The 61665-nt window shown below is 40.4% G+C and overlaps 5 protein-coding genes across 6 annotated transcripts; 4 read left to right on the top strand and 1 right to left on the bottom strand.

Annotated features, from left to right (window-relative positions):
- The first annotated feature begins 1254 nt into the window (after positions 1–1254).
- On the top strand, positions 1255–12751 carry sec23b (SEC23 homolog B, coat complex II component). Its single transcript, XM_023421992.2, has 19 exons — positions 1255–1415; positions 3246–3473; positions 3795–3852; positions 4005–4091; positions 4587–4823; positions 5032–5114; positions 5271–5415; positions 6712–6870; positions 7017–7132; positions 7239–7362; positions 7475–7555; positions 7671–7760; positions 8004–8110; positions 8492–8645; positions 8855–8932; positions 9179–9340; positions 9498–9584; positions 9712–9933; positions 10678–12751. Exons 2-19 carry the CDS (start codon positions 3253–3255, stop codon positions 10765–10767), a joined length of 2301 nt encoding a protein of 766 aa, XP_023277760.1. The 5' UTR covers positions 1255–1415; positions 3246–3252; the 3' UTR covers positions 10768–12751.
- Positions 12752–16884: 4133 nt separating this feature from the next.
- Positions 16885–23805, top strand: LOC111666614 (germ cell-specific gene 1-like protein). The gene is made up of 5 exons (XM_023421993.2): positions 16885–17485; positions 19935–19982; positions 21116–21268; positions 21964–22075; positions 22687–23805. Exons 1-5 carry the CDS (start codon positions 17197–17199, stop codon positions 22979–22981), a joined length of 897 nt encoding a protein of 298 aa, XP_023277761.1. The 5' UTR covers positions 16885–17196; the 3' UTR covers positions 22982–23805.
- Positions 23806–23974: 169 nt separating this feature from the next.
- On the bottom strand, positions 23975–35128 carry tmc5 (transmembrane channel like 5). 2 transcript variants are annotated; one of them, XM_023421990.2, is made up of 21 exons: positions 34974–35128; positions 34274–34468; positions 33483–33703; positions 33210–33287; positions 31792–31908; positions 31582–31684; positions 31210–31291; positions 30837–31097; positions 30283–30425; positions 30003–30147; positions 29585–29737; positions 29160–29326; positions 28540–28615; positions 28351–28448; positions 28151–28246; positions 27922–27997; positions 27321–27454; positions 26995–27168; positions 26132–26210; positions 25897–25989; positions 23975–25809 (listed from the first exon to the last, which is right to left on the bottom strand). In XM_023421990.2, exons 2-21 carry the CDS (start codon positions 34345–34347, stop codon positions 25210–25212), a joined length of 2970 nt encoding a protein of 989 aa, XP_023277758.1. In that variant the 5' UTR covers positions 34348–34468; positions 34974–35128; the 3' UTR covers positions 23975–25209. The 2 variants fall into 2 exon arrangements, with proteins under 2 accessions (XP_023277758.1, XP_023277759.1); XM_023421991.2 differs by having other exon boundaries at positions 34274–34441.
- A 1302-nt stretch (positions 35129–36430) lies between these two features.
- tmc7 (transmembrane channel like 7) lies at positions 36431–43802 on the top strand. The gene is made up of 16 exons (XM_087178169.1): positions 36431–36584; positions 38025–38289; positions 38456–38604; positions 38779–38934; positions 39026–39111; positions 39197–39342; positions 39422–39569; positions 40013–40195; positions 40553–40698; positions 40903–41017; positions 41370–41470; positions 41741–41924; positions 42017–42147; positions 42376–42531; positions 42626–42704; positions 42858–43802. The coding sequence occupies exons 1-16, from the start codon at positions 36560–36562 to the stop codon at positions 43050–43052; spliced, it is 2265 nt and encodes a 754-aa protein (XP_087034295.1). The 5' UTR covers positions 36431–36559; the 3' UTR covers positions 43053–43802.
- A 241-nt stretch (positions 43803–44043) lies between these two features.
- nomo (nodal modulator) lies at positions 44044–60992 on the top strand. Its single transcript, XM_023422035.2, has 31 exons — positions 44044–44247; positions 44862–44951; positions 45037–45082; positions 45442–45542; positions 45839–45945; positions 46063–46135; positions 47298–47450; positions 47779–47916; positions 48337–48426; positions 48536–48641; positions 48772–48922; positions 49080–49257; positions 49456–49597; positions 49812–49943; positions 50647–50783; positions 50897–50984; positions 51182–51245; positions 51339–51434; positions 51572–51793; positions 52045–52127; positions 52374–52533; positions 53926–54052; positions 54910–55023; positions 55194–55321; positions 55950–56091; positions 56244–56327; positions 57661–57771; positions 57858–57959; positions 58193–58312; positions 58549–58641; positions 58939–60992. The coding sequence occupies exons 1-31, from the start codon at positions 44092–44094 to the stop codon at positions 59068–59070; spliced, it is 3666 nt and encodes a 1221-aa protein (XP_023277803.2). The 5' UTR covers positions 44044–44091; the 3' UTR covers positions 59071–60992.
- The last annotated feature ends 673 nt before the right edge of the window (positions 60993–61665 follow it).

Here is a 61665-nt window from a genome sequence, read left to right as displayed (position 1 = left end):
AATATGCTATTGCTGTTTTATAAATAGTTTAAATAAAAGTACTTTTGCTCCGTGACGTCCTGTTCTACCACCTTTTCTCTCAAGCAGCTTACTCATTCACTGCAACCTAGGATTTAAATTGAGTTAACATCCCATGTTTTTAAAAGTGCACTGCAGTGCAGTATTTAAATTGAAAGTATTAACTTGAGTAGACGTAATCATCAGTTAGTGGACTTTCATTCACTAAAATATAGGCTGTTCAAAAATAAGGCCTATAACAAGTGGTTTCGACACAGACTAATATCAAAAGTCCCAGTATACGAGCGTAGCCTTGAACGCAGCATGACCACGAGCAGCAGTGTGCTAGTTTCCCTCCAGCAATATGGACTCATGCTGCAGGGGAGCAACAGGGTTTGTGTGACCTTGAGATATAAAATTGTATAAAACATAGAGCGACGTAGATAGATTACTTATCAGTCTTTACTTAGGGGGGTTATTGCTCTGAACAGTAGTAAGCAGAGATTGGTAATGCTGACAAGTAGTTAAAAGGGTAACAAAGTACTAAGTAGGCCTACCCTACTGTTATGGGCTGTATACTACGTCACAACTTTTGTATGTTAAATCAGAATATGCAGACTTAATTGATCTGAAGCTTGATTATTAATTATTGAGATTAATTACATTACAACCAAATACTTGAATTTTTGATCAAACATCCATAAGGACGCATAGGCTAGGCTACTCCAGTAGACACTATGGGAAGCACCCAAAAATCTTAATTATTCAAAATTACAATAACGTCCATTATTTTATATAACTATATAAAATAGTGGACATTTTTATATAACTATATCAAATTATATATATAACTATTAAGAATAACTTTCAAATGATTGTAAAGTAGGGGTAAAATATTCCCCTCTAAAATGTAGGGGAGTAGAAATATCCAGATAATGTAGCTCAAAATTGTAAGGCTTCATAAGTAAACTATGGGAAATGTATATTTCCTGCTTTGATGTCCATCAATGGTCAAAGGACACACAATTAACAGGTATAAATGACCTCTTTATACTGTCGGTAACGTAAAAAAAACAAACAAAAAAAAAAAAAACAATTTAATCAGGGGTTATCAAACCATAGTAGTGTGACTGCTACTACAAATCCCGTAAACGTCATTTCCCATAGTCACCCTCTTCTTCTGCGTACGAAGAGCACGCCCTAGTGACACAATGGAGAGAAGAGCCAATAGGAGACGATTGAACTTAGAGTAACACGTCATTCTAGTAAAGTGCAGAAGCCGGCTGATAGGGAGCGATCCCCTCACCGTCGTCTTTCTGTGCCCCTGAACACCCGTTGGCTTATTACCTCCAAATGCTGTAACTTCTTTTGAATACAAAGTACTCTTGTGTAAAACTGAGGCGAACCTGACATAAAAGGTAAGCACTCAACTTCATTTTTCTCGAAAGAAGGCCGACCGTCTTTCTACTCCATTGACGAAGGGACAGGAAGTGGGTTAATGCTACATTCCGTTAGCTAACCCACCGGTAGCTGTACAACGTAGCGTTAGCATCAAGAGGTTTGAGTGACAGAGCAGCGTAGAGACAACTGACAACGACGATTAACAAAGTCACATTTTGTGAATCGGTTTCGTTTTCAATGCGGGAGTACACACAGTGAAAAATATAACTTAATATTTGAAGATTTCAGAGCAGAAATGCTGTTCAAGACAGATACCAACCTCCAGGGTGCATATATGATGATACGTGGCCTATAGCCGGTGTTGTAGAGTAGTAGGTTATCAGGTTTTTTCTACTGTATACATTTTTTTAAATAGTGAAGCCTTGCTATGACTAAAGAAATTCACAAGGTTTCCGTAGAGTGTGAAAAATTCATTTATTTCATTAAATACCGACAGTAATATTAGTACCACACCTTCTTCATTGGAAATAGCCAGGCAAAGGTCACATTCCGTCATAAAACACTAGAAATAGTGCAGCAGGTAATCGTGTTTTATTTTCCATGAAAAATTATAAGGTGTTGTCTTAATGTTGCTTGTTTGGTTCGACCAATACTACACAACTGAAAGATGTTCAGTGTACTATGACATAAGAGGGAGAGAAGAAACAACATTGCTGAAGAAGCTGGAACTGCTCGGAAATAATTGTTATTTTTGATGAAAAATTATGTAACTGATTAATCAATTATCAAAGTATTTGCTGATTATTATTCTTCTGTTGATGGACTAATCACTTCACCCACTATTTGTTTCAGCTCTGAGTATATGCGTTAGTTGTTTGGCTTTAATGGTTTTTAACTACTGATAGATTCAGTTCCTCTTATCACAAACCAGGCAACTGTCACCTACAATTTCTACTTTCTGTCATATTTACTTGAAATAAATCCACAATATTGAACATTTTAGAGCTGAAATCAACACGTTTTTTCCACAGAAAATTCATCACCAATTGATTCCCAAAATATCCTAGTTCCAGCTTCTAAACTGTGGAAATTTTCAGCCATCTCTTTATTATGTGGCAGTAAACTGAATATCTTTGGATTGTGAACTGCTTATCAGACAGAACAAATCAATTGAAGATACCACTTTGGAGTCTAGGAAATTGTGAAATATCCCTCATGATGACCACATTTTCATATACTGACTGAAAGATTAGTTGGTTAACTGAAGAAACAATTGGTAGGTCAATAAAAATTATTAGTTGTTGTGGTCATACCTGGTGCACAGTTGTTTGGGCTATAGTAGGTTACACTGCATTTTACACCTAGCTGACAAGAAGAGATTTACACTTTTGTTTTTGTTGTCGCTGCAAATTCTGCCTGTAATTCGTCATAAGTAGTGTTGTACTGCGTCCTCTGATAATGGAGAGAAAGAGGGAGAGTGTATAGTTGCTACAACAGGATCCTTGGTGATACTTTCCTAAATGTGTTGTTGATGTATCACTAACAATTGCCAACAAAGGTGGAGCCCGTGAAGAACGCTGTGAATCCTCTGCACTGTTCTCTTCATCAAAACCCACTGGTCAGGTTTCCCGATGACACATTAGTGCGTCATGCTTTCGAACGTCCATGTCTTATTTTAGCACAGGAGAGAAGGGAGTACCTGTGTAAAGACCAGGTGTTCAGTGTGAGAGGTGAAAGTTAAACAGACGCAAGCAGGAACTAGTGTAGACTATAAGTGTCAAAGACAGTACACCTATTTCTTCCATCGGGCCAACAACCTCACTTGTGGTGCTCTTTCTCCATTGAAGCTTGGTGATGGCGACCTACCAAGAGTTCATCCAACAGAACGAAGACAGGGATGGGGTGAGGTTCAGCTGGAACCTCTGGCCTTCCAGCCGTCTGGAAGCCACCAGGCTCGTGGTCCCCGTCTCCTGCCTCTTCACACCCATCAAGGAGAGGCCTGACCTGCCGCCGGTCCAATACGAACCAGTTCTGTGCAGCCGGGCCAACTGCAAGGCGGTGCTTAATCCACTATGGTGAGTCAAACAGAAAAACTATGCCGGTATGGCCATGCTTACACATAGAGCTATATGTGTTTGAATGCATTTTTCAGCTGCACCAACAGAAAACAGCCTTTATTATTACTCTAGTATAATTGGGCTTTCTTCTTTTACTTGGGAATTGTTTTTAACCATCTATGTGTAACTGTCCTTTTCCAGCTGTGTTCTTGAGCTGTGCATTTGGAAATGCTGATGTGTTATGAATACAGGGTGTGGTGGTGCAGGCCAGTGTCAGTCACAGGCACATTCCTGCCAATTTGATGTGAATCTTAATTATTTTGATCCTTGTTTTTACAGTCAAGTCGACTTCAGAGCAAAAATATGGGCATGCAACTTCTGCTTTCAGAGAAACCCAGTAAGTACTGATGTTCACAGCGAGATTTGCTCCTGGTGCTTATGTTTATTATTGATTGTTGTCTGAACTTATATAAGCCTGAATAACTTAACGTGGAGGAGCTACATTCTTTTATCACAGTGGTTAATCTGGTTTTCTCTTTGTCTCTGCAGTTCCCTCCCTCTTACGCAGGCATATCTGAAGTGAACCAGCCAGCTGAACTCATGCCACAGTTTTCTACTATCGAGTACATAGTACAGGTAAATACTACAAACACACGTGCACTCTGACCTCAGACCTGTGCATGTACTGAAGATTTACTGTGCAAAGGTGAATATTAACAATTTCCAGCAGTAACCTTAAAGGTAGAGAGTTCTTATTTTAATTTTAATTTTTATGCCTTGGATTTAATCAGTGAGTGACAGAGTGTGTTTTGATAAGTTAAATTATACAGTAGGCTATTGTAACTAACAAGTGTAACTTCATAAATAATGCATAAGGTTTTCAAAAGTAATATGAGCTGCTGATGATCATATAGTGTCTCTGCATTTGCAAATATTTTAGAAATGTACATTCAGCAAACAACAAACCAAACATGAATTCTGCCTTTTGTTCTCCATTTCTTTGTGTAACAAGAATAAAAGCATCAAACTATGAATCAACAATTACCAGTCCTGGCTGAATATGATGTAAGTGTGTGGAAATGAGGCTTATGATTTCACCAGTCTGAATATTCCTGTGCTGCTTCTTTACAGCGTGGACCTTCAGCTCCTCTGATCTTCCTCTATGTGGTGGACACATGTTTGGAAGAGGAGGACCTTCAGGCTCTCAAGGAGTCCCTGCAGATGTCCCTGAGCCTGCTGCCACCCAACGCCCTGGTGGGTCTAATCACATTCGGACGCATGGTTCAGGTTCACGAGCTCAGCTGTGAGGGGATTGCCAAGAGCTACGTGTTCAGGGGCACCAAGGACCTGTCCTCCAAACAGATCCAGGTGGGTTGGGCTAAATGCATTAGGAATCAGATGAATGAGAAAAATAAAGAAGTTGGGTATCTGGTCACAAATTCTGAATGGCTCTAAGTCATCTTGAGATTGCCTTCTGTATTCTTCCAGGAAATGTGTGGTTTTGAAATTTGTAGCTGTCGTGAAAACTCTCTGTGCAACTTAATAATATGTGTGTTTTTCTTCATGTGTGTTTCAGGAGATGCTGGGTTTAATGAAACCAGCAGCATCAGCACAGCAAGGTCGCCCAATGGCCCCTCAGGATTCTGCAGCCTCCTGCAGGTATAGAGAAGTAGTAGCACTTCTAATGTGTCTATTAATGGTAGCTGTTTGTTTTTCTTGTCTAACGTGTTTGTGTGTGTGTGTGTGTGTGTGTGTGTGTATGTGTGTGTGTGTGTGTGTGTGTGTTCGTTTGTTCTTTTGTTCGTTCATATCCAGGTTCCTTCAGCCCGTGCACCGAGTCGATATGAATCTGACGGACTTGCTTGGTGAGCTTCAGAGAGACCCGTGGCCTGTCCCTCAGGGCAAACGTCCACTACGCTCCACTGGTGTGGCACTGTCTGTTGCTGTTGGTCTGCTGGAGGTACAGTGCCCACACAGAAAAATAAATGATACTGTACATAAAGTGAATACAGATAATACTGGACTGTGAATATGCTGTACCTGTTAACCTGGTCATAAACACACACACAAAGGAAATAGCAGTCATACATTGAGGTGCTTCAGTGTTCTAAACTTTAGCCTCCTTAAGATCATCATGCCATATGTAACTGTTCTCGAACACACACACACACACACACACACACACAGATAATTATCTGCTAAAGGAACAGTACATGTGTTTTGTCAGTTCAAAGGCTAGTTCCCTGTTTGCCTTTTGTCTTTTCTCTCCACCATCATTATCCTCTCTTCTTCTCCTGCTAATCTGTGTGGTTATATAACTGATATATAACAGATCATTCCCCCGCGGTACTCTCCTTCAGCAGATAGGAAATTAGGCCTGATTTGGAAAAAAAAAAAAATTGATTAGAATAGATTTGTCAAGATGCATTTGACTTGATGAATGGGTGTATTACATACAAACCACGACTGCAAAAAGGAGTTGGGATCCACTATCAGCAGGCTTATTTGTTTAATCGTTCTCTGTGAATGAGTACACTTTATAAATGAATCAGTGTTTACATAGAACTTGCTATCAAATGTTACATTACATTTAAAGCTCAGTTAACAGCTTTGTGACTCTGTGGCCTCTTTCCTAATGTATCATTGTGTCTTGGACTCTTGCACTGTGGACCTTGGTTGAAGTGTTGGCTGTCAGGTTCGCCCTTTTCTGAAACTTTATACATACATTCACTGAAGCTGGGTTTGGCTTTTTCTAGTTGAGTGTGAAAAACAGCATTGTTAGAATGAAAAATCATTTCAAATGACTGAATAAAACATTTCTGTATTATAATTAAATATGTCCATACTCAGTGTTATCAAATTCATTTCAGTTTTTTATTTAGCTTTAAAAGTTTCTATTATGGATTACTGAGGCATTATCTGTAGATGTGATCCTATCTCATTTCATAAAGCCAATGAAGTATCTTCACAACAAAATTTGAGAACTAGGTAAATTGTCCATTCATGCTTATTATCCACAGCCTAAAAACAGGGATTGTGCTACAGGACAAAACTGACCGAGGGATGATTTTTACCCATGGAAGCACCAGTTTATGAGCAGTGCAGATGTGCAGCAGGGGAATCAGTTTAAAGTGCAAAGTTGGCACTTTAAACTGACTACTTTGTGTCTTAGAGTAAAAAAGTGTTAAATTGTAAGAACAGTTACAATGGTACTTATCCTTAACTGAAACCAAATTCTTCTTCTCCTCACCCACAGGGTACATTCCCAAACACAGGGGCTCGTGTAATGCTGTTCATCGGAGGGCCCCCCACCCAGGGCCCTGGTATGGTGGTGGGCGATGAGCTGAAAACCCCCATCCGCTCCTGGCATGACATACAGAAGGACAACGCTCGCCACCTGAAGAAAGCCACTAAGGTGAACAATTATGTGCATGTCCCTTTCATACAAGATGAATTATAAAAATGTTCCTTTTGTTATTATGAATCCTTTTCTTACACCATTTACTGAAGGTATGCTCACTGACATCAAATTGTCTTCTGTCTGTTTCTTGTATTGCACAGTATTATGAAGCCATGGCCAACCGTTCAGCTGTAAACGGCCACAGTATTGACATCTACGCCTGTGCCCTGGACCAGACTGGACTGCTGGAGATGAAGTGCTTATCTAATCTCACCGGGTGCGTCAGCCCTTATTGTTTAATTGGTTGAGGGTGTGGAATTACATTGTGTGTCTCTTTTGAGCATAGTTTAGCATCCTAATAATTAGTTTTGCTTTGTTATCAGGGGCCACATTGTGATGGGAGACTCCTTCAATACCTCCCTGTTCAAGCAAACCTTCCAGAGAGTCTTTAGTAAAGACTACAATGGAGACTTCCGCATGGCCTTTGGAGGTGTCTTGGAAGTCAAGGTAAAGAAGCAATTTACCATCATAGTAACTTGACATTACTTGCTGTATTTGAGCATTTAATGTTAAGTTGTTGAAGTTGAATTTATGTCTTGTCTTTTTTCTGTCTGTGTAGACATCAAGGGAGCTAAAGGTTTGCGGGGCCATTGGACCGTGTGTTTCGCTCAACTCCAAGGGTTCCTGCGTTTCAGAGAATGTGGGTCACTGCCCCAGATAAAACTGGGAGATTCAGATTCTTTATTCTCACAATAGGTAATCTGAGAGCTGTTTTTTACCGGCATTCATCACGGTATGTTCTCTGCTTTTTGTAGGAGATGGGTATCGGTGGCACCACCCAGTGGAAAGTGTGCAGTCTCAACCCCTCCACCACTCTGGGCATGTATTTTGAAGTGGTGAATCAGGTAAAGGACCCTGACTTGAACCTTAGTTTTTGAGTTGACGGGATTACTGTGTGCTGTTGAAAGTACAGTCGCTAATCACATCAAACAATTGCAAGGCTATGATGAAGCCTTTGTTTAGTAAAACTGTACAAACAAAGGCTTTTTGTGTGGTTTCTTGTGTGTGGTCACTGGTTCAGCTCATGCAATAGAGGACTGATTGTCAACTGCTGTCTTACTTTCTTCACTGTGTGTTTGTCTGTTTAGCACAATGCACCAGTCCCACAGGGTGGCCGAGGGGCGATCCAGTTTGTAACCCAGTACCAGCACTCCAACACACAGAGGAGGATACGGGTCACAACCATAGCCAGGAAGTAAGACTCTGGTTTTACTGTTTATATAGATACTGTCTAATGATTTATGACAGGCAGGACTATACCTAAAACTGTATTATATTCTTCATGCACAATCTACAAGCTAGTTCCTTTTGCTGTCAGGAGTTACTAGTGAGCCTGGCATTTAGTCAAGAAAGTGACAGCTAGAATCAATATTAGCCTCACTAGAAAGGATATTTACATTCCCGCATTTTAGGATGACGCCTTCAGAGGCCTGTGTGCATGTGCGTCATTCACACCACACCCATGCTCACCTGCGCCTCTGTGGTTCCTCTTCTCCTGCTTTCCTCCCTCTCTCTCTCTCTCTCTCTCTCTCTCTCTCTCACTGTCTTCTTTTCTTTCTTTTTGTCCCTACCCAAGCTGGGCAGATGCGCAGTCCCAGATTCAGCACATCGAGTCGTCATTCGACCAAGAAGCGGCTGCGGTGCTCATGGCTCGTCTGGGAGTCTTCAGAGCCGAATCAGAGGAGGGACCGGATGTCCTGCGTTGGCTCGACAGGCAGCTCATCCGCCTGGTGAGTGAAACTCCCACACAGAGGCTTCTCCCTTGTTTGTGCTTTGTGGTGACAGGAACAGTTCATAGTCTGCATAGTTGGTTAGGATTTTGCAGTCTAAATATTTTTGTTCTGGGATTGTTCATGTATTGTGTCATTGCTGTATGATTTAAGGTTTATTCTGTGGTATGTTCAATGTCTAAACAATGTTTTGCCTCTCTTGGTTACAGTGTCAAAAGTTTGGCCAGTTCAATAAAGATGATCCTTCATCCTTCAAACTGTCAGAGTCTCTGTCCCTGTACCCACAGGTATTACATCCTAGTGGAAATGCATGAATGTGAATCTGTAAAGACAAATTTGAATAGTAAAATTTTATTTTGTAGTCATTATCAGTCTGATTTAAAATGTGATTTAAATTGTAATTATAACAGTGCTTCGAATTTTAATTGATTTGTATTATGATTGTTTGTTTTGGCACATTTTTGAGAACACAACTGATTATTTATTTGAATGACTTTAAAAAAAATTATTATTCCTTTCCCGTTCTCCTGCAGTTTATGTTCCACCTGCGGCGGTCGCCCTTCCTGCAGGTGTTCAACAACAGCCCAGATGAGTCGTCCTATTACAGGCACCACTTCGTCAGGCAGGACCTCACCCAGTCCCTGATCATGGTCCAGCCCATCCTCTACTCATATTCCTTCCATGGACCACCAGAGGTCAGCCTCACACCCTCCACAGCACTATCATCAATGTTGGAATAGTCCAACTTTCCTTTTTTCGAAACTTCCCCACAATGTCTCTGTATGAAATGTTTGCTAATGTTGGTGCTTGAATTTTTCTGAACTGTGTCCTGGATGTATTTGCCTTTCACAGCCTGTGCTCCTGGACAGCAGCAGTATCCTGCCAGATCGAATCCTGCTGATGGACACCTTCTTCCAGCTGGTCATCTACCATGGAGAGGTGAGACAGCAGACCCCTGACTAATAATGCATCTAATCATTTAGATTACCAGCAGATCGGGCTAAACAAATCATTTGGTGATACAGCAGTCATTTCTTAATACTAACACGTTCCTCTTTATTTCCAGACCATAGCCCAGTGGCGAAAGGCAGGCTACCAGGAGATGGCAGAGTATGAGAACTTCAAACAGCTGCTGCAGGCTCCTTTGGATGACGCCCAGGAGATCCTTCAGACACGCTTCCCCATGCCACGCTACATCGACACAGAGCACGGAGGCTCACAGGCTCGCTTCCTCCTCTCCAAGGTCAACCCATCACAGACCCACAACAACCTCTACGCCTGGGGACAGGTACAGTACAGCTACAGCTTACTATTGTTGTGTAGATTGCTTTTAGTGGTCAGATTATTAATTAATTATTTGGGGTTTTTTTTAGTTTACTGAATGTAAAGTTGCTTTTAAATGTGTAAAGGTATAAAATTTTCTCCAGAAATCTAAATATGATCAGATTCAGTGGATTATCAATTGTCTGGCTCGTCTTACCACTTCAGTGGGCTGAGGTTATGTACAACCTCCCACAGAGCTCTAATAACCACATATAAGTAAGAAACAATGTGTAACAGTTTCAGGAAGGTCTCATTTCCTCTATCCATTCATCCATATCAAAACCTCAAAATCCCTGGATTGTCTGAATCCTGGATGAAAAACAATCTGCTCTGACAACTCCGAAGATTTAAAGTCAAACTGTCGGCAAACACAGGTCAGAGGTTAGCTAACCTCTGATTGTAAATGGGAAAGATTGAAAGCTGAAAATAGCATTAATCTAAAGTCAAGGAAGAGCTGAACCATAACCTGCAAATACATCTCTGGCAGTCTGAAAATGAGATTATCAGGAGAGCAAGGTTTTGCATAAACTAATCTTAGTGTTAAATGTGTTTGATTCAATAAAGTGATCATCAGATTAGAGTTATGTCATGGAAAGATATGTTTGCTTGTAGCACAAGCTTTGTGTTTATCTTAAATAAATGGAAAGATATGTTTGTAAAGTGAGTAAATCACTCAACCTTCACTATTTTTGTCCCACTGCATGAACAGGAGACAGGAGCCCCGATCCTTACTGATGACGTCAGCCTGCAGGTCTTTATGGACCACTTGAAGAAACTGGCAGTTTCCAGCTCTGCATAGATTTCTCTATTTCACCACAACGAAAGGAGTGATATGACATTCCTGTTCTGACATTGGGATCCATTAACATTTCCCCTGTTTTTGTAAAGGAGCCAAACCCAGAGAGTCTACTGTATGTGCTTGCTTGATTTTTATACAGTGCTCTTTCATATGTGACATTTCCATGACGTAAAAGGAGCAGAAAAAGGGAGAGAATATCACATTCCTAATAAGAAAACAAGTGTCACTTCCACTCGTGTTCTTTAACCTGTTATTTATAAGAAGTGGCTCCAATACTCTGGAACCAGACTGTCCTCATGAAAGCAATATCATCTCTATTTCTACTATGTATTTGATATCACCTCTGACTTGCAGATTGATTAGACTAATAATTTAATTTGTTTTCTTTTTGTTTGTTTATCCTAAAATGTGTATCTACTGCATCAGACTTGGTTGAAGGTGCTGTTTAATAGGACGCTTACACGTATTTGCTTTGTCTATAGCTAAATATGACATGTCTAGACTTTTTCTCGTAAATAAATTATAATAGTGGACCTCCTAATGCTGGTTGAGAAATGTTCACACACAGGGCTTATCGATCTTCACACTGATGCTTTGTTAATCACAGTTTGACAAAAAAAATCCTACATGGATTATAAGTTAAGTGTTTTCCAAGAAAATTCCCTCTGAATAATGAGGATTAATGTTCTGAAGAATGGAAGTCAATCACATCAACTGAACTGAGACTGACACTGATTTCGATGACGAACATTGACATTTATTTTTAACCTAAACTTCACAGGGCGGTCTATAGTTTAGTCCACTGATCCCGTCTTGTTCACCATCTGGTATTTTGCACCTGATGACTGCCCAAGTGTCTTTGTAATCAAACTTTAATATACTGTGCGACTGTATAAAAGAGACAGTTGTGTGATTTAGATCCTGTCTGGATTCTTAATGCTGTCCATATACATAAAAAAAAAAAAAAAAAAAAAAAAAAAAAAAACAGGAAACATATTCTGTCTGCGTTGTCTGTCCTTGCACTAACATGCACATCCCATTCGCAAGACCTTTTTCTTTAAGGCCACTGTATACTGTACTGATTTGAATTTTGAAGCACACATACAACAGAGGTCCATTCTGCTGAGGTGTGTAAAAAAAAAAAAAAAAGTGGATTTTCACATGGAAGTCAGAGGTTACCAGAGATGCTCAGTTCAACCACCAAGCACGTCTGTGCAGCAGAAGGATGGGCCTCGCTTTCATTGTCTAGTGTTGCAGATTTTAACGATTTCGTGCCAGTGTGTGTGAGAGAATGGCACACAGCATGTTGCTACAACAGTAGGTGACATGTCTTCTGTGAAGATTGGAAGCGACACGCTCCCTAAACAATTGTCTTTTTCTCAATCGTCACTACTGTACATAAAACCCACATGACACGCAATCCCAATCATAAAACCACTCACACACCATCTACTGTCACTGTAAGCTGATTTCAGAGCACCCAGACAGTATGATTTCGAGGATCAGTGAACGGCAGATTATGAAGACTAATCCGTTGGGGCTATCTGTTTAGAGGCAAATTCTACTCTTAGCAGCTTTATGCGGAAGTTGCTGCTGAAAAACAAATGAAGTCTGTGTCTATCAAGAGCTTAGGCCTCACAATGTTGCACTCACAAGCCACATATGCTCCGAAGGTATTCAAGGCCAAATAAAAAGAGGAAATACAATGGTTCTTAATCTCTTTTGACATGGATACTTGTGCACAATACCAAAAGCTCCTTTTTTTATCCATGCATTTTTTAGTTGGGAGTGGTGCTGCTTGTGTGATTTGAGGCCATACTATTCATGGATATGGAATGATCCCATAAAGAGAGCATAATCATATCTTCATTTTAATCTGTGTGACTATATGCTTGGCCATCTTTATGCATGCAAAGGCTGCAGCTGTGCATGTTCCATGATATTCAGGGGAACAAAAGAACATTAAAAATTTCTCTGAACCCGCTATTTGTTTTTTCTTCAGTGATCACTCATGATGCTCATGTCCATGTGATTCCCAGGCTTAGGCAAAGCTGGAAGGAAATGTGTCATCTTATTATCTCCTATCAAATCCTAACAGATCAGTTCTAGTCCAGCAGCCAGAGAAATCCATTCTGGCTTCTGTCCCGGATAACTTATATAAGATTTCTATATAGAATATGTCATAGCATGTTTATATAACTGCAACTGACACAATACTGTGACATACCATAAATAATGTAGCTCTGTTTATCTCTGTGATTACAATTATAGAGCCTAAAACAAAGGTTTTAGACCAAAATCTCACCACAGACATGAGTTAATAGTCACCCCAATAAGAACATAAATTCCATAGGACTATCCTCTTATAATCATCCTATAATAATTTCTATATTGCAAGATTCATATAGGCTATCTGAAGGCATAGTGTGCCTCCCAAACAAAGAAAATGAGCAAGGAAAAAGACTCAAGCACAGAAGCTTAAAATAAAATTAGATAAAATATAATTACTGCTGAAACAGAAAAAAGTGAAAAAATAATTAAACTTTAATTGAATTTTAGAGAAATATAGTGTTGAACCTGATACTGTAGCTTGGCAAAATGCAAAATCGTAGTGTAACAGTAGCACATGTAGAGAAGATCAATCAAGGTAGTGAGCTAACTCAGTGAAGTCAGTTACACAGCAATATCTGCGTACAGATAGCTAACATTAGCTAACATTAGCCACCATGTGCTACTGGTCATACCAGACCAAATAAGGCTGCTGGGGGAAAACCCTTTCTTATATTAAATTGAGCAAGGATATGTATAATTATTTAAGACTTTAAGTTTTCATTTGTAAGTGGAAGACTGTGTTATCTCTACTTTCAAAATTTACATTCATACATACATTAAAAGTGCACAGATTTTTTTTGTCACTTGGGGTAAACAAGCTGTGTGAAGACAGTACTGACATACATGACACCTTTTAAGTTGACATGGACCTTTAAAGTTGCAGTCTTGTTTCTGACCATCTGATGAATGTAGGTCCAATAATCACTCTCATTTCAGATCTACTTTGGGCTCCACTAACCCTAAAGCTGCTACATGTTTGACTTTCTTCAGCTGTTAATCTATAACTGCGTCTGTCTGGTGTTTGGCCCAAAGCAAATAGCATACAGTTAAAACTCTTTTGTCAAAATCAGCAGTTCACTTCACAGCAGTGAAGGTGAAGCAAAGCATGCAGACAGGAAAACCAAAATAATGAGTGGAAAAAGACTAAACGGCTCCATAAAACTGAAGGGGAACCGTGTTTTCATCATAAGAGCAACTCCTTTCACACTTTACATAATATCCAGTGTTTTTATAAAAATATTGATTTACTGGTAGCTAATGAGATTAGCATAGAGGTCATTAAAGCTGCACTAAGTTTTAATTTTCAGTAAATATCCTGACTGCTGAGTTTTATGTCAACTATAGTCGTCAGTCCAAATTCTCAGGACGGCCTGTAGACAGTGTTGTAGTGTTGTAAATGAAACATGGATATGTTTTTTGACAGTTGTTCTGTCAGAGAAATTCCTGACCTTATCAACAACTTTCAAAAAAGACCCGCACATTCTTAACCAGATGTGCAGTGTTTACACATCCTGTAAGCTTTGGCCTATTGGTAAGACTTGGACCTTAACAAGTCAACAACTGGCAGATTGGCAAGATTGTAACTTCAAAAAAAAATTATCATAATCTACTCTACCTATTGCAGCACCAAAGTCTAGAAGTACCCGTAAAGGTAATTTCATGCATTTAAATATGTTCTGATATAATTTAGTGTTTCCTTTTTAGCATGCGAGGGCCTACAGACCACAGTATCCCACGATTCTGATGGCGAGCAACAGAAGTCATATGTTGCTTCCACATTTAATCTCTCCAGATTCACACAAATCGTCTGAAACTCACATTAAATGTATACTCAGGTAGTTTGTGTTGTGTACTTAGCAGAACTGCTTCTTCTAAAATTTTTGCAAACTAAATTACTCTCTCCGCTATAGGCTGTGGTGGGTGCGTGAACATTCATTTCCGCACACTGCAGCAAAGGACTTAAAGTGTGTTAACTTGAGAGCAGGGATTAACTTCCTGTTATTACCACAAACCAAGGAGACAGCCTATCACCATCCACATGGACGTCATAAGCAGTGCTTTGTAGCCATGTATTCTGACTTCCAATATGCTGCTGATTTTCAATAAGACTCCTGTTAGCTGTTGGCACGATCACCTCTAGGTGATTTGAGGTCACAGAGCACCTTTTGAAGCTGTGAGATGTACAGAAGTGTTTATTGACAGAGTGGGGAGTGTTGAGTTGATCCTACAGTGTTTCAGTGGGTCTTCTGCTGGAATATTTTGAACCATTATCAGCAGTTCATCAAATTTGTTATTTTTGTGCATATAAGCCTGTATAATATAGAACATGATATCTGAAGTGGAAGATTTAATCCTGCATAATGCGTGTTTATCTTTGACTCCTCGATGCCCTTTATGTACAACACCCTGCCAAGGTGGTAATTACCTGCCGTATCACCAGCAGCTTGTTCAGCAGTATTTGGGGCATTTTGGTGAAGAGCCTTGGCCTGATTTGTCAGTTTTCAGAGTCATGTTGTAGTGCGGCTAAGCCTCTGGGGCTGCACACGAAGGCACAACTGCTGAGGTAACAGAGATGTCAGACCTATCTGGCCTCATCTTGGCTTGTAAACACTGTTTGCCAAGAGGCTCAAACGATTTGTATTTATAGCTCATTCTCACACGAAGAATCACAGTACTCATGGAAAAGGTCTTTGAAATGCCAACACTTGTGTTCCAGCACAGTTCAGATTAGGGGGACATTCACTGCAGACTCTCAGCAATGTGGAATCAGCTTGACTTGCCAGAGCGTAGAACAACAGACCACCTTCAGTCCGGTCAGGAGCAGGAGGTCTCCATGACCTCCCTTTGAACGAGGCGGAACACGGGTCATCTTATTTGAAAACGGACACAACTCTCAGGAACGAAGGCGAGGACTAAACAGAAAAAACCACAACTGCTGTTTGGAATTTAACAAGGAATAACTGAACATTTTATTTCATTTTAATGATTTTATCAATAAATATGCATTTGTTCTGAAGATGTTTAGCCTTTCTGTATAATCCAGAATAATAGTCAAAATGATGGATTAACTCAAAATCAAATTCAAAATAAAAATGGGAAATTAAAACTTTACACATACAAAGTCAGTCAAGCAGTTTGTGTGGGATATACATTCTTCCAATCTTTAGTTACTTATATTCACAAATATTTACGGCTATATAGGCCTAAAATTTCAAAGAAGCCCATGATGTTATCTATACTAGCCCTTGTTACACTAATATACTAGATAGTTAGTTAATCCTTTATTGATGTATCACATTAAGGAGCATTGCATTTGAAAACAAGTTGCACTCTCACCCAACACAAAACACTGGAAACACTATTAATGAAATATAACACAAAAAGTTGCAGTACAAACGATGGTATTTTTGCAAACAGATTTTCTATAGAAATTACTCACCCTGATGATGTCATCAGGTTCATCATGAGACTGAACTGGAGAATTAAACATTTTTTAACAGAAAGCCTATAAAATCGGGGGTGTGGTGTTCCATACAGTCTATGGGCGGCATTTGGAATACAGAAAGTTGCTGTTGAGTTGCATTATAGGAGATGTAGGAGCCAGCTAGAGTCTGACCTTCATTAGGAACAATAAGTCATGATATCTGCACATCTGCTGCGCCAATTATTTTTTAAATTTGTCCCTGTGAGTTCAGCAACTTTAAGAAAACGTATCACATTAAATGTATTACTAAAATTGCTGGAGTATAAGGCCCATTAATTTAATCATCCAGATTGAGCAGTTTTCTTAATTTCCAAAGTGGTGCAGTAAAATCTGTTTGAAAATATTCCTGTTGAGATCTGTGAGCTATTTTATAGAAGTAGTAACTTTTGTCCCACACATTCCCAGGCTGATAATCGCTGCAAATGATAAATTGACTGTAAGGGATGGAGGGAGGGGGGCAGGAGAGAGAGAGAGAAAGAGAGAGAGAGAGAAAGCATCATAAGAAAATCCCACACTTGATGCAAACTGCTAGTGTCAAATCCTTTGACAACGTGACTTCCTATAGGCTGGACGCTCGTGGGGCACCGCGTGTGAAAGAGAAGAAAAAAGTGTAACGATGGAAATGTGAGACTTTGGCACAGAGTTGAGCTCAGTGTGGGCACTCGGTCTGTGTCCTGCGCATCAATGGAGACATTTGGAAACTGTGAAGTGCCTCATGGGACCTTTGCCTCACCTGGTGTGTTTGGGAATTAACCGGGCCTCGTGCATCTTTACTGCTTTGGACCCATGAACTTTTCAGTCCTCCGCGCGCCGCTACATCCCTCTCACGGACAATGAAGACGACTCGCAGGTGCAGGACCCTTCTGTCAGTGAGCTTGAACTTCTTCGCCCTCTTTTTCTCCATTACCGCGTTTATAACCACTTACTGGTGCGTGGGGACACAGAGAGTCCCTAAGCCAAAGTGCAGCAAGCTGCGGACGCACCAGTGTATAGACTACGGGGTGAACGAGACGGACCCCAACAAAGTGGTGTACAGCTGGGAGACCGGAGACGACAGGTTCCTGTTCCGGCAGTTCCACACCGGCATCTGGTTCTCATGCGAGGAAAACATCCACGATGAAAGTAAGAGGAGAAGGTGTGTGTGTGTGTGTGTGTGTGTGTGTGTGTGTGTGTGTGTGTGTGTGTGTGTGCGCGCGCGCGCGCGCGTGGCTACAAGCTCAACGTTATAGTAAACCATTAGACACAGTTATTTGACACTCAAGGAGGCATATCATCTTTAATAGTACATTCATGTCTCAACTGCAATTATTTATAATAGTGAAACTTGACCGTTATAGGACATTGAGTCTATTTCTATAAAATGTTCAATGAAATAGTTTTGATCAGGAAATGAGCGGAAGAAGCCTTAATAGTAGAATATTTGCATTTTATCATTAAAATAGTTTAATGTCTGTTTATCGGTGCTTTTAATTTGAAAATCATTTTTATGAAGCTATTACTTTGGAACAAGCATATGAATGCAATTTTCCTCATATGACTGTCTTTTGTTTTGATCGATACAAAATAGATCATCATTGTCATCGTCATCACACTTAACTTAAACAGACAGCAGGCTGTTGTCTGAACCTACATAACTCAACATTCACAATTTAAAACACTTCAAAATCTGTCATTTCCCTCCTTCAGGCACACACTTGGTTCAAAGGAAGTTAGTTGCTCTTTTTGAGATATTCCATTTCATGACAATTTCAGGATAATCACCCTCCATTAATACCAGTCTACTTATATCTGGATAACTTGCTTTATCTGGCATGAAATGCTAAGCAGCCAGCAGCACATGGGAGCTTCAGTTTAAAGTAGGGCTGAGTGATATGAAAAAAAAAATTGTATTGCGATTAATTTGACAGATATTGCGATATGAGTCGTGATTTCAGTTGGAATGAGAATTTTTGAATTTCACTTTCTCTGAAAAAAATCAGAAAATTTGTACCAAACAAGCATGTTCCTTTACATCTGGAGAATATATTTTGTAGGCAGGGGCATCTCTTTGGCATCACAGTGCTTCATTTATGAGTTTTGACACATTTTACCTTCATCAAAAAAAATAGCAGCTCCTGCAATTTGAATATTGCACTTGGCCATACTGCAATTTTGATAATATCTCAATTAGTTGTTCAGCCCTAGTTTAAAGACATTAAAAGAAGGAAAGAAGGGCAGCGCTCACACTCCATATTCATCATTGTACTCAGACCAGGGCTTTAAGTGGGTTGCTGTGCAGCACTTGATATTGGCAGAATGTGATTGCTTCACAGCTTAAGCCAAACAGAGGAGAAAACAGTGAAAGATTTGCACACGAGCTTCATTTCCTCAATCAGGGAAATGGAAAATGAGTTTGATCACATTGGAGTAAAGATTTAATAACAAGTGCGTCAAGGGGGGAGGTGAGTTGCGAAGGTAACGTGCATCAGAAATGGTTCTGTTCATGAAAAGTTCAGGTCAAAGATGTTATCAGGCCAGATTAGTCCCTCTGGTAGCAAGTTGTGGCTTGGTCAGGAGTTACTCTAGCATCCATCTCCAAACACCTCTCTGATATAAACCCATAACTCTCCTATTTATGCAATCATTTTTACAATGCTCAAGAATTAGAATAAACCACACATTGAGATTACTCAAGAAGGAATTGCTAGCACATGTCTATCTCATCAAGTGGCTGCACGATGACGGGGGGGGTTCTGAGAAAGCTTGAGTTAATAAGGATTATGTAACAGGGGCCTTGATGAGTTTTTCCTCAAAACAGCTGTTGCCACCCTCCTACCTGATTAAAGTGTTCCACTTTGAACAAATCCAGAGGCACGCTGCACTCAACAGATGAGGGAAAACATCACATCTGCAGGAATGTGCCGTGTCAAGGGTCAGATTTTATATCCTGTTTGTTAAATGAACACAGGCTCTCAATACATATCACAGTGTGTTCAAGGTTTGAAAGGCATGGTTGTTATTTTATTATTATTATTTTCATACAGAATAATATCTATTTTCTATTGTCTCATCATTCTATGCATGTACCTGTAATTCAACTGGACCAGAGACAGATGTGGACTGGCCTAGCCAGCACAGCATCTGGTGACATTGAATCAGAAGCTCAAAAAGCTGGATTTATGACATATGCCTCTTATTTAACATTCTTTATTCAGTGAACTTACAAACTTTTTATGTTGCCCAGATTCACCTGGTAGGTCACAGACTGTATGAGCTGATCCTGTCAAACACACCTGGACAGAAATTGGGAATTAAAGGCAGATTAGGACTCGGACTGAAGCCTGTATCAGTACAGCACTGAGAGCATTTCTTTATTCGGTTTTGTTTGTTAATCCTAGACTGGTTCCCTCTGACCTTTGTAACATGTCCTCCTCCATGTTCACATGTCCTCCTCTGCCGAACCTTTGTGACAGGACCTGGCTCACTTATTTCTAACCAGCCGCACAGAGAATCCAACATAAAGTGCTGGCTGAAGATGCCACTGCTAATATGCTGTGCTAAGTCATGACAGTATTTTGTGTTTGTGCCGTAGGTGAGAGATGCCGAAGTTTCATTGATTTGGCTCCTGCATCAGAGAAAGGTGAGTGTCCCCTTCTGTTGTGCCCCTGTTGTTCTTCAAAAGCCCACTGAGGACTCTCACAGAACATTTATTATCTGTGTAGTGGAATTTAATGTTCACATGCTAAAATGTCAGCTGTCTGGTAAATCTTCACAGGAAACATACAATAAGTGGTGCAATGCAAACTGCTTTCCATATGTAATTTTGTCAGTTATATCAGCAAGAAAGAAGACTTTGCACTATAAATAGGGTTTAATATGTTATCAAAGCATCCTCACTGATGTGCCACATACTCGGAGCAAAGAAGTGAAATCTTTTTCATCTTTTTCTTTCCAAATAAATTTATCATCCCTTTGAAATTTCTGATCTTCAACATGATTATTTATAGCAACAGTTTCTAAAGCCTTAAATGCTGTACACATGTTCTGAATAATTTCTTTTGATGTAGTCACGATATCAAACGTGGACTAAAATCATTGTGAGGCACTGTAAATACTTCCTCAGTATCACTTTTTAGGCTGTCGCTTCCCAAATTCTCAAATCAGCAAGTAGTTCACCTTTAGTTTTGGAATGATCCTTTAATATCGAGCGATGGGGACACACATTTGTGTTTTAGGATTTTCAGCTGTGTTGACACTGTCCTTTTGGAAATGTTCATTTCCTGCCAATCTGTGAAGTGTCAGAATGACTGAAAAACAAGAGCGAAGGAGAGGCAGAGATATTTTTGTGTTGCCAGATTACAGTTGGCTTGATTCACTGGGAAGCTGAGTAAGGCTTGGATAAAGCTGGAAGGCTCATCTGAAATTCAGCCTCTTTCATGTTGGAAATGTGACCAGCAGATATTAGCTGGATTAGGAACCACTGAGATGTCAGATAAATCATATTGGTATCTGTTATAAGCCTAATATTGAACATACAAACTTAAGCACAATTGGGCTGACTATGGAGTTGTTTTCCCATATTGTATAAAGTCTTTTTGTTGTCATAAAGCAGGTCTAGGTGCTGCATTAAAACTGTCAAAGTCAGCCAATCAGAATATTATATCTTCTTATGGATCAACTCTTCCAATAAAACATAGAACAAGTGTAAAATATGGGACCTTCCATGTTTGAGTTAATATAGTGTCATCACAATTAAATGTCCCTGTTGTGCAGGGATGCTGTGGCTGTCACTGGTTTCTGAGATGTTGTACATTGTTCTGCTGGTGGTGGGCTTCAGCCTCATGTGTTTGGAGCTGGTCCACTCCAGCAACGTCATTGATGGACTCAAGCTCAATGCCTTCGCTGCCGTCTTCACTGTGCTCTCAGGTAGTCTGCTTTTATTTGTTATTAATGAAAATGTTTGTTTTTATTGCCTGTAATGCACCATATACTTTATATTCAAGTGTTTGTGATCCCATTTTCCACAGCTGCTTATGCGGTTTGATAAAAGACTCTGCCACATACAGCATAACATATTATACCCCACCTCATGAGAAGAAGGGAAAGGGAACAAAACCAGCGTCATTTGGTTTTAGAATTAATTTAGAAGATGAAGTGAGAGCTCACTGAGAATTGCATTCTGTCTCAAACCAACGAGCCACATCTTCAGTTTTCCTTCGATGATCAGCAATAAATCCAAACTAAATTGAAAATCTATGACGTGGGAATAACAGAGTGAGTAATGGTGACAAGCCATAAGGTGAAGAAATGTAGTTAGTTTTTTTCAGTGGCTGTTGAGATGAAAGCACAGAGAGCCCCACTGGAATTAAAAATGACATTAGTTTTGTAGATATTGTCCAAAACAAAAAAGTTCAGAACATTTAAGAATGAAAGTGTAAACTATTTGAATGGGGAATTGAGGTTATTTCAGTGTGTTTATACACTGCATATCCACATTTGTGTCTGTTGGCGTGGAAGCAAATCAGCCTAGTTCTGCAGAATTCTTGTGCATATTTTGTTTTTGAACCTTACGTCATGCAGCAAGCTAACTAACTAACCATATACTGTCGGTACGATTTCAGGTCTTCTGGGTATGGTGGCTCATGTGATGTACACACAGGTCTTTCAGGTCACCGTCAGCCTGGGTCCGCCTGACTGGAGGCCCTACAACTGGGACTACGGCTGGTCCTTCTGGTATGACAGAACAGATCAGATCATGCTCATTTTGCTTTAGTTCAGGAATGTCATATGAAGCGCTAGAAATAAAGTTAACTCACCTATCAGGAAACCAGATGAGGAATTCCTTTCTACATGTAGCAGCCCCAAATAGTCGGTTGTGGCTCTGCTCTCACCTCTCCCCAACGTCACTGTCTCTAATGAAAAAAGCCCAAAGCTCTCATGTTATGGTAGGATTAGGCTTTGGTGTCCAAAGCCCCCGATACAGGCGTGATTGGAATTGCATAAGGGGATAATATTTCACTCATTTACAATATGCAGAGTATACTGAAAATTCATTCTAGAGGCTAAACCTTTTGTTAGTATTAACCAACCTGTGTAAAAAGTACATAAGATGAAGATTTGATTGTCTGAACTTACATGTGGCCCAGCATTTTGAGGAGGGAAAAGGGACTTAAAGTGACTGACTCTAATCTCACCACCCACTGTGTCAAAACATTGAGGGGAAAAATGCCAGAATTCAATTTGGATTTACACGAGTGTTTCCCTGTTTTTCATCACAACAGAGTTCAACAACTGCATCACCGCATGTGCTTATTTGTCTGATTTTTTCCCTCTGTTCATATCAGCATGGCCTGGGCGTCCTTCACCTGCTGCATGGGCGCATCAGTCACTACCCTCAACTCGTACACCAAGACCGTCATTGAGTTCAGGCACAAGCGCAAGACCTTCGAGCAAAGCATCCGCGAGGAGCACGCGAGGGAGGCTTTCGGATATTTCCGAGAACGCTCCGTGCACTCCATCTCTAAATCTGTGGAGGTTTATTCAAGCCAGTCCCTGAGGAGCGGCAGGAAAACTCCCATACCTGCTGACTCTCTGGACCTGAGTGACATTGCAGCGTCTTTAGGGGAAGAGCAGTGCTGAATGGGATGGGAGAGTAGGCGGTGGCATTTCTCTCAGTGTGGCAGCTTGTTGGACAGACACGAATTCCCCAGAGGATCATTAGCTCCATCTGATATATTTCAACACTGCCTTAATTCATAAATGAATAAACAGGTCAGAGAGATTCAAAAAAGTTGGGCAATTCAGCTGAGAACTGGAAAAAGTGGACATGATGTAATCTCATGGATGAAGGTGTTTTCTCTGTTTGTGTGTCTGACCACGATGCAGATGTTCAGAATGCCCTTATAAATATAGTGAGGGTCTCTCAGATGTTAATAGCCTTATTAAACATGGTTCAGTCAATCAATAAATCGATGCAAATAATTTTTCTAAACACAAAGACAAGGTGACAGTTTAAGTGGTGTTCATTAAATGTGAAATAAAGCCACAGATACTTACTGCGAATGATGTGCCTAGATACAGTATATAAATTGTAAATAGGTTTGTGGATCGCAATTGTGCAGTATGCTTGTACAAAGAATGGTTGTGGAAAAATTGTGTATTATTTTACTTTTGGATGTTCACTTCAGTTACTTTTATTGTGTCACAAACTCCATATGAGCATCTGCAACAAACCTGCATTAATGAGACGTATAAACACAGACTTTTGTAGCATGAAGGTTCATATGAACACCCGTATTGGCATGATTAGAGTAATCAACAGTAAGTGTACTATCACACATTTCCAGTATAACATGTAATTTTCATTTGATGTTTCTGATTCGGTTGGAGGAAAATAAATACTCAAAGCCATGAAAATGTGTTTGAGACAAATATGGTGGATATTAAAGTCAGAGTCAAAAATGTGTTTTGTTTTTTTGTTACTTCCAAAGCTGATCTCCAGGCTCTCCAGGCTGGGTGTGTGTGTGTGTGTGTGTGTGTGTGTGTTTGTGTGTGTGTGTGTGTATGTGTCTGTGTGCTAGTGGTGGAAGAAGAATTCAGATTTCCTTAGGTTAAAGTAGCAAAACCACTCAGTACAACACTCCCTCTTGCATTTAAAACTGTACACATGTAATACTGCCAAATTTACTTTAAGTACAAAAGAAAAAGTACCCATACACCACACTGAAAATGAAAAAATCGGGTATACAGTATAACAATGCATCAGATTGTATATACTCAGAATAAGTGTTTAAATTTTTGAATCAGTAAAGTAACAGTAACTAGGGCTATCAGTGTAAATGTAGCGGAGTACAAGCAGCACAATATTAAAATATTGAAGTTAAGTACCTCAGAATTGAACTCTAGTACTTCAGTGAATGTACGTAGTTATTTTCTTCATCACTGTCAGAATTGGAAAAAAATCCTCAAACTTGAACAAAATGAAAACATTGAATCAGTAATTTTGTTTATAGTCATTGCTATCCTAAAAAGATGTTTTGAATTGAACATCATTCAAAGATAAGGCAGTGAGGACAGTATTGTCTTTGTGCTCCTTGTAGGAAAGATGCAGACAAAAAATATCAGACACATGTCATTAATTTACAGTAGAGTGATCTTTATATCTTAAAACGTGTCTGGGGAGGATCTTTAATACGACTGATTAACCACTGGCCAAAAACTCACCATCTGATCTGTGGTATTGCACAGTTTGCATAATCCCTACAGAGGGCAGTGTTGTCTAAACACACCATGTTTGCAAAATTACATTTGACTCCATGAATGGCAATGTAATGTTGCTTGTGTCACTGGTTTATTTTGGCATTAATACTTTGATTTACAATGCCATTTCCTACAATGTAATATACAGGGGACAGTAATGAATCTATTTTTTTGCCTATCTTTCTCTGTATCAGGTGTTCATCTATATTTCTCAGACAATATTTACAGTTTTAACAACTTATGTTTATGATACAGAAATTACATTAGAAATGGCACAAGATCAGGCCTATTGAGTATATGTTATGGTATTTATTCGTCATACAAGGCTTATATACTGACATTGAAATATACTATTAAAATATATTTATAAAAATGCGACTAAAGAGGTAGACCTGCAATCTCTCATAGCCCAACTACAGTAGCTATCTTTGTTCTTTTGCGTAAACAGGAGGATTGAATGTGTCTCAATTCTGGAGGAATCATCCCATTTCAACTGATGCAAAATCATAACAAAACAAAACTCATCTTAGCCATCTTAAAGAAATCCATTCTGTTATTCTCGTCTGCTCTGTTCCCGTCCCCACGGTGAGATAAAGTCAGCCCTTTGTTCAGTAACCATCATCGTACTCGTTCTGGGCCTGCTGCCGGGCCAACATGGCCTGAATGAGAGCACTGGAGCCTGAGGGAGCTGGGTTTTGTGGGGGAGCAGGGGCCCACCGAATCCTGTCCTCTTCCTCTGCTCTCTGTCTGGCTTGCATGACTTGCATCATAACACTCGACACAGAGGATGCCGGGTCATCTCTATCATCAGCTCCATCTTCCTCTGATCTTTGTCTGGCTTTCATCGCTTGAATGACAGCACTTGATCCGTTGACAGGGTCTTCAGAAAAACCTGCTGTGCTGTAGTATTCATCTTGACCCTCTGCCCTCTGCCTGGCTTGCATGGCCTGTGTGAGGGCGCTGGAGGACGACAGGTGTTTATCAGGCATCTGGTGCAAATCTTCCTCCTGGTCTTCAGCTCTCTGACGGGCCAACATGGCCTGCATCATAGCGCTGGAAGTGGAGATGTCGGAGGGAACCAGCACTCCGCCAGCTCTCCGTCTTTCTTCTTCCTCCTCGAGTCGCTGGCGAGCAAGTAAAGCCTGAACCATGGCGTTTGAGTTGGACTGACTGCCTGAAGAGCGGTCATCCGAACGCCGTTTGGTGTGCTGGAGGACAGGAGAAAATGTTCAGTGAGGTTGCAAATCTGAGGGTGAAAGGCAATGAGTTAGCATGAAACAAATTTCACAACAAACCTTCTTTGGATTCCTGGGTTTGGGTTTTTTATTAGGATGAGATTTCTGGAAGTTCTGGAGCTTGTCCAGCAAGAAGGACTTGTCTTTCCCCTCCTGGTGAGGGAAAAAGAAAAACAGAAAAACAGAAGACAGACTTTACTAAACAAGTACACCCAAGGTTATGTACTTGTTCCCAAAGGGGAACAAAACGAAGTCTATAAAATACATATTTAAAGGACATTTTTCAAACACTCACATTAACAATCTGTTGTCTCAGGAGACCAATAAGATCCTTGCGGCCTTGAGTGACTTGCCAGAAGATGTATATGATGACCCTGCGTAATAATAACATAACCAGATAACAAAAAGCAACAGACACTTTAATTTTAATATCACAGAAATCCGTTTGCATTATGACACCAAGATGCAAAAATGGACGTGAATACATACAAAAACACACGCTTTATGCACACAGTGTCCTGGTCTCTATTTGTCTATGATAGTCAAATTAATGCCAATAAATGAACCACAACACTGTGACTGTGTAGTGTGATGTTTTCATGTTGCTGCGCAGAGCACCATGGTCGCCCTGTGTGACTGATTCTCTGATGTGCCAACTGCTTAATGTCCTTACAAGCCTGTCTTTAAATTCAGTGATCTGAAAGGTTAAGTGCTTTGGACATGGCAGGTTATATGACAGGTCTATTACATGCACAACACACTTCATAGTCCATTGTGTTGACATAATTGCCTCATTAAATTAGATTCTTAGTATGACTGCTTAAATACAGAATAGATAAATGATCTTATCATATGAATAATTACTTGTGTATAAATAAATCATTTATTTGATGGATTTATTGGATGAATTTTGTTCAGACATTCATGGTCCCCAGAGGATGAATCCTAAAGAATTTGATTTGGTGATTCCTTGGTTTTACCACCAAACACCTGCAGAACTAATGCCATTCCCATCAGCCTCAGCTGTGCTTTGTCTTTAGTGTTTGATTTTCCTCTTATGCCTTATCTGCAGACTCATAATACTTAATGTGATTCACACAATTTAAAATACAGTACGTGTAGTGCACACAAAACACAGCCCTTGCACTATGCACTTACAGGATGATGAGTGTGATGAGAAAATAGAAGATTTCACTCCTGATGACGTGTTGGTAGATCCAGACAACCCACTGAGACCTGGGGATCTCCTCCAGGTCGTGTATCCAGACTCCAACCACACTGAAGGTGTTGTTGAGTCCCCGAAAAGGACCACACTGCTCTGAGGGAGTCAGGCTAGAGAGCGGGACAGAGTGGGCATGTGTCAAAGTAGGATTTCGTAGGATTTTTTTCAGAAGACAATGATCTTATAAAAATACATTTCTCTGACTCCAAGATTTTAACGTGAGATAATGGATTTTTAGTCAAAATGGGTCACGTCCTCATACCTCCAGGAAGTGTATGCAACCATGGACAAGGCTCCCACGAAGAAAGGGAAGAAGAGGAGAGCGATGAAGGTTGTGTGCATCTGAGCTGCCCTGCCTGTTCGCCGCGGAGGCTGGCAGTTCTGGGTCAGGCTGACCTGGGGAAGCGCGAAAACAAGAAACTATGAGCTCATTCCAACCAAGACAACATTTCTCTTTCACTACATAATAGAACCACGCGAGGATCTCATCAGAGCTTTTGAACAGCATTGCTTGAAAGGTCATTCGGCATGTTCATGAAACATTCAGCAACACCAGATCTGGCCTGGGTCAAATTACCAGTCGTATTGAAGTCATTTACTTTTCTCGGACTGATTGATCTTGATCTTGCTTGCAACTAAAAGGTTTAACTGCCTGTCTTTTCCACAACACAAAATAAAGCACAAAGTCAATATGACAAAAGGATTGAAATTAATTATTGACCCAGGTGCACAAATAAAGTAACATGAGCTGTTAAAAAGAACAGAGCTGCTCAGGCGGCGATGGCATTGTTTCTGTTGATGGCAGTGTGTCATCATGGCAGTTCAGTTTACAAGGATCCCAAACCTTGTGGACCTGCAATTACCTTCTTTAGGTAAAACAAGATGAAAAACTTGACAATCTGGATGGCAGGCAGCAGAGGAGAGAAGTAGATTCCAATCCTGTGGAGAGAAAAGAGAGGGCACAACAACTTTTAATGGGAAATTGGCACTAAGACCAGGTAAGAAAACATGAGTATCAATCACAATACCATTGTGCCACTAGATAATGTGTCCAATTACTTGAATAACAAGGATTAAATGTATTGCTCTTACCAGGCTAAAGTCTGTGCATAGATGAGTTCGAGGACATTTCTGGCTATGTCGAACTCTGGAACCCCTAGACGTGGTAGTAATCTGGTTCCAATTACGCTGTAACAGAGAAATAATGATGTATAATTCATATCTGAGGTTAACATTGCACGATTCTTTATTTGGTAATGATGAAAAAAAAAAAAATGATTTGTGTGACTTACTTGCTGAGAAACTCTCCAAAGAAGGATCCCAACATCAGAAAAAGGAAGTCAACAATGACCAGACGGTACAAAGCCTGTCCTACCTTGGACTCCCAACACTGCAGGGAACACATTAGATGTGTGATACAGTGAAACTTTGATAACATTGATTTAAAAAGACAGTGAAGTGTTATTTCATGTCGAACGTACCGAAAACTTCTTAGCCACCACGTTCATCCAGTAAAAACACAAGACACCCAGAATGGACATCCTGAGTAAGACATTTCTGTAAGTGGGAGAAGAGAAAGACAGATTTCAGGTTTTATATACGGTCCAATGAATAGTTTAACATTTTGGGAAGCACGCTCATTTGTTTCCTTGGCGAGAGATGGATGAGAAGATCGATACCACTTTCATGTGTGTGCACTAAATATGAGGCTGGAGCCAGAAGCCAGTTATCTTAGCAAGCATAAACAGTGAGAACAGGAGGAAACAGCACTCTGACTCTCCCTGAAGGGTAACATATTCCACCTTCTGTACCAGAACCCCTTCATCTCACTGATTAACACATCACATCTAGTTTCTTTAATCTGTACAAAAATGTGTTAAAAAAAAAAGGAAAAAAAAAAAGAAAGTGTAAAAATGAATATTTCTGGTTTTACAGAGCCCAAGAAAAATAGTCCAAGAAATAGTCTGGTACATAACCACCTGTAACATGGCAACATATGTTTTTTTTTTTTTACACTGTTTGTACATATTAAATTAATAAGATATGTTAATTAGTGAGCATGCTCTCTTCTTGACAGAAACTACAGTGTCTGATATCTAACCTGACTACTAGAGCATAGATCTGTGTCCGCTGGCTGGAGTAGTGCTCAAACTTGTAGAAGAGGGAATAGAAGAGCGGGACAACCAGGTTCATCAGCGACACCACAAAGGGAACCAGGAGAGTCTCTGCCTCCTGAAGCAGAGACCAGTTGGCACCATCAGTTGCAAGCTGTAAAGATAACAGATGGAGGTCAGATCAAGATAGCGCTCGATGGCGAACGCTGTGTGTAATGACATGAATCAATCTGTGCTGCCGGTAAATGACTTCACACATGACTGTCAGTAAGTCGTAAGGTTATGATGCTGATATGGACTTTAAAGGCCAAATACTATTCTATGCCATAAAGTATTTAGATTTTTTAGAGAGAAAAAAATCTCTTATTCCAATTTAACAATAAGACTAATTATTCAATCTCGACTAGTGTACCTGCTGTTCATATTGGCAGAGATAGTAGATGCTGGCTCCACAGCCAACAGCTAAGCCAGTGGAGAGAAGCCAGGAACCCAAATGAACCCCGAAGTGCTTCAGTTTTTCAGAGAGGGTTAGCAGCTCCATCTGGGCCTTTTCTGACAAAGACTCCTGGGAAGATGGCAAGACGACAAACATGGTGATGAAAAATAATGAGACGCGTGATGTGTCTGCAAAAAAAGGAATTCATCTCACAAAGTTAGCTGTCTGAGACAGACCTGAAGGCTCATTTTGAAGATTATCATTTGCAGCTACAGTCAATTTCTAAAATGTGTATATTGTGTATTTTATGACATGTCTGAACCGAAGACCTCCTATGTGTTTCTTGACTTGCTGCTTAATTGACAGCAATAGATTGGAAATACAATATAGTCACCTTGAGTTGGACACGGAGGTTGCTCTTGCGCTGTCTCACTGCTCTCTCATTGGTTATACTAAAATCCCAGCTGCACAGAAGCTGCCATGCACCGTTCGAAGTTGATTCTGCTAGTACATAATTTGTTTTAAATGACCTTGCCATGCTGCATGAGAAGAAATAGTAATAGTAAAAGTATTAGTAATTAAAGTACTATAAACCGAAGAAGAAAAAGAGTGTGGAAAATTCAGATTTTCTTAATCGGAGCTAGTCCAGAAGGTATACTGAGGACTGAACTGACCTGAAAATAAGTGCAAGTCCACACAGCACCATATAAACTGCAATGGTGAAGAAATAAGCCAGCTGCATGTTATACTCCACTAGACCCATAAGCGTTTCATTGCTGTAGCCACCATAGTACATGACAGTATGGTTGAAGTATCCCTGGAGAAACCAAAATAAATTTAATACACAGTGGACAGTCAGGCCGCCATCATCCGCTCACTACAGAGGGAGGAGCTCAAGATGAATGAAATATTAAATAAGTGAAGCAACCTATTATGTATCGACCTTCTCATTCACTCTCCTTTAAGCACTGTTTTGGTCTCCACCAACTCCTGTGTGAAATATTAGCCTCTTTAGCTGCTAAATGCTCCAAGAGACAAAGTGTGCGACTGACTTATTATTATTAGCCGGTCGTTAACTTTGTCTGCTGTCTTGTGCTGGCAGTAGGGTTGCCACTTTTATGTGAAAAAATAAGTAAATAAAATAAATGGAGCCATTAGAAATGAGGTATCATTTGAACAGCTGTGGCTTTACAAGTATGTTGTTGGTTTGATAAGAGCCTCCACTTACAGCTCCAGTCAGTATCTCCAGTCCTCTGAAGCTGACATTCGGAGGAATGTTGGGTAAGGGGTCGTAAACAAGCAGCGGGATGGTGATAAAGCCAAAGTTGACCAGGAAGGAGAAAATGTTGAACATGAGGAGCCACTTGAGGAACATGAAGTAGGAGAGGACACTGGTGCCAAACTTGCCACCGATCTCTTTCATGATGCCTTGCCACAGTTCCAGAGTCTGCCGGGCCGACCTTATACTGTAGCCGCACCTGCGGAAAAACTGAGACAACAGCCTATGACGTGTACGACAAAGAAGCTCGGATTATGATTCAAGTGGCTAAATGAGTTGTTGAAGTATGACGTTGTAGCGTATTGTTTGAAGTAACACTCACCAGTGACACATTCTCAGAGCAATCTGCAAAACATGTGAACTGGCGAGATTGCTTGGAGGACCTGAATGCCAGTACTTGGCTCCTGTGAAAATGATTTAGAAGCTAATTTGGTATGAAAAGTACAAGATCTGCCACACTGACACAAGGCTATAGTCTGCAGAAAACCCTTGACCTTTTAACTTCTTGTTGGCTGTCCCTTGAAACTAGAGATTAGTGTGTTTACGTGCATTTGTTTTCTCTAATATATGTAAATCTTCCTCCAGTGCATGCAGAGCCCTTATTTTATAGTTCTTTGTAAGGGCTAATGTTTAACTTTGTCCCTACAGTGACACTGACAAGGAAGTTTATCACCTTTGACTGCTTGTGACTCACCTGATGTGCTTCTTTTCCTCAAAGCTCATTGGAAGGTCCCGAATAGCCCGGATTCGGTCTTGCGTTGACAGGGCAACGAATTCCTTGACCAGGTCCTGTTCCTCTGTCACACACAAAATGATATGACAAGACCTCCCTGTTGACCTTACGTGCTACAGCTACCATCCAGAATCCACATGAAATAACCCGACGCCCGTCACAGGCTCTTACCATTCTCCATCTCGTTCCTGATGGCATCCTCTGTCAACACTAGATGGGCAAGATCAGTGTTAGGAAACATGCTCATCCTTCTCCTTGTCATTCCCCTCCATCGCATTGTCATGTGACCTGGATGTGATTAAACATAACACATCTCAACATTTACTCTTCCATTAAAGACGTGCTTTTTTTTGTTACTTCCTTCTCTTTATATTTTCCTAAGCAACTGCATATACCTTTGAAAATGTGTTTTACCTACAATGCAAAGATTGAAATTACAGCTGATAGCAGTGCAATACGCAGTTTGAGATAATGTGGGTGCTATTATACCACTGTCTTTAGATTTTCTTTACTTCTGATTAAAACTATGTAGCCGCTGGTGCCGCAATCCATCAGACTGTCAGCGACTACTGTGCCAACTGTGTCACTACTGTGAATGTTGCTACTCAGTTTGACAGCCTCCAAATTACATTGTAGTTAAGTTGTATTTTAAAAAGGTGAAGAGTCTACAGCCATACTATCATCTCTGTGCGGCTGTACGATGACAACACAAGGTAAGACTGTGGCTGATGGGAATGCTTTTAGTTTTACACACATTTGACCATAAATCAAACTGGACAAATTCAAATTTTGATATGACGATGGAGCAATGTGAAAAGTGAAGGCATCATCTGTTATTACAGTTCATGCCGAGCGATGAAACTAATTTTGTAACAATCCATCCAGTAGTTGTTTATACAATTACTGTAACTCAAAACCACAAATGGAAAAGAGAATAGTCAGGGGATCAAGTCATTAGGCTTCATTCTGTTTGGACCATGAATATAAATTCCATAGCGACCCATCCAATTGTTGTTGTTGAGATATATCAGTGTGGAACAAAGTGGTGGGTCGATCGGCAGGTTGACAGATTGACACTGCAGCCATGCTGCTAGCATGTTTAAAAATGAAATTTAATCTGAAATCTTCAGAAATGGTCCGTAATTCTCTGAGGATTTAGTTTCAGCTGCAGTACAAAGGACAGAATGCAGTTACGAATGTGTGAGAGTAATACATATCCACTCAGATTTCTTTTTCCTTTTTACAGATGCACACAACCATTAGATCATGTCCTCTCAGATCAAGATAAGATTTCAATTCTCATTCCTCCATTTTATTTTCTTTGCCAACTTCCTTCTCTTCATGGTCATTTGTTGTGCAGCTGCCATTAATAATTACCCAGTTGGACTGTCTAAATTGATTGATAATCACTGTCAACAGACCAACATTAAAGTTACGTATTTTAAATGATTGTCTTGTAATGCATTTTACAACTTTGTGGTGTACTTAGCAACACCATAGCAACAGTGTGAGAGCTTACAGTAACTTTAAGAGACTATGACTGTCAGAAGAAGCTTTTATTTGTAGAGTAAGATTAATTAAACCATTACCTGACGCTGGAGGAGGAAATCGTACAGGTGGTGATTGGTCATATTGAGAGTCAGGGTTGATTTGAAATGTACTGTGATCTGAGCAAAAAAAAGTGAGGAGGGAATAGAGAACAAGTATCAACAGTGTCACTTAGCAACACATGAGGGCACATACCAAAACCATGGAGCCAACTGACAGTCTAGCATATATATATATATATATATATATATAGTATAGCATAGACTCCAGAATCTATACAAAGACTTAATGTCACAAATTCATCTTCCACTCACTGTTGCCATGCTTCCATGAAGGGCTCCCAGGGCGCGTTGAGATGAGGCCCATGGGGATGCTTTCTCTCCCCCTCCAGCTCTCCTCCTGCCAGCCCCCCCGGGGTACTACATCATCACTGCTGGACTGACCCATGAAAGTGTTATGTGTCTCTGCCCTGTCGCCCCGCCAGGCCGGGTCTTCCCCGGCATAGGGGTTGGTGTGGTGGGTTTTGCTCGAAGACCTTGAGGCCAACACGGAACAAATGGTGTTTATAGCGAAAGCTAAAGGGATTATCACTGAGATACAGTATGTGTTTATGATATCTAAGATCACTGGGTTAACAATTCAAAAAAGGAAGTGAAATTTCAAGTCAGGATAATCTGTAATTAATCAAGTGTCATAGAAATGTAGGTGATGTTTTTCTCCTGTGGGTAATTTTAGGGATATAATATCCTGCAAGGAATGGCAAACATCAGAGACTAATGGACTAATGCATTTCTCTCTAAGGTTTTTACTGAAGTGTAAAGTGTAAACTTTCCAAGTCTTTAGACCTTAAACTTCTTATAAGAATAAAATTGGTAGAACCAATCTTGCAGCCTGCGATAAAGCTAGGACAAATATCAAATCCTCACAGCGGTCTGTTCCTTAAGGACATCCTGTTATTTCTTTCACAGTACAGTATACGCTCTCTGGTTAATAATACAAACAACAAAGAACTCAGTCAAACACATTATTTGATAAATAATAAATAAGAATATGTTTTTCAGGATAAATTATACACTTTATGTTATGGTATTATATTACCACAAACCTTCTATCAATTTCCAGAGTCTCGCTGTCATGGTAAGCAGGGTTGAAATATCCGCCGCTGCTGTAACTTGTCATGAGATTTTTCAAAATGATCCTTTTGTTCTCCTTTGTAGACGATGACAATCCTTCAGCTCACTGTGTCGCAGACCCTCTTCAGTATGTTTGATGTCTGTAAACGTCCGGTTGCAGTAATACACTTTCTCATTTGAATACACAAAAGCATAAAGGTATAAATAGTGTTTCCTATGATATCATGAGAAAGATGTTTGCCTTCATTACATATTGTATCAAGGCTTCAGATGCCAGCTCAGTCAACTTTAATATAACTTAAACAAGTAGCATCAGATGTTGAGGCCAAGTGGCTCTCTGTACTGAGTGACAGCTACATTGTCAAGGGGAAGCATGTGTAATTCAATCTCTTGATCCCATCCTCATCTGTTCATCATTAATTCATTCAGTTGGTTTGGTTTCTGCCCCATGTAGTAGCACACCTCTGTGGTTCTCACACACAGCCACTGAATAAAAATGCTTAGAAAACTACAGGCTGACAAAATAACAATGGAAGTTAGAATGAAAAACCTCACGAAGTGGGACTACAAGCGCACTAAGAGAGGATAAACTGTAGGCTATAAATTACGTAGATGAAAAATCTAGTTACATTATATTAAACCATTCTGTCCCATTTACCAAAACCTGCTTACCTGGTAATTGTGTCAAAATGGCGAGGAGAATATATGGAAGTAGTTCCTGAGTATATTTTGAAGAGTTGCAGAACAATGACTGAGTCCTTGCAGTCCAAGCCTGAGGAGTAACCTGTGAATCAAACACAGTGAGAGAGAGAGAGAGAGAGAGAGAGAGAGAGAGAGAGAGAGAAAACCGAATGACTGTGTGACTACCAGGAAGTGTGTGCGAAAGTCATAAAAAGGTAAAAGTCCACTGCTTCTGAACAGACCAGGCAATTCTCATGTGGACAGTTTGTATTGTGACGAAAATAATTGAACCCCTAAGGCAACAATGTAATTGCCTTCCTTATTAGGATTTAAGGTGCATGTCCAAGATTGAATGTGTTATCTACTGTGAGCTGACCTCTGTTGGTGCTTACTGACTGAACTTGTCTACAGATAGACAGGACAATGAATAATGAACAGATAAATAATTAATGTATCTTTAAGCCACCATGCGCTAAGAAAAGGGGAGGGTTGCTTGGTTTAATTGGTCACACTGCTCACTAACTAATGGGAAATTCCCTTGGTCAAAGTGTATATCAAGGTCAGAGGCAGAACCCTTATGCAAACAACATTCAATTACACACTGTAAAATGGAATTTTATTGTTTTACATGACTATTAAAGGCCGGAGATTATACTCTAATGTACTTATATTTAATATGTTGTTTCTCTGTATCTTGATTAATCTTGATTTGACCTAGTTTTGCTTCTTATTTCTTCTCTTCCTCTTCATTACCTTAAAGAAGCAGTTCACTGCTTCTGTGTGAGAAGTTTAGTTTATTTCTCATAATAAAACACAAACAAACAAATGTCCTCTGAGTTCCTTAAGAAAGTCTGAGAAAATAACCCGGATGATGTGATTACAGCTATCTGAGAGTGAGACTTCAAAATTTATAATAGAAAGCCTGTGTTACACACTTGTGTATGGCATTTGAAAGACACAGGGATTTACTAGGCCAGGAAAGTCAGATAAAATATTGTATTGGGTTACATAGAATTCAGCCTTTTTTGAACCAGAACTATAGGTAACCTATTTTGGTCCCAGCTGCATCAACTTTGACAAATCTTATTTATTTATCTATCTATCTATCTATCTATCTATCTATCTATCTATCTATCTATCTATCTATCTATCTATCTATCTATCTATCTATCTATCTATCTATTTATTTATTTTAATCTGTATATTTCAAGTTTTCCATGTTTCTGAAAGTGCAATACTGTTGGAATGGCTACTCTTTAATTAACAGTATCCAACTAGTTTTCGTCTTTTTTTCTTTTTAATAGTCCAGAGATTAGTGATAAAATGCATTAATAATAGTGATATCTAATAACATTAAGATAAGATCAAATAAAACAGGTTAAGGTTCAATAAACTACAGCCAGTGTGAGCTCAGAGCAGCACTTGGAGCTGCATCCACATTCAGGAAGTGGTTTCTGGGATAGGCAATGTTATCTTCCTGACAGCTTTACACTCCACTCCCAGCTGACGAAGTCTTCTAGATTAATTGCTAGCTAATCGTAACACTATAATAATTAGATAAAGTTATTCTATGAGAAATGGAAACGATGGAGGTCGACTCAGGTAAACAATGCAGTTAGTCCGATACTTTTGTCTACAGCTAGCCTTACTTCTTCAACATCAGCTAAGAGGCTAGTAATGCTAGCCTCCAACTTTAAGATCAAATCGCTGCTAACAACAGGCTAATAACTTTGACCTGCTACTTAAGGCTTTGATAAAAGGTCTTTGGAAGAGCACAAATATGAGAGTTCAGAGAGTTAGTTTTTTCCCTGTCTGAGTCTGTTTTCCGTGTTGAAACTTCGCTCTTGGCATTTTTATTCGCTGAGTCTGCTGTTTGGTTTGCCATTGTCGGATACTGGACACATATAATACAAGGGAGACAAGTTTCTTTAGTCTCCAACAGTGTTTGTTTCCCACACTGGAAACCTATTGTCATAAGCTTTCTTGTATGTTTTAATGTTACAGCTCTGATGTGATCAAGTTTGGCAAACTAGTAATTCCAAATCCAAAGCAGCTCTTTCCCTTTGTGGTTTCTGAGGATAAGTAACAGGAGAGTTCATATGGCTGCACGGTGTGTGTAACTGCGGACCCAGTGTCATTTTAAACACACTTTTTCTAACAATAATCCACTCCAGTGGTATGATCTGACTGGCAGTCACTTCATTACACTGAATAAGAGAGATATCTGCAAATTAAAAACTGGTAGAGAATAAATTAAAGCATAATAAAAGTTTGTATTAACAACTGTTTTTATAAAATAATAATTATAAATAATTGAATCATTTCAAGGCATGTAGAATCATTTTAAAACAGGAATATTGAAAAGGCAAATCCTGATTTGGACTAAAATGAGTATAACTGCAATGACTGGCAGACCACTGACCAATATTAAACATACATATATTATGATATGATATTGAATATTGGTTTTGAGTCAGGGCTGCAGCTAACTGATGTTTTCATTAGCCATTAGTCTGCCCGTTATTTTCTTGGTTAATTCATTAATTATTTATAAAGAAAATGGTAAACAAAAAGTGAAAAAAATGTATGTTAGAATTTCTCACAGGCTAAGGAGATGTTTGCAGATTACTGGTGTTATTCGTCCAGCAGAGATTCAGTTTATGTGATTAACAAAGGCATTATATCCTCACATTTGAGAAGCTGGAACCAGCTAATTATTTTCTTTTTAAAAATGACTGAAACAATTAACCGATGATCAAAATAGTTGCTGATTAATTATATTTGTTCAACTAATTGATTGATTGACTAGTTGTTGCAGCTGTAGTTTGAATTGCCCTTAACTTTGTAGCATCTGTGACAACATACTGTATAGTCATTTCCTCCAGGCTGGTAGTGAAAGATAATTACACTTCACTGTGTCCATCTTAACCATATCACAACTGTAGGTGCTTGATAGATGGACTTAACAGGAGCCTTGAGTGCAACATGATCAAGCATATCGTTAACTTTGTAAGATCTAATCATGTTCATTCACCTCATCAGTGTTCTACACTGATCGCAGTGGAAGAGTCACCAGTAACCCGCTGCTGGACCAGCTCCCCAGCTACCAGTCGCTGCTGTACCGCAGGAAGTCGGCGGCTGGTGGCACCAAGAGAAGAAGCAGCACAAGAGCTCGGGTCAGCTCCTCTGGCAGTGGGAAATGGGGCGTGAACACAGTGAACAGACTAGAGGAGAAGCAGAAGGGTCAGACGGAGCAGAGACCCATCAGGGAACTAGCCAAGACCATGGCTGAGAAACGCAGAGACAAGTAGGAAAGATAATGAATTAAATGAAAGACAATGTCGAACAGATCAGTTCAAATTTCAAAGTTACTGGAATTATATGATATTATTCATTGCCTGCTTCATTCATAACTGATTTCTAAGATTGCGTATAGTCCACTAAGCAATGAATTTGGCTGTGTAACCTGTTAGGACGCAGCGTTTGGTGGAGGCTCGAGAGCTCAGCAGCTGGAGACAGTGGAGGCAAAGCACCCGCAGGAATCTGAGGAGGCTGAAGGACGATGCCCAAGAATGGCTGAGCTCCCTGCAGCTCTGGAGGGGAGACATCCACCTGATAGAGGGTGAGAGATGAATAATGAGACGGTCTGAGTGCCAGAAAACTGTGTCTGTAGCTTCAGAGACATTTACTGAGTTCTGTTCAGGATGGTCTAAATGAGTAAACACACTTTTAGTACCAGCTATGGTTCTGTTGTTGTTTTTGTTAAGTTCTCCCTTTTTGCCTCCCTTTCCTTCAGGGATGTTTGGCACAGGGATCCTGTCTTACTTCTCCTTCCTGCGCTTCCTGGTCATGCTCAACATGATCATCTTTCTGCTCATGTTCAGCTTCGTCATGTTGCCCATCATCATGGCCCCCTATTCTTCAGGGAATACCACCTACAACCAGAATGATGGTGAGAAAACACAGATTTTTTTTTTTTTCAACTGGGATTATAAACTAAGCATTAAATGGTTTTAAGATTAAAATTTACTGTTTCCACACAGGCAGCATTTGCAGTGTGTATCCAAGCAGCGCTCGACGAGGCCTGGTGATCTTTCATGAACACATTACAGATCTGCTGTCTGGTGGAGTAGGTCCTTGCACTTTATATTAAATGGTCTGTGGAGAAAAAAGTAGTTTCCATGTGGTTTCCACTAATTCTATTTCATCTGCAGGGCTTTCTGGAACAGACCTATCTTTTCTACGGCTACTACAAGGTGGACAAAATCTACTTTCCAAGCATCACTTATAATTTGCCTCTGGCATACCTGTTGGCCACTGTGGCGTACCTGTTCCTCAGTCTCATCTGGATCGTTAAAAGGTACTGAAAAGACCAAATCATTACTAATGAAATTTATTTGAACGAACAGTTTGAGGGAGTGTGTTTTTCTCTCTTCAAGGTCGGCCACAGGATTCAAACGTAACCTGGTTCAGGATGAGGATCGCTTTCAGAGTTTCTGCAACAAGATCTTTGCTGGCTGGGACTTCTGCATCACCAACGAGAACGCTGCGAAGCTGAAGAGAAGCAGTCTGCTCTATGAGCTCAAGGTTGGTTGATCATTCTGTTGAACAAGATGTGTTTATACACCAACATTTGCCAGGAGCCATAAGGAGAGATGGGACAACAATGGCCTTTTTTCACATGCTGAGAGAAGCTCAGTTTAATCGAGATATTAAACCTGTTTTTACAGCTGCTGAGCTTGAGTGATGTTAACAGACAGTTTATGGACAGTTTCTTACTATAATCTACATATTGGTTACCAGGCAATAAGATCTTTATGTATCTTCTTGGATATCTTAGTTTCAATCCTTTCAAAAAGCTCTCATCAGCCATGTAGACTGATGCAGTACTCTCTCTTCAGAAATGAGTGATATATGTATATTATTGTTGTTTATGTGTATATGTATTAGGTGTTTCAAATGTTCTAAATGTATAATCGATGCTTCCATTGAATGTTTACCTGCCTCATTTTAAAACTGCAAATCCCCAGACGGATTTGGAAGAAGAGAGGATCAAGCAGAAAATAAAGGATCGCACCCGCAAAGAGAAGTGCCGGATTTACGTCATCCGCCTCATCCTCAACCTTTTTGTCATTGCTGTGCTGGCTGGTTGCTTCTACAGCATTTATGTAGCCACCGTATTCTCCCAGGAAGCACAGATGAATAATACAAAGGTAATGACATGTTGCTTTCTGTTGCAAGTGTGTCATTTTCTGTGTTTTTTTCATAATTTTTCTACTTTTCCACACTCTCACTTTATTATCACAATACAGTCGTTAATAAAGCCTTTCATACCCTTTTTGAAACTCCTTTGAAAGAATAACTTCAGATTCGCCTTGAATTTCCAAAAATGATGATGAATGATGATGAATGATGAATACATACAGACTGATACTGTTATTGCTGAAGTTCAAAAAATATTTGGCGGAATAAGAGGCTGGAGATTTCTTTCACATCCTCAGATCCTTCTGTCCTGACATCAATTGGCATCAGATGTATTTGCTCTCAATGTAATTTCTGCTGTTTTGCAGGTGAATTTCATTGTGGATTTGATCAATGAGTATCTTCCCTCAATTGTTATCACCCTGGCCAACTTCATCACCCCCCTCCTCTTCTCCGTTATCATCAATTATGAGGACTACTCTCCTGCCTTCGAGATCCGCTTCACTCTCATGCGGTACAGTGGACCTCTGTTTATCGAGAACTTACTAGCTTTTTATTGTTAACTTTAAATTAATTGCATTCAGAGACAAAGACTATGAGGGAAAAATAGTATATTTGCAATCACAAGCTGAAACACTTGAGCTTTGTAGCTGAGAATAAACTGGCTGAATGTTTTTCCCTCTTCTTTCTCTCTTTTTCTTTCTTCCTGTCTTCACAGGTGTGTCTTCATGCGGTTGACCAGTATTGGGGTTTTGCTCTTCTCTCTCTGGTCTCAGATCACTAAATGTAAAGAGGACCCCTGCGTCTGTGGCTATAACCACGTGCTTTACTCTGTAAGTCATTCTCTTTTATTCCAATACAGCGCACAATGGTTTGTTTCAGTCATCTGCAGATACCAGCGTCAAACTCACCGTTATCTCTGTGTCAACATGCGTACCACTAACTACCACTGCTTAATGATTTTGATTAAATGATATTAATAGTTCATTTTAGAATGTTAATCATTTATGCCTCTCTACATCACTCTGAGTGTAACAGCAGTGGTATGAGCCCTTCATTTATTCAGTCCTTTGTGACTCATTTGGGTTTTCAACACATCCAGGTATATCATTGCAATTACAGTATAAACTCCGTCTTTAAACTAGTTTTATACAGGCAAGTTTGTGTCCTTGCTGTTGCCCACAGTGTTGGGAAACCCGTGTAGGCCAGGAGATGTACAAACTCACCGTCTTTGACTTCATCATCATTGTCGCAGTCACCATCTTGTGGAGTTTCCCCGAAAGTAAGTCCTCACAGTAAAAAACGTCAACTTCATCATCTCAGTAGAAACTTCTGTTAGTCTCATGTAAAGAATGTGATCCTCACAAGGCATTTCAAGAGGTGTTGATGTGTTTGTAAAAAGTATTTAGTCTCTGTATGAGCGTTGACATAGATTTAAAATTGATTTTTCAGCCTTCCTCTAACATAACGCTGTGGTGTTTTATTCTGTGTCCTCTCACTTTCACATTCTTTGAGTCACAAATAACTGTGTCCTTGCATTGCCCTGTCCTACCCAGGCTGATAGTGAACTACTGTGAGTGTGGCCTGGCTAAGTGGTGGGGCCAGCAGGAATTTGCTATTCCTCAGAATGTGCTAGAGATCGTCTACGGTCAGACCATCTGCTGGATCGGCACGTTCTACTGCCCGATGCTGCCTGCCATCTGCACCATCAAATACTTCTTTATATTCTACATCAAAAAGGTGATTTTTGCCTCCATATTTATTTTTTGCACGGTTCAGAATCAGGAATACAGCTTCTGATGTTCTATTACCTTTCTGCTCTTTATTCATAGGTATCATTGATAAATAACTGCCGACCAGCCACACGTCCGTTTCGAGCCTCTAGCTCCAACTTCTTCTTCCTTGGCGTGCTGCTGATTGGTCTGGCTCTGGCCTGCCTGCCTGTCATTGTTAGTGTAGCACAGTGAGTAATGACCATGTTATCTTTTAATTGTATTAAAAGAACCTCAAGTAGGAGTATTGACATCCGGGGTCAATATTTGACTGATGAATTTCACTTAGTTAGATGTAAATGGAGACGTGAAATTTCTCATATCTGTCGCCTGCATGTCAGTGACTAAATAGATGTAGGATCATTCATTGCTGCCGTTCTCTTGGCAAACACACTTATTTACCTGTCCCCTTTGCTCAGAATAAACTGTTCCCAGGCCTGTGGACCATTTGTTAATTACACCACCTCCTGGGAGGTGCTGCCAACTACGGTGGCCCAGCTACCTGATGGAGTACGGACCCTACTCTTCGCCCTCTCATCAGAGGCCTTCGCTGTCTCCTTCTTTGTTTTTACATGGTATATTTCTGTCAAATTTTTTCAACCTATAACAACTGTTTTTTTTTTTCTGTGTGACTAAATTTTTAAAACGATATTTCCATTTTCTCTGCAGTTTGGCCATGTTTTATGTGATTGCCTTAGCTGGAGCTCACAAGAGAGTTATTAACCAACTAAGGGAGCAGCTGGCCATGGTAGGTTTACTCAACAATACATGTTTTCAGAAGATTTGGCGCTGTGATTGTGTCAACCTCCTTTCTTATTTTTATTCTTATTATCTCTTCTTTATTCTTTATATATTTTTATTCTTACACAAACTACTATCAATGTGTTATTTTGTTTTCCAGGAGGGCCGTGACAAACGTTTCCTGATCCAGAAGCTTTGCCAGGCTCAGAGGCTCTCAGCGATCAAATCTCCAGCGTCCAAATCCCAGCCCCGCAGCAGCAGAAGCAGCCCCTGCTACCATACCAGCTTCTCCAACAATTTCAATGAAGCAGTGTTCCTGGCACACCCGCCTCCAGACTCCTCCACACATGTGTGAGGCAAAGACCTAATATTACAGACAAGATGCAAGACTGGACAAATGTGCTGGGACTAAAAAAAAGAAAATCTTAACTGCTCTTTTTTTTTTATTGCAAAAACACTACAGCTTGGGAGTTTCTGTGGACCTGCTGACATAAATGCATCATGCTTTTTCAGTGTTCCTTTGTTGACAATCTAATCATAAAACTAAGCGGCAATGTTCAAGTATTTTTAAACCAAAGCGGTCGTTGCTGATCAGATGTTTTTTGTGCTATTTTTCTGTACTGTAAGTTCTGTCTGTCATTCGATCCTTCTGAGAAGGATTTGCATTACTATAACCACTGGAGTTTGAAAAAACCTTCTGAATTGTATGCACTTTAAAAGTATTAACACTTGTGTTTTCTTACTTGTAGAACTTTTGTGTTTAAAGTCAGTACTATGCATTCATTGTATGTCTCGTGTGTTTTAAAATCTGACATTTATATCATTATTATTTGCTCTGAGGTTACATGATAATTGAGAGACACAGTATCATACTAACCCTAAACTCTAACCATGTTCTCTTTAACAGTGATGTTACTCAATTTATTTAACTTTAAAATATAACTTTTGGGTGGTAGGTATGTTAGAACCATGAATACTGTTTAAGTCATATTTTGGGTAAATATGCTGTTTTTATGTAAGGTACGTTTTAAGTGGCTGCTCTAAATATTGAACTTTTTACATGAAAAATAAATATTAGAATTAAATAAATAAATTAGTTGAATCATTTTGTTGCTTTTGATTTTCTCTTTTCTTACTTACCCTCATAAAGTATCTATCTATCTATCTATCTATCTATCTATCTATCTATCTATCTATCTATCTATCTATCTATCTATCTATCTATCTATCTATCTATCTATCACTGTAGTCACTATTCGCAGGTTATAGTACCTCCGGCCCAGCAGAGGTCGCTGCCGCCGTCAGGGTCTTCGCTCGGTCAGTGACAGCAGCAGCTCAGCTCAGCTGGTACGGAACCGGAGGCAGCGTGCTGTGGCTCGGCTCACTCTGCCAAAATGTTTAGAATTACGATCCGGGCTGACATGGGATCCCTCTGGTTGTTATTCTGTATAATATATTCTCAGTTCTTGACCGTGTCCTCTGATGACATAGTGGTGGCGTGCGGCGGGTTTGTGAAGTCCGACGTTGAAATCAACTACTCTCTGATCGAGGTGAGAGTTCAAACGTCCCGGCTAGCTGCTAGCTAACAGTTAGCTGGTTTATCGTAGTAAGCTAAAGGTTAGGCGGAGACAGGAGGTTTACTTGAATGAAACGGCCATAAAATCAGTATATTTAACGTAGAGTTAACTCTCTGCCGCTACCAAACATAAATTAGAGCGGTTAATGTAATTACACGTCATTGTAGCTTTCTGCTATTTAGCTAGTTTGGGTGTTTTCTGTACGTAGTCACGGCTGAGTGAGTGAGTTTATATCTGAAATTGCATTAATATGTTTGTGTTACACATAATTACTCCCTGTTAAACTTAAAACCTGTCGGTGTTGATGAGGAAGACGTTAAATGCTGGTCACCAGTCCTAATCCTGCTCATTGACAGGATCCGTGGGATTAGCCATTTGACTGATTAGTGAAATGAATTTAATCCCAGATAGACTGGTCTGTTTGTTGATAACAGGGGATACTGGATATTCAACCAGTGTTCCCATTTAACTTACTAATCAAGCCTAATCGAGACTGGCCTTACAGCAATGAACAGTTCAGGTTAAGTAATTATTGATATACTTAATGAATAATTATAAATATACTTTGTGTTTTCTTTCATGCACAGATTAAACTGTACACTAAACAAGGTTCCTTGAAATATCAAACCGATTGTGCTCCAATCAATGGCTACTTCATGATCCCGCTCTACGACAAGGTATGGGGAATACTAATTCAACTATTTATACACTCAGTTTTTCATTGATGATGATTTAAATTTCTCTAATTTATTGTTTTTACAGGGAGACTTTGTTTTGAAGATTGAGCCTCCTCTTGGGTGGAGCTTTGGTAAGACTTGCAGCTCAATTCACAAACTATTAACTAGAATGGCACTCAGCAGAATGCATACCTCTGCCAAAGCCATCAGATGATAATCTGGATCCGTGTCAAGATTGTACAAAGTCATAGATCTCAACAACATAAATATGTCTGGTTCTTCCATGGACCATGCCTCATCCCTCCACCAAGTTTGGTGCAAATTGGTTCATTACTTTTTGTGTAATCCTGCGGACAAATAAACAGACACAGTTGAAAATGTAACATCCTTGGCAGAGGTAATAATGCCAACTGTTGCAAAATCTTAGCGGTTTGTATTATCTATGTACTAGCTTTTATGTCTTTTGTTCTCTGATGTGAACTCTCACCAGAGCCCACCAGTGTCGACCTCCATGTGGATGGAGTTAGTGACATCTGTACCAAAGAGGAAGACATCAACTTTGTTTTCACTGGCTTCTCAGTCTCAGGAACGGTGAGATGGATTCAGAATTTCCTCCCTTATGAATGCAATTATCTTAACTTTGAGACCCTAAAGTCTTGCAGCTTTATGCATGGTGAAAACTTGCTCCAGTGAACGACAGAGTGAGGTTCAGTCCCTCACACATGCATCAGGTTTTTGTGTGTGGATAATTTTGCAGTTATTTGTACGCCAAAGACAAGCTTCTACAAGAATTTTCTTGGAAAAGTATCTGTCAAGGAATTGCTTCATATCACAAAATATCTCTTACTACTGTATCATGTTTTTCCCTCATAATGTGTCTGGCTCAGGTTCTGAGTAAGGGCCATCTCCTGGGTCCGGCAGGAGTAGAAGTCAAACTGAGCCGAGCGGGAACAGAGGAGAAACTCCAGAGTGTCATCACACAGTCTGGAGGAAAGTAAGTGGCTCGTACCTTTCTGTTCAGTGGGGGTGCACAGGTGTTCCTGCAGTAAATGTATGTTTGAAATAGTGTGCTGTTTCACAACCTTTCCTTTGTTTGGATTTGCCAACACAGGTATACCTTCTTCAAAGTACTCCCTGGAAATTATGACATCACAGCTTCCCATCCCTCTTGGACTCTGGAGCAGGTCGGTATATTCGCTTTGGGTTTGACATGCTACAAAAGTCCCTCGACCGGGAGTTGAACCGTGGATGTTGTTGGAGTTATGTATGCTTCCTGTCAGTTTAGTTGTTTACTGGAGTTTTAGAATCCAAATATGAACAATGGAGTGGAGCTGTGAAGTTAATCTGTAATTCTAGCAACCATTCAACAATTAAAACCTATAGTTTTAGGCTTTGGTAAATTCTTAATAGAAAAAATATGTATATATATTTTGCTTCAGGTGACAACTCAAGTGAAGTGAACATAGTTATTTGTGACCCAAACATATGTGGAAAATATTGTTTACCTTTTTCCTTCAACCCTTTTGATTATAGTCATAACCCTGGTCTCCTTTGAATGGCAACTCTCAAAATTTTACAACCAAAAGGTCAGAATGAGAATACAGAAAAAAGAGATATTGAACCAAAACCGTACAGGCGCAAACATGGTAGAAATGTAGGCTTTTTTTTTTTTGCCTCACCTTTTTTTGTTATGAAAAAGAGAGTGTAAGTCTTGTATGCAGCAACTTTTTTTTTATGGGAAAACACTTTGGAGCTATAGCCACACGCCTGTACCACTTCTGTTTCAACAGCTGTTGCAGTGATAAAAGGGTCAGGAGTCAATGTATAATTTGTCAGCGCTGTGGGATGGTGTACTTTAAAAGGTTAAGAGAAAATAAAGATTTTTATCCACAGATGTCACCCACAAGTACCCCAGTATGATGATTTAGAAAGATGGATTAAGACCCTCTCTATACATCAATGGGCCTTTGGAACAGATGTGGGACTGCTCAGCGAGTTTGTAACTAATGATTTAAAGTGATAGTAAGATCAGACCCGTGTGTGTGAGACATCATTTTCACCCCCATAGTGTGTACACACTGCTGGGGTATCACAATATGACCGTTCGCTGTCTTGGAAGTGTCAGCGCTGTAGAGAAGGCACGATCTCAGAGGTGTTTTTTAATTTCTGTACCACTCGAGTGTAGACAACTTCATTATTCACCAACTTGCTCAGCTGATAAGGTTCCCTGTCAGGTTAGCAGGTTTCTATCTAATGATCTCCAGCAGTAATCACACTGCTCCTGACAGGGTCATTATTCCGACCCTCGCTGTAACTTACATGGCGACCTTTGCCGTCCTCCGACAGAGTACTACCTCGGTGCACGTCTCCAACGCCAATGCCCCGGCCACCGACCATCTGGTGGTTGGAGGCTACGATGTCTCGGGGGAGGTCCGCAGTGATGGAGAGCCCATGAAAGAGGTCACCTTCCTACTGTACTCAGCCACAGTCAAGAAAGAGGTAAACCAACATTATTTCACAAGCAATCGTACTGAGTGTGTAGCCTTGATTATTTGAAGGAAATTACCATATTGCAGTTAATGCTTTAAAAGAAATCGTACTGCTCATGGGATTTCTCTAATATCATAGAATTTAGTGTGTTTCAAGACAAAGTCAGGATTTTTTTTCTCAGCAGAAGTCTGGGAATATCAAAATGTAACTTTTTTTTATTTTTTAAGTCACTTTGACTTTGTTATTGTATTTTATAGAAAATGCCCTTCATGGGCATTTTCAGCAATAATAATAGTTGGTTTGCTCAATCTTTGTGTGTGTTTGTTGTGATTTGAAGGACGTCAATGGCTGTAACACGTCTCCGGTGGAGGGGGCAGATTCTGGTGACAGCTCCCTGGTTTACCTGTGCAGCGCTCTGTCGAGGGAAGATGGCACCTTCCTCTTCCCCTCTCTGGCCAGTGGAGAGTACACTGTGGTAAGGGTGCTCACACGCATAGTTTCCTGTGCGTCCCTCATGCTTTTAGAAAGGTCTTTTTGTCAGTATTTCATTGAGTTCACTTTAGCATTTCACTTGAATTTACCACATAAGCCCTTCAAAGGATATCACTACATCATGCTGTCACATGTTTCTCATAGGTTTGAATTCAGCTTGAATCCAGCAACTCTGCCGCTACCACTAAACACTGGTATATAGAGAGATAACAACTGAATGTAAAACATGGAAACGGCTATTGCAGGAAAAACACTGGCTTTAAATAGTATCAAAAATGGGATTTGATTTCACAAGCTTCATCCTGCACACTGCATTGAGAATGACTCTGCCTCTCTCTCTCTCTCTTTCATGCAAACATAATTATTTTCCCTTTAATTCTGTTTGTGAAATTCTTCACATCAGGTGCCTTTCTACAGAGGAGAGAGGATCACTTTTGATGTCGCTCCATCTCGGATGAATTTCAAGGTTGAACACAACAGTTTGAAACTAGAGGTAAAGACTTGAATTAAATCTCTATTTATCAGCATTTGTTTTAACATTTAATTGTGGGTGTGGTCCATCACCTTGACATGCTATGCTGTTTCTGTCGCTCCACGTGTAGCCCATCTTTCGAGTCATGGGCTTCTCTGTGACAGGCCGAGTTCTCAACAGCCTCGGTGGGGAGGGTGTATCTGATGCTACAGTGTCCCTCAACAACCAGATCAAAGGTGAGCGTACTAGAAGACACTTTTCAAAAGCAGCAGACAGACGACCTAAAACTCGCGGAAGTGCGTTCAGTGGTTCTCATTGTGAACACGTTTTTTCACACTTGCTTGCTTTGCCTCTCTGTCCCCACAGTCGTCAGCAAGGAGGATGGTTCTTTCCGGTTGGAGAACATGACAGCTGGTACCTACACCATCCGTGTCAACAAGGAGCTCATGTTCTTTGAGCCGGTCACGGTGAAGATTGCCCCCAATACGCCACAACTTCCTGACATCATCACAGCAGGGTACGTCAGGCCCGCGCACTTCCTGCTTTAGCTGCATACACGCATGTTTCGGTTGTACACGTTTTGAAATTATGTATGGAAAAGTTTGCTGTTTGCTGTTTCATGTTGCCTCATTGCTGACAAGTCTTATAAAGTTCTGATGTTGGCCTCATCCCAGGTTCAGTGTGTGCGGCCAGATCTCCATCAGCCACCTGCCTGAGGGCATGAAGCAGCAGGGTCGCTACAAGGTCACACTGACACACATGGGCCAAGACAAAGCCTCCAGCCGCACTGTCGACTCTGACCCTCAGGGGGCCTTCTGCTTCCATGCCAAACCCGGAGACTACAGTGTCCATGTAAGACTTGATAAAACTTCCAGTAGTAGTAGTAGTTTTGTCTGCATTGGTTCGTAATTCAGAAATGGCCTGGAGCAAATTATTACTATTGTGTTTTCAGTTGTATTGGCAGAGATGTAACTAATTAAAGTGTGCATATAGTATAACAGTCACTTTGCGTTCTACATTATAACTTTGGTTTCACTTCCATGTGTTCAGGTGTCTCTCCCTGAGGCGGAGGTGAAAGCCGGCCTGGCTCTGCAGCCTCAAGCCCTGGAGGTCTCCCTTGTGGACCGGCCCCTCACAGACCTCCTTTTCACACAATTCATGGCTTCTGTCTCTGGAAAAGTCTACTGTCTTGGTAAGCACTTAGTCATATATGGCTTGGCTTGTCTCATCGTTAAAATGATTTTTTTTTTACAAAATGTCGAGTAACTTGTCATATAAAGAAAGCAAAGAAGATGATGTAGGAGGAGATGCAGGACCTGACTCAGCTTCAGCCTACAAGAGTATTGAATTGTGTGGTTGATGTTTTTTCGCACAAGCTGACCTCATGTCCTCTGGTTGACCTCTAGCGTCCTGTGATGACCTCTCAGTAACCCTGCAACCAGTGAGTCGGCAGGGGGAGAGAAGGACAGTGGCTCTGTCTGGCAGCAACGATATCCTCAGCTTCTCCTTTGACAACGTTCTACCTGGGAAATACAAAGGTGAGGACTACCGCTAAGAATACTTTTCATTCTTTATAATAATATTAATATTCAGGGTTGATTAGAGCAATTACAAACCAGATAGTAGTGCATTTTTGGCACTTGGAGAAGTGCCTCAGCACTTGCGTGGAGCCTGATTGCAAAGTCAGCACACAGGTTTTGACTGGAGGATGTCAAAGCAAGTGTAGTGCATAACAGATCCCTCCATCCTACCTGCATTTGAGAATCCATCAAGGAATCACAGTAATTATTCTCTTAACGATTGTGGGGGAGATCAATTAGTAATTACAGTCCTTTCATCATAACTGGCGTTTAGCAGCAGCTTTTTGGAAGCGCACATTATTCAGCCGGTGTTTCTGTACCTTCTGGTGCTGCATCTATCTCCCTCACTGCTCAATACACACAATCTGTTTGTGTGTCTGCAAGCTATGTGCACACACAGCATCTTTCAGGCACATTTACTCAGCTTGTTGTGTTGCCAGGCCAGAGTAGTGTAAGAAGTTTACTTTCTTAAATATTTGTTTAAAGATGAGATAATTATAAGATCGTTAAGTGGAACGCTTCAGCTTCAAGTGATCATGGCATCTGAGGTTTTATCTTTTTAGGCCAGGGTGACAGATTTACGCCTTTCCAACAACTATTAACACATTTGTTTGTCTGTTACTTTTTATTTGAGTGTATTCATTTTTTTTTCGCCTCTCAGTGAGTATTTCTCATGAGGAGTGGTGCTGGAAGCATAAGTCCATGGAAGTGGAAGTTCTGGACTCTGACGTCTTGGGGGTGGAGTTCAGACAGATTGGCTACATCCTGCGCTGCTCCCTCTCCCATGCCATCACTTTGGTTAGTCACCGATACCCGACTTCATTAGCAGTACCTGGTGTGTGTGTCGTTACAGTTGGTGGCACGTCCACACGCATTACTCACATTCTAACTGCGTTCGTTTTTCTGCGCAGGAGTTCTTCCAGGATGGCAGCAAACCTGAGAACGTCGGCATGTACAACCTCTCAAAGGGAGTCAATCGCTTCTGCCTCTCCAAGCCCGGTGAGGTTCATTCTCCCGACCTCTCATTAGCTAAACATAGTGTGAATTAGCGTATTGAGAAAAGAAAATATCAGTGTACCAACTGTTCCCTTGTGTATAGTTAGAGCACAGTGTTTTGAGCCAAAAGGTCTGCGTCAGACTTAGCTAAATATAAAACTGGAGCAAAGTAATTAATCAACTAAAAATGGCTTGTCCAGGTGTTTACAAAGTCACCCCACGCTCCTGCCATCAGTTTGAGCAGGACTTCTACACCTACGATACGTAAGTAATCAGATGCTGTCCCCGTTTATTTCTGGGTTAAAAAAAAGTTCTCCCTGTGTACAATTCAATTAAACAATGACCCGTGTCTAACAGCTCGGCCCCCAGCATCCTGACCCTCACTGCAGTGCGCCATCACATGACCGGGCTCATCACCACTGACAAGATTCTAGATGTCACAGTTACCATCAAGTAAGACTCGTCATGGCTGGGCTCGTTTTTAGCAAACTCTGGGATTCATTAACATTCACCGCTGAGCATCAGTTTAAATGACGAGCTTAAATGTTTTGTTTTTTTGTTTTTTTTTCCCCAACCCTCTCCTCGGTCAGATCGTCCATCGAGAGCGAGCCGGCGCTGGTGCTGGGTCCCCTGCGGAGTCTGGAGGAGCAGCGGCAGGAGCAGCAGCTGCAAGAGATTCAACTTCGGCGCCAAGAGCGGGAGCGCCGCGCTGCCGAAGAGGACGGAGGTGCCAGGGAAGATAGCCCTCCAATCCAAGAGAAGGCTGATGAGCTGACAGGCCCGTTCCACTATGAGTTCTCCTACTGGGCCAGGTCAGTGGCTGCGGTTTAATTTATCATCTTTGCTCTTTACGACATAACAAAGTAAGGATTGCAACACTGCAAGATTGCAAGATCTGGAATGTGCTCAATGTCTTATAGCATTATAGCATAGCACATTTCAACAACAAGGCAATTCAAAGTGCTTTACATAAAGCATAAAAAGCATCAAGTATGAGAATCTCATTCAGTCTTGAATCAATGTATTGATGCAACGAGTTAATATTTACCGTACATGACTGCAGGGCTGGAGAGAAGATCACAGTGACTCCCTCCTCCAAGGAGCTGCTATTCTACCCACCTGAGGTAGAGGCCACTATCACTGGAGGTAAAATCCATCACACACATTGTAGTCTAACATTGTATTATGTCTATTTTTCCTTGTTATAGCTACTTCTTAGATCTTTCTTTCTTTACAGAAGTGTGTACCCTTGTGCTTAGAATATTTTAACTCCATCTTCATTGGTTGTGTAGAGAATCAGGAGAAAAAACAATGCAAACAATAAATTTCCCCTAATTCTGTAGCATGCTAAACAAGCTTCCTAAAAAGTAATAAACCTCTCCCTGTTGACAGAGTCCTGTCCAGGTCGGCTGGTGGACATCACTGGGCGTGCGGGTCTGTTCCTGGAGGGCAAGGTGTCACCAGAGCTCCAGGGTGTAGAGATCGCCATCAGTGAAAGAGGAGCTGCTTCTCCGCTCATTACTGTGGCCACCAATGAGATGGGAGCATACAGGTATGAGAACCTAGCACTTCGAATTTGAGATAAAAAATAAAGTGCATGAGTCTAGAGGTAGGATATTCCAGAGTGCTTACTAATGGTGATGGTAATGTCTATCTTTGGGTTCTGCTATAAATGTATGTGCTTAGCTGGTCATTATAGACTAACTGGCAGATCCATAAATACATTAAGGCCAAAAGGAGTGTTGAAACGGCAGCAACGTCTGGGTTCTTGTTAAAACTCTGGCTCTAATATAGCTTGCTAGTCAGGCCCAGATAGTTGAAATGGGTTTTAGAAGCTTCTGTTAGAGGTGGTCAGCCAAATGGATAATTAAATCACAATTTGTGCCAGAGAGACCAACTGGCCTCATGGTAAACACTGTCAGAAGCCGCACACAAGAGTGAAAAGGCTGAGAGATTTTAATACATGAAGAACTGCGTCAGTGCCGTCTGTGGAATGAAAATTATATTGAAGCTTTTGACTTCCACTGTTTATTATATTTATTAAAGCTTGCTGAGTTGATCTTCTCCAGTGGTCACACGGATGTTGTTTTACATGCAGACGAGCCGTTTCTAGAGACATGAATACATCTCATTTCAGACTCAGTGTGACTGACCTACACTTTCCCAGGATACTGTTAAATCTGATCTCCTTTGCGAAACATCAATAAATCCACTTAGAAATCATAGGAAAAAAAGATTCTCCTTACAACTCCAAAACTTGCCCAAGAATCATCACATTTTAAAGTTTTCTTCCGTGTCCATGTAGTTCAGTGATAGTTGTCTGCACGTCACAACAGGAACAGCTAGTAGCTAGTTCCTCATACTTTTAATGGTGTGAATTTGCTAAATTGTAAACACATGTCTACTAAAAATATGGGACACAAGTATTTGCCCACAGCTAACTGGCTTTACTTTCTGTTGTTGTCAAAGTTGATTATCTACCAAATAGAAGTAAGACAAAGAATGATAGTTGCACTATAAATATTTATTTGACATTACTGTTGCTCACATGACAGTTTGTCTAGGTGCAATTTTAGATGTCAAAATGGAGTGGCAGTAGTTTCGCTTCACATTCTGCCCTCTGGAGGATCCTCTGAAGGTGTTGGGTCTCTGGAGGGTTTGTCAGCAGTTTCATTGAGACCTGCACAAAAAATAATTCTCCGCATGCAGTTTTGGGTTTTGACTTTTAAATGTCAGAGTCAACATTATCCAGTTAATGTGTAGCAATGCTTTTTTGTGGGTGGTATTTTCTTACCAAAAAGTTGTTTTTGATTTACGTTGGATGGAATTCTGAACTGTTATCTGCCATTATGTCTTTCTGTATTGTATGTGGGCTAGTGTAGTAACCGCGTGACGCATACTATGAAACATGCAACCACCTTATTTCTCCTCTCGTTCCCTCCAGTGTGGGTCCCCTTCACAGCGACCGGCAGTACGACATCAGTGCTAGTAAAGAAGGTTTCGTCCTGAGTCCAGTGGAGGGAACCCAGGGAGATTTCAAGGCGTTCGCTCTGGCTGGTGTCACCTTCAAGGTACAAGTGGCCACCCCTCTCACTTGAATGCATTTTACATCCCAGTATTCACCGCCCTCTTTTACATCAGCGGTACATAGCTGACACTTTTCACCCGGAGTATCTGACAATTAAAGCCCTTTGTTCTCATTTACTACTCTCACTGATTATGTGCTTTAAAGTGAATATGAAATGACTTGATGAAAAGCCCTTGTTAGTATGTTTTCATAAAATATAATTGAAAAGAAAATCTCACTGATGATAGTTGAATCAGTTTTCTGCTTTGCTGTGTGCTGTCAGTGCCTCACTTTGTACTGCTTCTTTTTTTTTTTTATGGGTCTGCACTTATGTACAGTGACCATGAGATCCTGGCACAAAGGATCATTGTCGCTTTCCCTTTCAGACTGTCAGATAAATTGCTTTGAAATCTTCTGTACGACATTTATAAAGAGAGTTTTGTGTCCTTGTTTATCCTTCTTTTGTAAATCCTCCCTGAAATAGAACACTAAGAGAGACTGAACTCACCTGTCAGCCTGATTATGTGCTGTGTTTCACAGTATGGCTCTGACAATTTGAGCCACAACTGACTAATTTCATGATTTTCAAGAATTGCCTGTGTGAATTTGTTTTCATTGCAACAGACATTTAATCCGCATCGTCGTTTATTTTGAAAATACTGGAAGAGTTTAATCACTTACCTCCCAGTTCAGCCACAGTTAGAAGTTATTTCAAATATGTGCAATTTCTATTACTCAAAATTGGACGTTTGGCCTCATGTGGTTTAATATGCAGCTGAAAGATAAGTGAAATCAATCATTAGTTGTCAAATCATGAGATCTGTAACCTGTTCTCTACCTCTCTTTCCCTTCTTTCAATAGATCAAATCAGAGGAAGGTCATCCCCTGTCAGGCGTCCTTCTGTCTCTGAGTGGAGGACAGTTTCGTTCCAACCTTTTGACCCAGGACACTGGCCTGCTCACCTTTAATAACCTGGTAGGGATCCAGCAGTTTGTTCATTTGGTTTCACCATTGTACTTAAGCTGTAAGATGTCAGTCCACCAAGCTGTAAAGCAGATTGTAGGGATGCTTTGACCTTCGTTCTCTAGCTGACGTTAATATTTTCTGCTCTTTATTCAACATAATCACTGCTTTCATCTCCTCAGAGTCCTGGTCAGTATTACTTCAAGCCCATGATGAAGGAGTTCCGCTTTGAGCCGGCGTCTCAGATGATCACAGTGGAGGAAGGTCAAAACCTCAGTATCGATATAACTGGCATTAAGACTGCATACAGGTACACAAATGTACATTGAACAGTCATTTTCTGTTTAGTTTGGCCCCCAAGTGTAAACATGTCTGTCTAAACATCTACAGTGTGTCACTGTAATGTACAGTGGTGTGCAAAAGGTTTAGGCACTAAAAGTAAAGTGAGGATGCTTTCAAAGATAATGTCACAAAGTTTTTTTATTCATCAGTTAACTTCATACAAAGTGGAGTAAACACTAAAATCTATTCAGTATTCGGTGTGACCACTCTTTGCCTTAAAAACAGCAGCAGTTCTCCCCGGGACACCTGTGCACAGTTTAAAGTGTTTGGTATTTAGGTCTTGAGTCACAGTTGGTCTGTGGGTTTAGTCCGTCTCAGTGTCTTCTGTCTCTTCAAGTAATCCCAGACTGACTCCATGATGTTGAGATCAGGGCTCTGTGGGGGACAGACCATCTGTTGCACGACTCTTTGTTCTTAGTGTCTCTGAAGATAGTTCTTTTTGACTCTGGCTGTATGTCTGGGCTCATTGTTATGCTGCAGGCCAATCAGACTCCTTTTTTGCGGAGTGCCAGTACTTACCTGCTGTTTGTTGAATCCAGAAATGTCCTTTCCACACGTGTCTTATCAGTGTCATGGTCTTGTGCCCTTGTCCTCAGCTGCTACGGAGCGGTGCAGTCTCTGAGTGGGGATGCAGAGCGGGATGTTGCCGTGGAGGCGGTGGGTCAGGGAGAGTGCAGCATCTACAGCGAGGACACCGTCACTGATGAGGAGGGCCGCTTCAGACTCAGGGGTCTGCTGGTAAGGATGCTAGAAACCCGTCTGGTAAAAAACCCTTGAGTAAGCTGCATTTGGCACCGCATGAATAATTATACACAGTAAGGATATTGAATCTCTGAAATGGTTTACTTAGTAAATCGTAAATGACTGAATTACTGAATGTTTCCTTGCAGCCCAGTTGCAAGTATCTGATTCAGCTGCGCGCTGAAGGCAACGACCACATAGAGAGGGCTCTACCACAACACAGAGCTATAGAGGTAAGCAACAAAATTATTGCAGGCTTCTTCTGGTCCACACAGTTTTCCAGATGTGGTAACAGTCGTCCAGCTTTTGGAAAATTCAAGAAACTATAAGCAACTGTTAGCTCAGATGGAACTGATTTAACTGATTTAACCAATGGTATTAATCAGTCAGAATTCTTATTGTCGGTCAACAGTTAAGCGGTTAAATAAGAACAACCTCATTTTTCTCTTTTGTTTTGTGTTTTTGGAGGTGTGGGGGGGGTGATCAAAATGTTCCCACACTGCTGACATGAATGTGCTCAGAGGGAGGTAGGGAGGGAGGGAGGGGGCGGGCTCTGCAATGTCAGGGTTATTCTCCATCATGAACTAATGGTTGGACCGAAATAGTAAGGTGACACGCGCAGTTGGAAAACATTGAAATAGGATCCTGTCCTAACATCAAATAGAATAATAATTTAGTGATTTACATGTGTCATAGTGTTAGTTGTGAAATGTCGTCGTTGTGTGTGTGTGTGTGTGTGTGCGTGTGTGTGTGTGTGTGTGTGTGTGTGTGTGTTTTTTAATTTAACAGAGTAAACAATGGCGGGATTAATCAATAATTATTTGTTGTCAGGTTGCATGTTCTACAAAACAAACACTTTGGAATTTTTCTTTAACTTTATTTTTAACAGTATTTAATTGCCATGATGAAGAGTCCATTTAGTAGCTGTTCAGGAGCTATTGATCACAGCATGTGATCTTCATAAGAAGATTTTCACTTTAAGTAAGTCTCCTCCATGTTGGCTTTAAAGCCCAGGGTCATAGATCATTTTTGATGTTGACCACTGTGTTTCGATCAAAAGCTCCAGAACAGCTACTAAACACACCTTGTTGTGAGTTTGTTTTTTCAGCTGCTGTTTCCAAGATTAAGAATGAACATTGAACCTTTGCATTAACATATAATCACTGTCATAGTCATTTTCCTTTATGCTTTGCACTGCAGTAACACAGTAATGAAAACTAGATCCGGAGGTATGGAAAACTTTTGTAATTGAATTGTTGAAATGACTGTGGGAACCCTGTGATTATGACTTATCAGCAGCCTTATCACATGGGTCCTTTTCTATACACAGAACAAAAGCAGCGATAATCCCATTGCAAGTTTAAACCTCTCGGTTCATAATTTTAGCTTGCCTGAAAAGTGCAGGCCCCCTAATCTCTCTGGCAAGACTGGAAATGCCTTAATTCCACTTAATTCTCTGTTATTATCACACCGTGTGACTTGTACAAAGCTTTTATCCAGAGTTGGTATTTTCTTCAGTAGTTTAAGGTTGTATCTGTACAGTAAGATTGGTGTGTTAATTCTCAGGTTGGCAGCAGTGACATTGAAGGGATCAACATCATCGCCTTCAGACAGATCAATCAGTTTGACCTCAGCGGAAACGTCATCACGTCCCCGGAACATCTCCCAACACTATCGGTATGACTGCTTGACTCATGTTATCGCTGCATCTCCCCTTGCGATGGTCAAGTGGCAGTTATTTATCCTCTTTTGGATCTGCCCAGGTGAAGCTGTATAGGAGCGACAATCTGGACAATCCAATCAACAGCGTCTCACTGGGACAGTCCCTCTTCTTCCACTTCCCTCCTCTGGACAGAGATGGAGAGGTATCAGCTTGTAATCCCACTATTTAGTCTGAATTAAGGCTACAACAAAATGCTCATACTTATAAAACCAAAAGTCAGATTTTCTTGTCTACATTATTCGGTTGTTGTAAGTGGTTATAAAATGTCTTAATATGCTTTTATATTTCACAAAATGTGTCAACTGCGTCAGACATAACCATGACCCAGGACATGCGGCTGTTAGATCTACAGTCAGCTCTCTCTGTCTTCTCCAGACCTATGTTCTGATGCTGTACTCCACGCTGTCCCGCTCCCAGTACGACTTCACTCTGCCCCAGGTCTCCTTCACCTCCAGCGGCTACCACAAGCACGTCACACTCACCTTCAACCCCACTGTAAGATACAGATGCTTTCTTTAAAACTAGATCTGCTGTTTGATAGAGTGGATATGTTCCCTTCTCACTGCAAAGAACAACAGGAATGATGAGTTAAAGAGAGACTGTTTCTTTTTATCGAAACAGTATTGATTGGGTTGTTCCTCTTGGAACTGTCTCATCTCATTGTGTGTGTGTGTGTGTGTGTGTGTGTGTGTGTGTGTGTGTGTGTGTGTGGGTGTGGTTTTTTCCCCCAGCGTAAAGTGCCTGATCAGGATGTTGCCCAAGGCTCCTACATAGCTCTGCCCCTCACTCTGCTGCTCCTGTTAGCAGCGTACAACCATGAGAAGGTAAATAAGCAGCTTCACATCCTCAAGACAATATGTTCAAAGAGCTTTTCTTGTTCCACTGTTGAATTTCGATTTAGTTGGTTTAAACCTCACTGGACTTTGGCCTTATCATGGCAAATCCTAAAATCTGGAATGACATCAAGAAGAATGTCCTACTTCTACTTAGTTTTCATGTTTTATAATCAGTTCTTGTTTCATTTATTCATTCATTCAAGTTAATCACATTATTGTCTCAAGTGAGAAACTGTTAATCCAAAAAGCCCTTGTTTAATACCTTTTGCTGACCTGTTTTTGCAGGTGATCCCCCTGCTGTTACAGGTCGTGAACCGTATCCAGGGAGTGAGGAGCATGGCCCAAGCCAGCGGGGACAGTGCCGCCCTGGATGAAGCCAAACGTCAGGCCAAGAGACAGAAAGCCAGGCGCACATGAGTACACAACCACGGCTCACCCCAGACCACACCTTTGTACGCTAAACGGCACACTAGCACCCACAGTCCACAGCCAGCGCTGGGTTTAACTCCTCCTGCAGCCGCGGCGGCTGACGATGGGTGCTAGTAAACTGTTTAGTTAGCTGAGATGTGGTTTGCCCCCAAGTGAAGCCCAACATGAACCACTCGACGCGCATTACCCACCACCTCATCAGCCATTCAGATTCACTGGACTGATAGCTGACATTTTACAGGTTGTTTTTGTTGATTTTTTTTTTTTTTTTTTCCCAGAACACTCATTGTCTAAAAAAATATTGTCAATATTTGTGATAGAGTATGAGCCATTTTTATACCTTTGTAATTTATCTAGGAGAGCTAAAATCTTTTGTGTTTTGAAAGCACTTGAATGCTTTTGCTATCTATCCTCACATTATTTTAGGACTATCAGGCACTGTGGATAACCATGTGTCTCGCCTACCAACCAGCGTCGGGGTCAATTCAGACAATACGCAAAAGTGATTTTCATCAGAAGCTGAAGCTGGAGTTTGATGAAATCTAATCAGAACTACCAGTATTAACTTTTAAAGATTTATGGTTTAAATGTGTAAGGGCTCACATAAGGGTCAAAAAGACTTTCAGCTTGAGAAACGATCGACAGAAATGTTTTTAAGCTTGTGGTTGTATAGCACCCTTGTAATCCTGGTGGAAAAAACATGAGAAATTGAAGTTAAGAATGTCCAAATAATATTTGTGCTAAAAGATTTATTGTTTCGAAAAAAAAAAAGTAAAGTTTTCACACATTACTTCATTTTGTGAACATCAAAGCACAGATTCGGAGTACAGTAGTTTAGACACTATGAACTACAAAACGCTTCAAAATATCCACAAACCTTTTAACAGGTCTACAAAGGCTGATAAACAACTATAAGCTCTTAATGTTTTTAAACATCATTTCACAAGCTCATAATCTTTTTGTCACTTATTTGAACCCATAAGTTTGATCTTAAACTGCATTGACCACCGTAATGCCATCGCAAACAGGGGATTCTGTAACTGCTTACTGTGATTGAAAGGCAGCCAAAGATGTTGACAGCTAATAACTGCTTGATACCGTTGTCACTTAAGTGTAAAACACCCATGAGTTACTGTAATGGACTCCATCCACTCCTGATGGTACTTTATAAGCTGTTAAGCGTGATGCAAGATTGACTCGATGTCTCTGTTAGCTCAGGAAAGTGATGGTGGATAAGATGCTGCAAATTTGGGTTTGAATACTGTGTGAAGAGACTTATTTTTCTTTTTCTTTTTTTTTCTTTTGGAGGGTCAGGTCAGGAAGGGGGGTAGGGTGTTTTAGGGGATAACGAATAGTTAATTAATTTATTAACATATGTCTAATCAGATGTGAATGTTTTTTGAAAGTGTGTTGTTTTTTTGGTTTTTTTTGGAACAAAAATCTGTCCCATGAAGTGTGTAACAAGTTATTTTAAAGAGCAACGTAAAATTTAATAAGACTCCTATCCACAGAGGTGAGTTTGAGTGAGAATATGTTCAAAGGGTCTGTCACGACCTTGAGTTAAACTTAAAAAGATAAGGCAGAGTTGTAATTTTGAAAGCACATTGTCTTACTGCTCAGCTGTTTAATGCACTGTGAAAACTATGGACCCCTATTATTTTTCTGTATTCAATTCATCTGCTCTGAGTTGTGGCTGACTTTCGCTGAAAGATGAAAAGGCCACTGGCTATTTACTGAGTTGAAAGATATTCCAATTAGTCCACATTTAGGAGGCGTTGATTAGTTTGGTTGGGGTGGGAGAGAGAGGTGGGGTGAAATTGTCATTTGTCATTTGTCATTTGGCAAGAATCTGTTTAATTTTTTTTTTTTTTTTTGAGATAATGAATAAAGTTTGACTGGAAGAAAATTAACTCAATTGTTTTATGGTTTTGCCTCTAGGGGGCAGTGTAATGCTAGACATTAATATTTTCACTAAGAATGGCAAGAATTGCAGATTTCATAATTTTTAATCTTAAAAGAACAAAAGTTATATTGTGTTATTTTAGTTAAGGATCAAAAAAATGTGGAGTACCCCCCAGAAAACCAGTTAGTATCAGACTGATCTCATTATTCTTTCTCTTCACCCAAGCAGCACAACAGCATGGACAAGGCTTGTCTAAGAAGGGTTAAACGCTCTAAGAGCAGAGCTGTCTGTAAAGGACCGTTTTCAGCTTAAATCCCTTTTGTTCTAATGTGTCTAAATCCCTCTGTGCTCTGTCTTGACAGCTTTGCCTCACTGCCTCTCTGTGCTGTCTACTGGATAATGTAAAATGTGTCAGATATTAATGAACAACAGTAGGCCCAACTCCAGCAGAGGCAGAAAAAGCCTCTCAAAAGATGTTCTACCACCTTTGTTTTTGGTCAGTAGTGAACAGACAATATCAGATGAACACCAGAGTTTATGGACAAAAACAACTTATGTTGGGGGGGGGGGGACTAGCTTCCATCGTCAGTCAACAATAGACAAAACACATTAACAGCAGACCACAGCAACCCAGACGTTAGTGTTTGTAATAGATACTGTGGTAACAGATCAACCGTTAG

This window comes from Seriola lalandi, unplaced genomic scaffold, assembly GCF_002814215.2.
Source record: "Seriola lalandi dorsalis isolate HSWRI2012SDOR001 ecotype SW California unplaced genomic scaffold, Sedor1 jcf7180002054678, whole genome shotgun sequence".
In the NCBI taxonomy this organism is placed as follows: domain Eukaryota; kingdom Metazoa; phylum Chordata; class Actinopteri; order Carangiformes; family Carangidae; genus Seriola; species Seriola lalandi.
Note: the sequence above shows the minus strand (reverse complement) of the source record. Positions and strands in the feature narration are given on the sequence as shown.

What these genes read in the sequence shown, in the direction of transcription:
- sec23b (XM_023421992.2), top strand. Translation starts at nt 3,253, where the DNA reads ATGGCGACCTACCAAGAGTTCATCCAACAGAACGAAGACAGGGATGGG. An exon ending in ACCTGAAGAAAGCCACTAAG is followed by an intron (nt 6,871 to 7,016) that starts GTGAACAATTAT and finishes TGTATTGCACAG; the next exon opens with TATTATGAAGCCATGGCCAA. An exon ending in ACCTCTACGCCTGGGGACAG is followed by an intron (nt 9,934 to 10,677) that starts GTACAGTACAGC and finishes CTGCATGAACAG; the next exon opens with GAGACAGGAGCCCCGATCCT.
- LOC111666614 (XM_023421993.2), top strand. Translation starts at nt 17,197, where the DNA reads ATGAAGACGACTCGCAGGTGCAGGACCCTTCTGTCAGTGAGCTTGAAC. An exon ending in GGAAAACATCCACGATGAAA is followed by an intron (nt 17,486 to 19,934) that starts GTAAGAGGAGAA and finishes TTTGTGCCGTAG; the next exon opens with GTGAGAGATGCCGAAGTTTC. An exon ending in GACTACGGCTGGTCCTTCTG is followed by an intron (nt 22,076 to 22,686) that starts GTATGACAGAAC and finishes TGTTCATATCAG; the next exon opens with CATGGCCTGGGCGTCCTTCA.
- tmc5 (XM_023421990.2), bottom strand. Translation starts at nt 34,347, where the DNA reads ATGACAAGTTACAGCAGCGGCGGATATTTCAACCCTGCTTACCATGAC. An exon ending in ATTTCCTCCTCCAGCGTCAG is followed by an intron (nt 31,909 to 33,209) that starts GTAATGGTTTAA and finishes AATCACATCCAG; the next exon opens with GTCACATGACAATGCGATGG. An exon ending in GTTGCATACACTTCCTGGAG is followed by an intron (nt 27,169 to 27,320) that starts GTATGAGGACGT and finishes CCCGCTCTCTAG; the next exon opens with CCTGACTCCCTCAGAGCAGT.
- tmc7 (XM_087178169.1), top strand. Translation starts at nt 36,560, where the DNA reads ATGGAAACGATGGAGGTCGACTCAG. An exon ending in CAGATCTGCTGTCTGGTGGA is followed by an intron (nt 39,112 to 39,196) that starts GTAGGTCCTTGC and finishes TTTCATCTGCAG; the next exon opens with GGCTTTCTGGAACAGACCTA. An exon ending in GTCTGCTCTATGAGCTCAAG is followed by an intron (nt 39,570 to 40,012) that starts GTTGGTTGATCA and finishes GCAAATCCCCAG; the next exon opens with ACGGATTTGGAAGAAGAGAG.
- nomo (XM_023422035.2), top strand. Translation starts at nt 44,092, where the DNA reads ATGTTTAGAATTACGATCCGGGCTGACATGGGATCCCTCTGGTTGTTA. An exon ending in CCAGTGGAGAGTACACTGTG is followed by an intron (nt 47,917 to 48,336) that starts GTAAGGGTGCTC and finishes TCTTCACATCAG; the next exon opens with GTGCCTTTCTACAGAGGAGA. An exon ending in CCTGACATCATCACAGCAGG is followed by an intron (nt 48,923 to 49,079) that starts GTACGTCAGGCC and finishes GCCTCATCCCAG; the next exon opens with GTTCAGTGTGTGCGGCCAGA.